We start from the raw sequence: 72,089 nt of genomic DNA, 5'->3' as shown, positions 1-72,089 counted from the left end.
ACTTGGAGTGGCAATCCCTTTTTTGTGTTGACTGTTGCTCCTAAGTATTGTTGTATTTGACACGGTTGTAAGTGTGATTTTTGGTAGTTTAGTGAGAACCCTAGTTTGTGAAGGGTTTCTATGACGTATTTTGTGTGTTGAAGACACTGTTCCTGAGTGTTGGTTTTGATTAACCAATCGTCTAGATACGGGAATATGTGTATGTGCTGTCTTCTGATATGTGCAGCTACTACTGCAAGGCATTTTGTAAATACTCTTGGTGCTGTTGTTATTCCGAATGGTAACACTTTGAATTGGTAATGTACTCCTTGGATTACAAACCTTCAGTATTTCATGTGGGAAGGATGTATGGGTATATGGAAGTAAGCATCCTTGAGGTCTAATGTTGACATGTAGTCTTGTTGTTTGAGCAAGGGAATCACGTCTTGAAGTGTCACCATGTGAAAGTGATCTGATTTGATGTAGAGATTCAGTGTTCTGAGATCTAATATGGGTCTCAGTGTTTTGTCCTTTTTTGGTATTAGAAAATACAGGGAGTAGACCTTGTTCCTTTCTGATGGTTGGGTACCAGTTCTATTGCCTCTTTTTGTAATAACGCTTGGACTTCTAGTTGTAATAGATCCAAGTGCTGTTTGGACATGTTGTGTGTTCTTGGAGGCACATTTGGTGGTAACTGTAGGAATTCTATGCAATAACCATGTTGGATAATGGCTAGGACCAACGAGTCTGTTGTTATTTCCTCCCAATTTTTGTAATAATCTGTGAGTCTCCCCCCCACTGGTGTTGTGTGTTGGGAAATTGTGACATTGAAGTCACTGTTTAGTTTGTGAGGTCTTTGGGCTTTGGAATTTCCCTCTGGTTTTAGGGAACTGTCCACCTCTATATTGTCCCCGAAAGCCTCCTCTTTGATACTGGCCCTGGTATGTGGGTCTGGCTTGTGAGGTTGAAGGTTCTGTGCTTTGGGCTCGAAACCCCCCTCTAAATTGTGGCTTCCTAAAGGTGCCTCTGCTCTGTGGGGAGTAGAGCACGCCCATGGCTTTGGCCGTGTCAGTGTCCTTTTTCAGCTTCTCCATAGCTGTATCCACCTCCGGCCCAAACAACTGCTGTCCATTAAAAGGCATATTAAGCACAGACTGTTGGATCTCTGGCTTAAATCCGGAGGTGCGTAGCCATGCGTGTCTCCTAATAGTGACCGCTGTATTCACAGTTCTGGCCGCTGTGTCAGCTGCGTCCATTGCCGATCGTATCTGGTTGTTGGAGATACTTTGGCCCTCCTCCACCACTTGCTGTGCACGCTTTTGACTCCTTGGGAAGATGTTCAATGAAATGCTGCATTTCATCCCAATGAGCCCTGTCATGTCTTGCCAATAAAAGCCTGTGAATTGGCAATGCACCATTGATTGGCTGCCTGTGCTGCAACTCTTTTCCCCGCTGCATCAAACTTTCGACTTTCGGGTGGTGGTGCATCCCCAGAAGTCTGTGAGTTTGCCCTTTTGCGTGCTGCGCCTACTACCACTGAGTCAGGTGTTAGTTGTTGTGTGATGTACACAGGGTCCGTAGGGGGAGGCTTGTACTTTTTTTCCACCCTAGGTGTAATTGGCTCTGCCTTTGACGGGGTCTTGAAACACTTGTTTTGCGTGTTTTAACATCCCTGGTAACATTGGTAGACTCTGGTACTGACTGTGTGTTGACGAGAAAGTATTAAATAAAAAGTCATCCTCAATAGGTTCAGCATGCAGTGCTACATTGTGAAAAGTAGCTGCTCTGGACACCACCTGCATGTAAGCAGTACTGTCTTCAGGTGGTGACGGTCTTGCCGGGTAGCAGTCTGGACTATTGTCAGATACTGGTGCATCATATAGATCCCATGCATCTGGGTCATCCTGGGTCATCCCTGTGTGCGTTGGAGATTGCATCATAGGGGGTGTTGCAATTGGTGACAGTTGCGGTGAGTGCTGTGGCGATGGTTGTGGCGAAAAACGTGGTGGAGTTTTTTCTTTCGCCACCTTTGCTTTTGGTTGTTTCTCTGTGTCTTGGAAAGCAAGTTTCCTTTTCATTTTAATAGGGGGAAGAGTTCTTATTTTCCCTGTATCTTTTTGAATATGGAGCCTTCTTTGTGTATGGTCTGGCTCCCCCATCTCTAATTCTTGTCCAAATTTATGGCCTTGTAGTTGTGCTGAAAGGCCTTGTTCTTCGGAATAAGAACTTTGTTTCGGCTCCGATGATGGGTGTTTCGGCACTGAAACTTTTTCCAGTCTTTTTCGGCTCTGAAGCCTCTTTTTTCGGTTTCGGGGTGCCGATCTCTCGGTGCAGACTTTGCTCGGAGCCGGTATCTCGGTGTCCAGTTTGGTCGGAGCCAGTATCTCGGTGCTGAGTATACTCTGTGCTGGTATCTCGACCGGAGTCGGATGACTTCGACACGTGTGTGTGTCCTTTTTCGGTGCCGATGGTTGGTCACTGAGTTTACGGGTTAAGCCATGGCCTGCCGGCGGTGGCGCCCCCTGGGCCTTCATTATTTTGGCGTGAGTTTTGGCCGGGGCAAGTTTACTCACGGTTTGTCGGCTGCTCACTTTCGGCCTTGTCCGAGTCGGCAATGGAGAAAGTCTCCTCTTCTTCGACGTCGTGTTGTCCTAACGGCGTCAATGCCATTTGAAGTCTTCGAGCTCTTCGGTCCCATAGCGTCTTCTTCGACCGAAATGCCCGACAGGCCTCGCAAGTATCCTCTTTGTGTTCGGGAGACAAACACAAATTACAGACCAAATGCTGATCTGTGTAAGGATACTTATTGTGTCATTCGGGGCAGAAGCGGAATGGGGTCCGTTCCATGAGCCTTGAAGATGCACGCGGTCGGGCCGACCAGGCCCAGCCGGGGGATAGAAGACCCAAAGGGCTACCGGAGCTCTTCTTTAATTCGGTGTCGATCTGCTATAACTAACCCGATACCGAACGCAAACAATAGCGTCAAATTTTTCCGATACTTAACTAACTTTCTGAACCGAAACACGGAGCGAAGAGGAACACTTCCGAACCCGATGGCGGAAAGAAAACAATCTAAGATGGAGTTGACGCCCATGCGCAATGGAGCCGAAAATGGGAGGAGTCCCTCGATCTCGTGACTCGAAAAGACTTCTTCGAAGAAAAACAACTTGTAACACTCTGAGCCCAACACTAGATGGCGGGATATGCACAGCATGTGTATCTGCAGCTACACATGCCATCGAACATATACATATATATATATCTCCGATGTGTATTTCTTCTAGCCTTATACAGTTCACTAAAAAAACCTAGTGAAGTCTTGTAAAAACATCAGTGATTATAACGTAGTGTGCCATTTAGTCCTTTAATCTTAATTACATCTGTAGCTGACCATGCTGTACAAATCAGACCTGCCACTATGTGGCCCAGACACTCGCCCTCTCCACATCGCCCAAGGGATGTATATTTGCCCACAAAATGTACTTTACTGTGTTCTGACTTGTGGAATTCTGGGCCCTTTAGGTTCAGTTCTTTTACTATAGGTAGGTTGGGAACAAGCAGTCTTTCCCACTCAAGGGCTGTAATTTGGATTTCCTGCAAGACAGCTGGACACGCAATGATTTAAGAATGCCAGGTTCTTCGATGAGCAGGCCCCTCTTAGAACGTCTCTAACTGCTTTCCACAATGTGCAACAGAAGTCACTGAGCCCTGGTTTAAGTCAAACTAGGTGTTAACGGTTGGTCGATTTTCTGCTTTGAAGACCAAGTAAAGTAGTTTGAATGACTGCATTCTCCACATTCCACACAAGCATACACTGCAGGAACATTAATTAAGGACAACCGATGAATGGTCTGATAGTGTTCTAGTTTGGTATGAAATGGACTCCACGAAACCCATTACATCTCTGAAACCTGGACAGAAGTCAATTTTGAACTGAGATCGATGGACCAAAGAATAAGTAACTTCAAGTTGTAGGATACGTATTGCTGTATAAGTCTGACAGTTTACTCCGCCGGATAGTATTATGTAGCTCTTCGAGTACTCAGCTACACCTACTAGTGCCAGCTCCTCTGCTTTCCAACTGGAGCTGCAATAAGGTGCTAAAATATCCTCCCTATACCTTAGTACATAGACGCAGGGGAAATAGAGGTATGAATACCAGCTGGAAGCAAATGTGCTGACACCCAAGCCGTCCAAATGTGTTTCTTGAATCAATACAATATCAATAGCATGTCTGCTCAGGTATGCTAACACTATCATGGCTTTTCTATGATTATTCAACCCTCTTCCAATCTTGCTAATTTTACTTTATATGTCAGCGGATTATCAAATGCATGAATTGGCCAAAAGGAGGAAATTCTACCTCGTTTGAAACTGTACATGCCAAAGGGATTTGTGTGTCATGTAGAGGCCACTGTGAAATATGTCTAGTAAAATATCACCTACATTCCACTCTTACCACCTCCTCTTAACGCCCCCTTAAATTGAGCCTAACTTCTCAGTGGATATCCACAAAGAAACAATACTGTAACAACCTTATCCAACAAGGAAATCCCTTCTACAACACAGTTTGCTAATTTTTATTCTGGTGTAACCAGAGCTGTTATTTTAGATACTAGCACCCAGTCTTATTCCCCTGAAAAACAATAAGAGGCTTAATCGTCAATGGAAACAGTCTTAGATTAGTTCATCTTTGGAATACCAGTGGCATCTTAAGCCTCAGGCATTCACACTGACAATACAGCAGCGTGCCCCATGCCCGAAGTAGAGGTTTGCAGTGGGAAAGAAGTTGGGTGGTACAGGTGACACTGGATGTCGAACATCCAACCAGAAGCAGTAAATAGCCATTTCTCATTACTGAAATGACTTGACTGGAGTGTTGGGGAGCTTTCCCCTTTAACCCTGCTTAGCCGTGGATATATTTTTCCCCATTAAGGAGTCCCTTTCACTGAGGACACAAGAACATGAGACTTGTCTTTAAGGCGGTTTCTTCCTGGTGGGATTATTTTCCTGCAAGTTTCTTGTACTGGTTGGGAAAAATGAGGCAAGAAGAAAATTAAGAACCCTCTTACTGTATTATGTTTTTGACTCCTGTTATCTAAAGTATTTTATCTCCATCCATGTAATTGTGCAGATTTACAAGTATTGGGTGAGGCAAAGCGCCAGGGACTGGAATAGACAACAGAGAGCGATGTGCTTTTTCTATTAATAACACAGATGATACATTTACAAGGGAAAAGATGTCCAGCAGAATAATTTCCATTTTGTCATCCACTCAGTTCATATTGGCGGATTCTTATATTCTAGTGACGCGCGGATTTCATTAATGTAAGCGAGCTTCCAAGCCTGTGCTCTTATCCTCAACTTTCTTCAACTCCCTCTAAAGTTTCACCTGCAATGTGGAATGGATATCTGAAATTCGGCACTCCTCCATGTCCAGGAGGGCACGTGGTTGGGCTAAGTGGTCCTGCATATCACCAAGACAGTGTGTAAGAGTTTGTTGTCATCAATGGTTGTGGGCTGCTTCTCATTTCCAGCAACAAGGATTGTATGTCAGCTGGTTCCTCTGTTTTGTTGCTTTGGCCAGTGCTGGATGGAGAGACTGCCATCAGATCCCGGGTCCTGCAATCTGGTCAGCTTCTTGTTACTTTCAAATTTAAGTTTGGAATGTCGGTCTTCAGTCTGCACCAAATTATATCAGTTAGCGACAAATTGACAATGACTGCAATCTTTCACTAATGTCATGCACCTCAACGTCCACAGTTTGCAGAGTCTGAAGAATGGATGTGGGCGGGGGACCAATTGCTCTGCAGCCAGTGTGTCCAGTATCCCATGTGCCGCTCAGATATGGCCAATGGTCAAAACAAGAAAATAAATAAATCACAGACTCGGGGCAATTGTACATGGAGTCAGGGATGTTAGCATCCAAGTTCAGGTGATATCAACAGGTATAGTTAATTGCAGCCTAGAAACATCAATGCAGTGGACATCCAGGGGAAGGCCACCCTGCAATGGCACCCACAGCTTGGAGACTGTCCAAGAGACTAATCATGCCCCGCCAACTTGAATCTAGCCTCTGTTTTCATTCTGGTCATGTCGCTCTGGCTAGGCTCAGCACAAGATCGTCTCATGATGTAGATCAGGGGGCATGGGCTGCACAATTGCAGCAGCTGATGAGTCTAACTGCAGCAAGCAGAAGCCAGCCCCGAATCACTTGCCTCCAGGAAGGAGCGTTAACCTGTCACAGAATGGGCTATGCCAGTTAGGCCTTCCACACCAGGAATCGCCTTCCTTCCCCGTAACTCTGACAAAGGACCCACGCCATTCCCCAGGCAGTTAAGCGCAGCATGTTTTGCTACTTAAATCACAGTGGGCATGGGTATTATGCTTACGGAATCAGATGGCTGTAGCTACTGGATAATTTTAACGGATTTCAGCTTCATCCCCAGGACCTTCTTTACATTGCAACGGTAGGAAGCTAGCTCTTTATGTGGTATGTCAATAACTAGATATACCATGTTAAGAGTTCAGAGGTTCCCCAATGAGTGAATCAGGGCTTGCTATCCAATCCCAAAGTTCTCTATTTGGAGGTAGTGTGGTCGAGCAGCCTTAGGCCAAACAGAGAGGAGTACAAGACATCTACAAATATACACTATAGTCAATGAATGAAACACAACTCAAGAAGGAGATTCACACTAATGCATAAAAATAGCAAGTATCTTTATATATGTTTATGCAGAGAAAAATTGTTCAGGTAAATATGTTTTTAAATTGGAATTCTTTATAAGTTGAGAAGTGGGCACTGTGCAATTTCTGAGTTTCCTATGGGAGGAAAAAAAAAGTTCTGCAAACAGGTAGAGTACAACAATTTACAAGACCAGTCCCGAGAGATAAGGCGAGTAGTGGGCAAGGTCCAAGGCAGCACCACCAACACACCAACCAGCTGCACATGGGTGGCTGGGTACAAGACAGCGTTGGGTGGCCAATGTGTTTCAATGGAGACCGGTCACTGCGAAAAGAGGCTGCAGGCTTTGACCAGGAAGCCAGTCGGGCTAAACCAACAGTGGGGCTGAGGCCTCATGATGCTCGGGCACAGGTCCTTTGCTCCATGGGTCAGGGGCAACGGGTGCAGCGGTGTCAGGTTTTCCCTAGTCGAGCGGTCGCAGTAGAATGGGGGCTGCATGCAGAGGCAGCAGGAGTCGTCGGGGAGTCCAGGAGGGTTGAAACCACGATGGACTTGGACTCTGGAGGGCTGGAGAACCTTGGTAGCAAAGGTGGCCCACTTGGATGGAGGCGACTGGTATAGTGGTGGCTTCAGGTGTCAGGTTTTGGCAGTTCCGGAGGCTTCAGAGTCCTTTCTTTGGCATTTGGAGGCGAACAAGTCAGCTGTTCACAGGAGACCTTGAGTCTTTTTCAAAGGCAGGCAGGCAGTCCTCCTGGGTTTCTGGAGACACAACTGCATGATGAGTTGTCTTTGGTACAAGTTCCGATGAGGGATGCAGATAGGCTGGCAAGGTTGGTACCACGTCAACTGTGCTTCTCCTCTTCTACTTTTGTGGCTCTTCAGTGTCATTTGTCTTCCTAGTTTGTCAGGATCTGCTTCTCTGGTGCCAGGGGCTCCCCTAAATACTGAGTTTATGGGTGTTTTGGGGAGTGCAGAGTAGTAGCCAATGGGCTACTTACTTTTGGGGTCACTATACTCCCTATATGACCACTTCCTGTGGGAAGTGGGCATAACCCTGTCCCAGAGTTCCTAAATATGCCAACACCAAGATGGCAGATTCTGAAATCGGGACCGACATGAGGGGTGAACATACCTCTCTGAATACAAAATTTACTGTCTGTCCAGGTCCCAAAAAGGCCCCAGAGCTTCCCACCTTGGAATGTAGATCTGCAGGCCACCCTCCCAGAGCAGGCTTTGTGTTTGACCACCTGAGAGCAAAAGCTCTCACCTTAGAGGGTCAGACTCGTGTCTGGTGGTGGCAGGCTGGCTCAAACTAGTCAGCGAGCACACCAGAGGCTGATTTTGAGGGGGAACCTTCAACGTGCCCTGCGTGTGCATGTATTGATAAATTAATTGCTGGAATCAGTGTTGGGCATAGCAACACAAGATGTTTGATAACAAACATCCCTCTCTTCAGTGAAGCCATCACGAAGCAGGGGAACTGGTACTGACCAGTTTGCAGCAAATGCATTTAAAATGGCTTCCCTGTCCACTTACTATATCCAAGAATCAACAAAAAACATTGCAGGGGCTTTTGCAGATATGCCCTCACAAGTAATATAATTCACTCTGCCTTAGGGCTGTAAGGCCTGCTGTAGGTGTGACTTACATATACTGCATGCAGTGTTAGGGGACATGGCACACCGGCTGCCATGTCATGTTTTCATTTTTGTCTCCACCAAGACACACAGCCTGTAATGGCAGCCTGGCATGTGCTTGGTGAGGGGTCCCTTAGGGTGGCACAATTCGTGCTGACGCCCTTAGGGACCCTCTTCAGTACAGCAGTGCCTAAGTGCCAGGGGTACCATTTACGAGGGACTTATAGAGGGTACTAAGTGATTAACCAATTGGGGAAACAATTATACAGCACTGGGGAAGAGATCTGGTATTGGGGACCTGATAGAAGGAACCCAGTGCACTTTCAGTTGAAATCACATCAGATACCAGGCAAAAAAAAGTGGGAGGTAACCATGCCAGAAAGAGGCACTTTCCTACAGCCACCATCGTGTTTAGTTATGCTAAAATTGGGAAGAAGTGTTTTACCAATAGATTAGTCTCAGTATAGTGAAAAATATTTTGTTGTTATTGTTAAGTGCTTTTAAGTGGTTTCCCACTATCCGAGGCTTAACAAAACCAATAAAGATATTAAGCAAACCAGGTGGAATTAAAGAAAACTGGTTTCCAACCATAAAAGTGATCTGTAAAAAACCATAATAAACCCTGGCTTAAATATACGCAAAGTCTGCCTGCGCACAGGCCTTATCCCATACTAAATTATGGCAATGACTAGTGCCTCTACTCACAGACCGTAGCATGTGTATAAAGTTAACACATCAAGTTTTCCTTAGATATATTTTTCTCAGCAGGTTTTCACAAGTAAATGTAGGTAATTCATCAACAAGAAACAATTGAAAACCCTGGTCATCAGGTTATGCATGTTTAACACTTTTAGAATGATGCAATTTCTGCAACCGGAGTTTATTTGGAAGTATCTGCTTGCAGCCTTGGTGGATGACCATATGCATAATGGCTGGCCATCTTAGAGCTCAAACTGGTTCCATGAAGTGCTTTGCCTCCTTGAGTGGGGCATAAATGCTTTTCAGTCCTGGTTCTGTATACTTAGAGCCAGGGGCAGGAACTCTAATAAAATATGGAACTGAACATATATTTAAACAACATTAATTCAATTATTTCACAACATATAGGAAGCTGCTCTTAATTACCAAATTAAGAAATATCGACCAAAACAAGTTTATTTGGTCATTCTCATAAGCAAACATTTGACTGTGATCTTTTTGCAGTGCTAAACAGAAGTGTTGTGGAATGGCCATATTTAGACCAAGTGAAATCTGAAGAAAATATCGACAAGTATACTAATAATATGTAGGAAACAGGCATCTCTGAAAAACTTAACAGATGCAATTCACAAAGGAAAGCAAAAGTACCAGACAGCGGAAAAATAAGCTTAAGTGTCAACATTTCTGTGGTTTGTACATTAGGAACAAGAAAATCTACAAATATCAAATAAAAAAAATTAAAACTGAAAAACTGAAATCCTGACCAAAAAAATGCCTTTACCTTGCTGATTACAAATAAGTGCATACCAATTATTGTTATTCTGATAAACATGATTTAAAAAAAGGACTGGATAAAGGTATTTTTATGGTCTGTCTGGTAGTTGGCAGCAATTTTTCTGTAAATCATACTGATTGCACCAAAAGAGAACATCAAAAACAACATAGTAGAGATATACTAGTTTAATAGGTACTATACCAGACCTTCCAAAATTGTAACTCTATTTATAAAGTTGCTTCATACCCCTGAGGAGGCGTTGAAGCACTTTTTAGCCAGTACCACACTTCTCCCGAACACAACATGGATTGGTGTATGGAAATATAAGCTGTTAATTTGTTCGGACATGCAAGTCTGTTAGTTAGATTGAATAGGATAAAGGAGGGAACAGTACCAAACGTGTCACTTAGGAGATCACAGTAGTAAAATAAGGTTTTGGGTGACACAAGGAGGGACAGAGGAGAGAGGAGACCAGAAGACGTTGTTAGGGAGGTCATAGTAGTACAAAGAGGTTCTGGGATGAGTAAGAGTGGAGGTAGAGGATATACTGAAAGAGATAGGATGAGGCAGTAGTGGATTGGAGAGAGTCAAAGTTTTTTTCTACAGTAGGAGTAAAGTAACACATATAAAGATACATGACTACACAAAGGTATACATGTACATAGAAAATAATAAAGAGACACTAAGTTGTATTATCTACACCTACCAACCTTTTGTCTACAATCCTATCAGAGTGTAGGTTTGGGAGGTAAGGAGAAGTTCTTTACCCCACTCTTAGAAAGCGAAATTCTGGCCATTTTGTTTTTTGAACTCTCCTGAATTTATAATTCTCTGTATTTTGGGCTTAGCAGTTTGACTGAAATTTCTATCTGACCAACTGCAATTTGTGCCTATGTACTTTGAATATTTTTTAAGTAAAACGTACAATTAATGACTTTGTCTTTCTGTGACAATGGAAAACGTGGGATCAATCCCTGCTTCACAAGACTGTGTGATGTTAGGCAAATATTTTATTTCACAGAGCCACCTTTGTTTGTATGTCATTGTATTTACCACAAATCCCAAGTGGAACTGCCAATTCCAATTAAACAATTGTTGTAAGCAACATAGCAGCATATTCACTCTTCTACTACATCCTTATCTTGGATTAGACCTGTTGTGATCTCATAATATTTTGGAGTGTATTTTGTTAGGCATCTTTTCACAGAGTTGTTAATAAATCAGAGGATACTGGCACACCAAATATGGACAACAGAAGTGCAAAATAACTATATCCATTTCATCATGTGTTCCGTCAGAGTAACATATTAGGGAGAAAAATGCAAACATGCCATGATCAGCAATAAAATTACTATGCTCCAAAACAGAACAGCGCAGAGGAACAATAATGAATCAAATAGTCAGGTTTAGCATTAATAAGACCTGTCTTCATAGACTGAAATACATTATTTAACATTTCACCCAAGATTATTCTTCATTTGCAGTCAGAATTATACATAAAATGGCACACCAGGGAAATTTAATAAACTCTGTCATGATATAAAATGGATGACACACAGCTTAGAAACCATGGAAGAGGTTGGGCCATACTCAGAAAATACTAAGACTCTAAACATGTAGCAAACATCACTGAGACAATACAAAGTTAATTAAGTAATTTGTTATAAGCTAACTATAAGCTGGTTTATTACTTACCTCAACTAATACCTGCATGTTTAAAGAATTTGAAATAATTTGCAGGATGGGTAAACATTTCTTTCCCATATAATATCAAGGACTTCAAACCTTTATTCTTTTTGAGCAAAGCCCCTATAAGCAAATGTGCTTTTTCAAGTACTCACATTGGCATGACAATGCAAAGTATTCATTTGTTCGACAAAATGCCATTACCTTACAAAAAAATAAAATGTAACATTTCACAGTAACAAGAATATAAAATGTTTGTGACAGTATGACAAACACTAATGTTTCCATTCATAAAACCACCAATCATTCCAAATTTCAAAAAAGGTGTTAGCACAGGGGCACAGCCAATGTTAACAGCCATCTCTAGACCACCTTGAAAGGTGACCATTACAAAAAACACATTCTTGCAATACTTTGCAAACTATATTTACAATTTACAATAGGATTCAATGAAGGTGTTGTGCCCAAGCCTTTTTCTGAGGTTTTGAAAAAACCTGAAACCAAATTAAGAATGAAAATCCATGTGCAGCGGGAAGCCTTGTCAAATAATGTTATGTAAATATCCATGCTTAGAGAGAATGTAGCTAAATGTATCTTGCTTTATACATGCAGCTCCTTTGCAAACAATAATCTTAATTCACTTTACAAAGGATTGGTTTCAAAGATAGTTTGCAAAACCTCAAGACAAATTAAAACTAAATGTGCATCATAGAATTCAGGGATCCAACTCAATCTGCATTAAATGTACATATTGAAATGTACCTGTACCAGTTACATTCATTCAGGAAACATGGTTAAGGCCCTTAAATATTTCCATGAATGTACAACTGTAAAGTGGTGAACAGACTAAAAATCACAAAACTGTTACAATGTCAATTAAAAAAATTATAGCAATATTGACCATACATGGGTAGCTGCACATGGGTACAAATACATGTTTATGCTCCTCTGATAACTACTATCCTATATATAGAAATTTACAAATAATGTTGGAATAGGATGCACCCAGCATGTTTTACATACCATACATGTCCAGCTAGAAAAATAACATTATCAGAGTGTTGCATACTCCATATCAAATAAGTATTTAGAACAGTTTATTTGCAAAGATTATGCAATGAATATGATAAACCAATATAAAGCTACTGCATGTTTAGGCCACAATATTTTAGCAGTTATTTTGTAAAAAAATGAATAATGTACTGTCCCTGAGGTATGTTAACATCAAATAATTTGAACATATTTACACAGTGGCCGCATTAAACAGTTTATTACAACACTACATCTATTGTAATCAAAGTGGAACCATTTACAGACATTATCAGAACATGAACGTTTTAACAACAAACAACTATAAAAACAATGAGTTACTCGACTTCCAAATGCTTGGAGATTATTATTTCAAATGTAGATTAACCAGTAATAACGTTGCAAAAGTTATAACTTGAAAATCACAAGTTTCGTTCAAATAAAACAGTTAAGCAACATAAAAATAAAAGTAGAGCTACTGGTTACCATATTTGCAGATTTGCTTTATTCACATCTATTTCTGTTCATGTTATCCATGAATTCTTAGAAGTTCAGTTCAATCACATGAAGCAAACTGCTTGCCAAGTGTGTTTCTCCGTGAAGTGTCTCCTGCGATGTGTTCCTCCTCTTCCTTCAACTGTAAGGTGTCAAAATTTATGATGTAGATTTTGCTATGCCCCATGAAAAAAAACATTTGGCTTAACTATACATAGAATACATCTATCACTTTCCGAAGATGGTTAATATAATGACAGAATCGGAATCTACTAAGCACAGCAAAATGGCTGTCTGGTGCAAATTCGCAAACGGGCTTACACATATTTAGCAAATATCTGGATGCTGAAATCAACTTTTTAGAGATAGTTTCCGATGCTGTGAAGGTGACTTTACTCTTTAGAAAAGCCAGTCCATTTAAAAAGTCTAAATAAGTAGACAACAGGCTAACTTGTAATTACAGACACCGAATACTAATAAAATACAAATCTTAAATGTGCCTCCATTCAGAAAAGTTACAAAATAGCAAATTAAACTTACGTTTAAAAGACATGATGGCAGTAAACTTTAAACCCTGAACACCAATGTACGACCCAATGTGGAAGAACTGCAAACAGGCAAAATATATACACTCCTCTGTTCTGTATGCAGAATATACATGAAGACATTTAAATACGAAGGGGACAAAGTCAATCAAAAACATCAATAATGTTTGGTTACAAAAGTCATGTTACACTCATTTACCATGTACATTTCCATTTATTTTATGCACCACCTGCTGGGTTGTTGTCTGCCGAAACATCATTATACTTATGTGGTTAGAAAAATAAAAACAGACTGAAAATATATATTTTTTAAAACAACAACTCCATCATTTCATAACAAGTACGAAGCAACTCTTTCAGAATATGCTATATACACAACTGGTTGTAAAGTAATTTTCGAGGGGACATAAATCAACAGTGAATATGTTCACCATAATAAATAAGATAAAACTGCACTGTGCTAGTGCAAGATAGGATCAGCATTCAGGAATTCATGCAAGGTTTAATTTTGTGTGAATATTGGGGTTACTTAAATGAAAAACTACTACACAATAACGAATGGTTTCAAGAAAAGTATAAAATGTATGTAAGAAAGCTATGCAGTAGCTGGCAAGATTCCAACTAGACAGTACTGTTTAATTGGCCTACTTCTAGAAATGCAGTGAAATTCGTACAAGTTACTAAAAGTAGTGACTCTTCGCACTTCCTGACCTACAGCGACCCTTCCTTCAAACCTGCATTAGAAAACTCCCAGGAGACATGAGCACTTTTGCACAGCTCTCAGCAGAAAGAGGAGCAGCATTGAATGCATTGTTCGAACTATGGCCTTGTCCTCCTTCATCTGTCCAATCTTAGACTCATGTTCATTTTCGCACAGATTACACCCACTTCAGATACATGAAAGCAATGCAGTGAGACAGTTTGTTTGTCTCCAGAAAGGCAAGCTGCAGTTCTAGTAGCCCTAGTGTCTGGAGTGAACAGCATTGCAACCCATTTCTACAGGCTCATAGTAAGATCCCAAACAATAAAAGTGATATTTTAGGTGGGCGGGTGGGGGGGGTTTGAAGGGAGGACCTGAAGGAAAATCTGCAGAAATGTAATGCTACATGTCCAGACAAAATGTTTCTCCCTTTGGTCTGACAAAAATGAGCATTCAATCTAGAGGTGTTTGGTGAAACATGCTTTCAGCATTCACAGACTCGTTTGAGGCAGACCTAAAAGGATCACCCAGTGTTAAGTACAAATCCAAGTGAATTCGCAGTACAAACGGAAAGAAGAGTATTAGTACAATTGGGAGTAATACTAGTAAACGCAACAATTTAATGCCATCGACCTCATGGGTTCAAATGTTTTCACAAAGCTGAACATTTAAGTCCTGACCTACATCATCTCTCAAAACAACGGGTTGTATTAAATTTCTGCTTAACAGAGTTAAAGATGAAAAGTGACTATCAATTTCTATGGATGTAGACAGGGAGCTAGCAGAAACGGCAAGACTTCACCTACATCTCACACTTCACCAATGCAAGACGCAAAAGCAGGAACATGGCCTAAGGTACACAAAGTGAAGTCAAGTATGATCCAGGAGAGCTGCGTGGTAACTACCTAGCAATTTGTTTCTATGCTGCAGAGGAGAAAAACTCTGTCTACCTGTCAAGGGAAATTTGATGTGGTCTAACAGGTGCAGGCTGTAATGTAAGGTTGCAAGCCCAAACTCAGTGTTGGGAAGTATAGGCACCTAGAGGCCACATTCTCCTCTGATCATTGCCTCAAACCCCACCAAGATCACAAAATATTACCCATACTGGGCACTGTTAAGAAATGAACACCCATGATGCTCCTGACGGCTGAAATGCTGCAAATTCTTAATTGAACAAATCACAAAACTAGCTACATACCCATGCAATTGGCCTTTGAGAACTCAAGCCGAAAACATATGTAATAAACTTTCTCTGGTACAATTTCTAAGTTATGAAATGTGCAGAAACTGCATTCCCAAAATAGAAAGTTAGAGGAGAGGGGAAATGTGGGCACCTATGGGAGTAGACAAACATAGAAGCGCTTGTGAGGGAAGAGATGATACGCTAACTGTGCTAACATATTAGATACCTAAAGCAGAGAGAAATGACTGGAGTCCTGTTGCAAGGAGATGCTTGAACATGTAGTGACACTAACACAACATTTAACTGTTAACAGCTGTGCAAAAGTGTTCTATGTAGTAGTAGGGAAGAGGTGGTCTTGGGATCAACTGTTTCTGATCATGCATGAATCACAAATTCGTACAGTAATGCATTTGTGATTTTTCTTTTTTTAAAGCATTTCTTCTGTTGCCTTCTTGTATACGGCAAAGGGCAGCAATGAGAAAAAAATTACATAGACTGTGTCTATGTAAGCTTGCGTGCTGAAGAAATTAAGCCTTGGCAAACACATGGTTTATCGGACAAGTAAATAGGCAAATTAAAAAAAATACTTTATCATGAATATGACATGCACCAAATAATATTTAGTAAGAACAAGGATTCGATTACATTTGCTTTTGATTAACCTTTTACACAAATTTAATTGGGAGCTGAAAAACGATATATTATGAACAAGAAGACTTACAAACAACAAAAGAAAACTATTGATTACATTGTTTATTTTCATGCCCAAATGATGTGTAGTGATATCCGAGGCCATGTTAATAGTATACAGACAAGTAACAAAGAATCCAAAAATTGCTCTGATGATTTTGGTCTCTCAGCATACTAAATTTGAGAATACCATAACACTTGTGAAAACAGCAAGTCAACCTAAACCAGTGTGTTAAAAAACGTGCATTTGTCAATTAGGGCTGCTTCTTGCTCTCTTAGAACTAAAAGAGTTTGGGATTTTGGGATGTCTTTCAAAATGGTATCCACTGCATTTCCTTTTTCAAAAGTGAAATTATCAGTGAAAACATCAAACTTACACATAGGCTAGGTATATTGTAAGGCACTATTTTAGAGATAGAACACTGAAAATGAAGCTAGCATCTCTTTGTATTGCCAAGCAAGGAATAAGGGGCCAAAGTAGTAACATTAATGCAGACAGAAAAACAACTCAAATCGGTAAAACTCATTCTACTGCAGTGCCTACAAGTGTCTCAAGATCGTGACTACAAAGAGGCACATCAATATTCAAAAATTGCATAACAAAACTTTCAAGTATTCATAGTCCAGAAAATAGATAAAGTAAAAACGGCAAGAGGAACCAATTATTTTATGTTTTCTACCCAGTCGTTCAATAGAAGTGATCCAACATTTCAGAGCATGGGATTATTAGCACAAACAATTTGACACATGACCAGTGTGTTGAACATGTAGGTCACATAATGAAAATTACTTCTGAAAACCCCTTTAGAACTATTTCATTGAATTGGCATCTGTTTCACACAAAAACGAAAAAAATCCTAATAAAATAAAAATAAAACTCAACTGATCATGGTTGCAAAGAGATCTTTGTAAAGGTGTAGAAAGACAGCAGTTCAACAGAATCTTTGAACTTCATTTTCTTCAACATGTGGGGAATAAGTCTTCTTATAAACGAAGGTGTTGAATGCAAATGGTTACAATCATAATGTAGGCGAACAGGAATATCAGTACTCAATTAATAAAATATGAATAACAAACGTTATCAGGGTATTTTGTAAATCACTGAGGAGTTACATGCTAGAGAGGGAAAAGTGCATTTAGAAAGTCATCGGAAATGGGGAAATATATGGTGTTCTGCTGATACAACCCATTCTCCTCAAATCACACCTATGAATCATACCATGATATTCTTTGTTAACCTACTGGCATTTAGAATCTGATTATTGTCACTAAAATGTTACTGTAACCTCTAAACTGCATCACAATAAGATATATCAATCCGCTGCAAGAACTACAATCTAGAATAAAGGTCATACATGTTTTTACATACCCAAACTTTTATGTAGTATCGACCTGTGACAATAATAGTAGCATGGCCTAGGCAGCATATCGATACCTTAACAGGGAAGACCACCGAATCATTCTGACAAGAAAATATTCCTAGCTTGTGAATACAATCAAACACAAAGAGCTGTAACGTTTATACTGGCCTCAACACATTAGAACAACTTTACTAAGCAAATTTGTGGTTGATCTGGCAACTGAACAATTGTGCCAATGCAAAGAGCTAGCAACACAGACGAATGACTGCAGATGACAGTAAGTGAAAACAAGAACCACAGTATGCTCTTATAAGAATATGAAGTAATAAGAAATGAGGGAATTAAAATTACAACTGAATCCTACAGCATCAGTAGTAAACAGCTGTGTGCTTGGAGATGAACCAAATTCCAAGTTGTTTTCCTAATGGAAAAGTTCACACAAGCAGACGTGAAGCACCAGGAAGCCTGTCAAACGTAACTGGCAAACCTTTGACATAAAAACGGGCTAGTATTTCCATACACTTAAGTCTCAGGCCCATTACTACCATCACTTGTTAGATGGGCTTTACATTGGCAAAACTCCAATTCAAACTAAATGTTGGTACAGTAACACTGCAATTCAGTAGTGACCAAGTAAACATAACTATATACATTATATTTAGTGCTCCATTGTCAGTGGGCACTAAAGGCAGGGACAGTGCCTAAGGTGTTGATTAAAGCAGCAATGCTGGTTGCAGATGTCCAATCATACCACACATTTCATGGTATAAGTGTTTACCGTAGGTGGTAGGGCCCTGAATCGTCTTATAACTGCTATCAGTGTAAGTGTTGTCATGTACTTTCAATCATTTGTAGCCACAAATAATTCTGTGGAGGTGGGTATTAGGAATGCGATCAAAATCCTTCTCGGCTGCAGGCTTGGTAGCTGTGGCTCAGCCACACCACTTCTGCTGATTAGTTGAGAAAAGGGAGTGGTACCCAGAAACAAGAACTGCATCCATTTTACTATGAAATACACCCCAATTACCTGCTCACAACCTAGTTTCCGCCATCCCTTCTCAATCACAACACACAAACCAGACTGTTAAATGTACAACGCCTCAGATTCGAAATGTGCCAGCTGCAACACACATTCGTTGTTGCAAGTGTTCTACTCAATACTTTAAATAACTAAAGTAAACAATTAAGCCTCAGTAAGTTGAAAATAGCCAGCAGTGGGGCAAAAAACCTAAACATGACACACACACAGTGGGGACAAAAGACATTCACCAATTACAAGAAACCTAGCAAGACTCTCAGATATCATACAACTGTACATCTGTGATGGGAAGAGACTCCATGACAAACAGCAGACTTGGCAGTAAAGAAAGGTAAGCAGAAGGGCTGCACTCATGATAAGGAGTATGTAATGCTCTAGTGGAAGGCTGAGGGAAATGATTATTCGTTACTGCAATTCTGCTGGGACAATATTGTGCAACAGTAAGTTGATAGACCCGAGAGAGTTCCCTGAACCTTTTTGGGAGAAGACATGCACTAATATAGAAGGGAAGCCGACAATGAGAGGGAAAGATATTGTGCTTTAAGGAGTGAAGATACTGACAACGTTTTCTAGCGCATATCTATGACAAAATGTTTAGTCACTATGTAACAGCATGTCCACCAGGTAAAATATGTTTAAGTCTTCAGATACATTTCTCACTGGATTTTTTTATGCTTAAGATTTGACTAATTATGCCTTCAGGGTTCCTGAACCTATTATGAAACGTACAGAAGATACTGACTTCAGCCACATCCTCTCAATGCACGTACGAAGATTAGTGGCTCATGGTATGGCAGAAGAGCCCAAATAACGCAATACTGAAAAGCACGGACAAAAAGACCCAGTAAGACAGAGACACAGCTAGGGAGTTAGACCACTACGCAAATCAGCAGAAAGCTACAAAGAGGCAATCTGCGGGGAACAGAGAGACTGACACTGACAAAGGGCAAACTACAAAGCGAAAAAGACGGGCTGAGGCAGGCAAAATGGTAGGCTGAATATTCAGTCTAAAGAGAAAGCTAGTTAGTTGCAGAATTTGAGACATTTCAGGGAAATACGGATACGAAGACTGCCACAAAGATAGGGTGACAGCCATCAAAGCCTGGCTGAGCTCAAGATTACCAATAAATTTGGCAAAGGGTTTCCTGACTCAGTTTACAGCACTAAAGATAGGAATGCAAATATAATTTGAAGAACGACTAAAAAGGTGAATAGATTAAATGTGTGCAGAAATCTCCAAAACAAACCAGCCACTCTATAGCAATATAATCATTATACGTCAAATGCTAAAGGTTTGGGCTAATATGTTGAAACTCTTGTTCTCCACTTTCAGTACAAACGAGAACATTTTGATCTAGTTTCAAACTGAAGCTCTGCCCTCACTGACAACAAGTTCTTGTTCAAGTTTTATTTCCATACATAAATATCTTGCATTTGCAAGAACTCAATGTGATAAACAAAAGGTAGGCTCAAAGGTTAGAAGCAAGGAGAGTATAAGGACCTTTGCGGAATAGCCATCCAGCTCACAGCATCAAACTTCCTAGCGCCTGAGAACCCCTGGGTGATAAGCCCCACTCTATAAATTGATTTGGATCTGGATGATGGGGATACTGCACTGTAGCCTTCTAGTAGAAAATGTAGTTCCTAAAAAAAAGATGGAAAATGAAACTTTCCTATTATAGTACAGTCCAGTTAAGAGCACACTAGGTCAAAAAAGGCATACTGCTCCTTCAAGTTACCAGCTTTCAACTCCCAGCAAGCTTTGTACTAAGAGATTGAGCCACAGCCTCAGTGTTTTTTTTTTGAAGGCTTAATTAACAAAGGAGAAATCGATATTTAATAGAGACAGACATGTACGGAGCATGAAAGCTTTTTTTTTTGTAACATTAACGAGGATTCACACAATGCAAAACCAGGATTACAGTAGGTAACTATTTTCCGCATAGCAGCATCTCACTGATAGCCATAAATGTATAACAGATTAAAAAGCTGATACTTCAGGTCATATGTCAATAAAATCTAACAGATCTGACTAGTACACTTTTATTATTACAGAGAGTCAAGCACACAGGTTTTTATAACTCCTTTCCTGCTAGAATGTCAGCCCTAGTGTTTGAACGACTGAAATTGTGAAAAAGGACTTTTGATTTGGGCCTTTTCGGTAGGCTGTAATGACAGTCACATGAAGAGTACTACTCCCAGAAACTCAGGGAGTTGCGGAGTCGACCCAGAAGGAGGCTCCGAGGATGGAGGTCTAGAGCTCCTTTTCCTGTGTGCATCATCTGACCGATGGGGCGAAGTTGAAGAACGTTTCCTCTTCTTCGATTTCTTCTTGTGCTTATCCAAGCGTCCCGACAATTTAGAATAGGACAACGCAGAGTGAGGGTTCCTCAAACAGTCTTGGAGCCTTCCTCTTGACTGGGAGCACGACTTCAGGTTGTGGTGGAGCTCCAAACACCAGAGACCAGGTAGGGATCCATGAAGGACATCACTGACAGGAGTGGCAAGGCTTGTGGCGCCTATATACGACCCACAATGCCATATCTGCTGAACACGATTGCAATGATGGACGCTGAGTCAACTGACACCACCTGATGGGGTGCAAGGGTACTGCTTGAGAAAAATCTCCAGATCCAGACTCATGCCTGGGGGAAATTGTAAGGTAAGGAATCTACAACTAGAAATCTCTATCCGATTTGAAAACTCTCTGAATGCATGCAGTTGATGTCTGTTCTTTTTGGTAGAATTTTGAGAGGAGTTTTTATAATTGCATAGTAAATGTGTGGTCAATGATTTGCAAAACGTACTTGTCTAATGTTATCTGGATTCACTCTTAATTATTTTGATACAGTCCCTTCCACCAGAGCATCAAACAGAAGAGAGGAACTGTTGTCCTTATTGTTTTGAGTGGCTGCTTAACTTGCTCCATGACTAGGAACGTTGTTTTTGCTGCCATCCTCTTCCTCTAGAGGGACATCTTTGTTAAGCTGCTGCTGCGGTTGCTGATTATTTTGCAATAATAGTCCTGCTCATGTGCAGGGACGCCAGAGCACTTTTTCACAATACATGTTCTTAAGTGCAGATGTTCGCCTTTTTTCGGGAAGGCCTGCAGAGTCACTTAAGAGAGAAAAATATTATACAGCCTATACGAACAGGCATCAATGGCCCAATTATTCATCTCGTACTTAAAAAAGGGCCAGGAGAATAAATATGTATATAATTTAATTCTTTTTCTGTAAAACAGCATAGTTGTATTTCACAAACCCTTTTTTGTTAGAAGAGAGAGATGAAGAAAGGCAGGGCACTGTAGCACCTTAGGGTGCCATTATATGAGATAAAATAGAAACTGCGTGCTTAAGAACCTAGAGACCACTCATGCGGAGCAGGAGGTGGTTTGGCCAAATGTTGGCTAAAAATTTTCAACTAAAATTACTTGTTTACTATTTTGCACGACGCTTCTGGTCTCTCTCTAGCTTTTTCTGTTTTCTCCTGACAGTAAATAGATGTATTTTGACAGATAAATGCCTTCTCTTGATAGACAGATGCCCAGCCTGTGGGAGAAAAATGGCCAAGACAGACCCTCATGAGATGTGTATTCTCTGTCTCCCTGAAAGTCATGTTCCTGAGATTTGTCACCACTGCAGTAACTTTTCCAGGTGCACCTGAAGTATTGGGAGAAGATTTGCCTTCATGGTACAGAGGAGGGAAGGACACAACAGATGGAGTCTGAAGGTGGAATCTCAGAGTGAGGAGAGGGTTAGACCTTTTCCAGGGCTCGGTTAGCTGCATCTGGAGGGCATGCCAGGAAGAAAATATCAGAAAAACGTCACTGGTCCCAGTTGACATTGAGGAGAGCTACGGCACACCTACCTGCGTGCCGTCCTTCCATTGGCTGACGTCGAGGAAATGCCGCAGAGTAACATCAAGACAATAAGCATAGACGTTGATGACACCACCGTCAACCAGCAGACCTTGTACGATGTCAAAGGAACAGGCCTCGAAAAATCATAAAAATTTTACTAGCCTGAATAATCTACTCGACCTAACTGCAATGTACTTGACCTAGAAATGAGTCTCAAACTGTGTGATCATAGGCAGTATTGTATTTTACAGTCACCTTTTTCTTCATTCTCACATATAAGTGCACCTTCAAATATGGGAGTTCAGCATTTCTGCTGTAAAAAATCCTCTTTTGTTTAATTCAATCCACTAAACTTTTGCTCCATGTGTGATAAATCTAGCCCACATATAGGGTCCACATGCTCCATGCACGACTTGCCTCTTAGTTTATTAATAGCTTTGCCATCAGGGTAAGAGTGTTTCTCAGCTTATGTTTAAATATTCATTTTTATTACATTTTTTAAAATAAATATATTACTAAAGCATGATGTGGGAGCGCACTGTCATATACAGACAGTTAATCTCCAAGAAATGTTAAAAAACCTTCCCACTAACTTGCAGCTTTACTGATAAAACTATATAGTGTATTAGCAATAATCAGTGAAAATCAGGTTTCAAAAAACAGTTATGAGCAAATCACCAAATAAAGTGCTCTTACTTTTTTATCCTATTAAATATTTTTTTCATCACACAAACAAATGGTCTTTCACAGCTACTGAAACATTTTTAAATGTTTCTAAAGTTGACTTAGTTATATAAATGTTGTGTGTTACAGAAAAAACTGATACAAAGAGCCTTTCATTTCACATAGGTCAGACAGTTCACCTTACAAAGTCCTGGAACTCTGCAGTCACAAGGAAAAGCATTTGCATTGCAAGAAGACAAACTGACTTTTGATCTCTGTCTCTGAACACAGAGCAAATATGACAAAAATAAGATTTAACAGCATCTTAATTGCTAATTCAGTTTCTGACTGAACAGAACACCTGTTCTTTGTTCACTCCCCAAAAGGGGCGAGTAGGATCTAAAAATAGCTCGACCTCATAAAATAAAACTCGCCATAGCGAGTGGTTGAGTAGATTTTTCAAGGCCTGTGCGCCCATCGATGTCATCAAGGAGGTCATCAAGGCACACTCTTCCAACGAGACGCCAGGTCGACATCGAGAACCCTTTCAACATTGTGTAGGCTACAAGATGCAAGAAAAAGAAGTCTAATCTACTTCTCCACAGATTCTGAATACTATAGAATGTACTCCCCTTCATCAGGAGCTCAAGCAGGTTCTCCACCACTAGCCGCCTTCTCCTAATCCTCCTGCACCACTTCCACCACCACCTACGGCACTGATTCCAACTCCAGCACCCAGATCTGTGTCCAGATCGTACTATCAGAGCCCAAGATGCTCTCCCGACTCATCCAGGCAATCCCGTCATCATTCCCCAAGAAGATCTCGGTCAAGGCATCAGTATGGACATGCCTCCCACTTCTACAGGATTATACTCCCCAGTGCTCTCAGACTATCCACCTCCACACATCACCAGAAGAGGATGTCACAACATTTTAAGAGGTTCTGGTGAGGGAAGCAGCAAAACTTAACATCCCTATGTCGACTCCAACGCCATCAGTCATTTTTGAAACTACAACACAGGTCAGCATCAAGGCCTCTAGTACCAGGTGTTCTTGAACGGGCTATGGAACTCTTCTTGACACCAGCCTCGGTTAAGCCAGCACCATCCAAACTTCAAAAGAAGTATCGCCCTCCAGAGCAAGATCCTGCTTTTCTCCGGACAAATCCTACACTAGATTTGGTGATTATAGTAGCAGCAAAAATACAACATGCCACTACTTCTACAGTACTTCCCATCAAGGAGAGTCGGAAGTTGAAATCCGTGGGTCGTAAACTGTGCAGTACAGCAGCAACTACCATGAAAGCAGCCAGCACCACTGCACTTCTAGGCAGATACGACAAGTTACTCTGGGAATTCATTCACCAGTTGGCAAAACATAAAACTAGAAATACGAGGGAGGACTTAATGGAAATCCTAAATGAGGGATTAATCATATCTAACCAGATCTGTAATGCTGCAGCAGACTCTGCCCTATTAGTGGCTCATGAGTACTGCCACCATGTTTCTCTTCGAAGATACTCTTGGCTCTGCCTTACATCCCTCAAGCCAGAATCACTACAGAGGATACTAAATCTTCCATTCTCCTGTACCACTTTTTGGAAGTCACACCAATGATGAAATGGAACGGATGAAGGCAGAAATGGACACTCTAAAGGCAGTCGGTTTAGAGAGACCCAGAAACACAGAAAATGTTTCTGACTCTACCAACGCTGCTTTTATTCCCAGAGGGTTCAATTTCTTCACTGGTATCAAGGCCACCAGCAAAGCGGTGCACAACAAAAGCACCAAAGACCCTATCAATCGTACCCAGCAGCCTGCTCAAGGAGGTAAGCAGCCATCCAGGTCAAAACCCTGAATCATTACTTCCCTTTCTTCTGTTACCCACTCTGGTGGGGGGAAGCATCCAATATTATCAGAGTGACAAACCATAACACAAGGCTCCTGGGTTCTGAATATTGTTTGCAATAGATCTCGTCCAAGGTTTATCAGTCCTCCATCATCCATACCTCTGAAACCATCCAGTTTCCAACTGCCGCTGTTACGACTGGAGGTCAACATCCTCTTACAGAAGCAAGATGTGGAAACTGTTCCTCACCAGGCATTTATTCCAGGTACTTTCTCGTCAAGAAGACAAAAACTCCAGCATGCATGTTAGTAATTTGCAACTTTTAATGTTTTTCTACTAAGCATTTCCTCTACTTTACATCAGTTAGTCCAATTGAAGATGAATCAATAGGGCTGAAACACTGACTATACATTAGGACTAAAGGACTTCGGATCTACTATCCAAACTTACATCAACTGTTTAAACTTTCTTTTGAACAAGGATCTTTATTGACAGCAGTTAATCTGATTTGACTGTCACCATTTGCTGTCTGTGTCAATGTGCTGTTTGCACTTAAAACACGTTTACACATTACCCAGCATGAAGAGGAAAGTGGAAGAAATGCCTAGTAGCAAAACGTTAAGGGTTGCTAAGTACTAAATTGTGCTAAAAGAAGGGCCAGGAGGTCCTTAGATGTGGTCTCTGAAATAGAACACTTTACAACCTATGTGTAACTTTGGCTAAATTAACATTTCTAGAAAGAATTTATAAGAAATTTATGTCCAAAGTTTTATTTTCTCCTCCTTTACTGTCCCCAGGACTGTCAATATAGCCTAATGTCGATTTCAAATGCCAGCACCAATTCTGCATACAAGCTGAACTACGTTAATACATTTATGAGAAGTTGGGCTAGATATATACCAGGGCCTATTATAAACAAATACTGTAATTAATTAACCCTAATGTATCTATTTTTCACTACCTCAAAGGATTATGCTTGAATCAAGTACCAATATAATGCTTGTTCAGGTTGACTGGGGTGACCCCAGTTCAAAAGCCCACTTGAACAGGACTTGGCCAGGACTATGAATCCTATGTGCGATGGCAGGATGCACTGGTGGTACCAGACCAGTCAATACAAACACTGGCAATGGTGCAGGAATGACCTGGAGAGGTAACAGAATATTCCTCAACAGTGTAGAGTTCCAAGAGACACAACGAGCGACAGTTTGGCATTAAAGGACTACAGGAATAACAAGGCATCACAAGAGATGAGACAAATGGTAAACCCAGTGCCTGGGATCAGGACTTTCCAACTCCAACTAGATGGTAGAATATGCACAGCAAATGAATCTAAAAGACTTCAGGCTGCAAAATGTAAATGTGTCAACTAGTCCTGGTAAGCAGGTTCATGTGTGTTCACAACAGCATTAAACATCCACCATGAAGGCAAATATTCCAGAAAAGGATAGAGCCCAATAAGAGCCCTCTTTCGAAAGGGACCCAATGAATTCAGACCAGACACTGACTAAGTGCTTAGGAAGCCCCCGATTCAAAGTGTGGAATGAGTGAGGCATGGCAGAAGGAAAGTTAGTTAACGCTTGACAAGCTTCCTTGGTCCTGTTCAATAAGAGAAAAACACTGGTCTACATAGTAAACCTGGAAGGATTTGGCTCAATTTTGTTTCTTGCGAGGACACCATTTTTTCTGGTCAGGTAGCTTACTGCCTTACTACTATTTCCTATATGGGCAGATGCGGGACTCAATAACTGCAAAGGAAGAGACCAGGCTATGTAAGGAACTCATGTGGCTCCGACTGACCTAAAAGTCACAAGCACATGCCTCCCTACCCTCTCGGCACCAACATCAGTCTTAATCCAAGGTGGTTGAAATGCAGCATCTCAAAACAACTGCAGAAGTAGTGTCTAATAACTCAGTCTGATGTGTTAGCAGCACTGCACTTTGAAAACCTAAATACTAGGGATTGACATGTGGTTGGAGACACTGACCAGATGAGTAGTTAGCCCAACATTGCATTCATTGTTCTATTGAGACCAAGTGAAGGTTTTGGTCCTTGGATGGCTATGGCCTGTAAATAGACGCTAGCAAGATAATCTGGCTGGATAAAGCCAGTTGAGTGACCTTGTACCCTTTATACTCTCATAGGTAACTGGCACACTCTGTATTTGACTAATAAAAGTGATTGAGAATATATTGTGTTTGGGCAGCTGTTGCTCTGCTTGTCCATCATTTTTCCCTCAAACCTTTGTTCGTAAGATTCCTCAGGAAAAGTATCACAACAGATAATTTTGTCCAAAAAATAAATCCATTTAGATGTGCCACATATGCATACAATAACTAAACAACCATATAGAAACCAAATGTTTTTTCAGAGAACTCATCACAATGGTTACCCAGAGAGTAAGACATAGTAGGAATAAGGGTCAGAGGTGCAGCAAACGTTTTTTTTGGTAATTGCACAGCACATTGCTTGAACCAGAATGCTGTGGAGCAAACTGGTGAAGTCGTAATAAGAAAGGTCAGCAAGACCAATTTAAAAAAGAAGTCAGGGAAGGGCCATCCACTACAACACTGAATGTGAGAGAAGATAGCCTCAATTGATTCACTAATTGGAATTGGTATGATGAATGTGCACAAGTGAGAAAGGGGAGGAGTGGAGCCATGGATACATTTTCACATATGAAACAAATTTGCTAAGCAGCTTCTGGTCTTTCCACTGAGGTGCTGTATTTGCATTAGCCGGGAATAGATATAGGAGTTCCACTTTTCTTTCAACATGCTATTTTTACCTATCAGATTTCCTCCTCCTTTTACTCTCTTCCATGATACAAAACCTATTAGTGAACAAGTCTCAGAATTTAGGCCAAATATTATTGATGTACAATCTCTATGCTGCTAACTGTTAAATCTACACAGAAAGTAAACATAATATACAAAAAGTTACTTTCTTGTTTACAGCCCCTCACGCCTCATGGAAGGCCCCATGTGTTCCTGCAAATTCCCCCCCCCAAAAAAAAAAGACTAATCTTTTGTGGAAGCAGATGGATGGGCTTCAGAAAAATTTCAGATGAAGGCAAGGCCCCTTGTGGTTCTGCAATTTCCAAACATAGATGAATCTTCTGTGGAAACTGGTGGATGGGCTCCAGGAAAAATCCAGGTAAAGGCAAAAACAAAGAATATACCTTTATAAAATGTTTCCACTTAATGTTTCATATATGTCTCTTATAAACATGTTTGAAAATATTATTTGCCATTAATGTATTCTTAAAAAAAAAAAATCTATAAAATATTAATCTCTTAAAGGGCTTTAGTGACTTTTCACAAAAAGTCCCAGCGTCAGTTAACAAGGAGTCCCCTCTATGTATAAGGATGTTTTAAGGCAATTTAGTGGGAAGATATACGGGGATATATGCCTGCGCAAAAAAACACAAAAGAAGCTACCCAGTTTAAAACATTCAACAGTATTACATACAGCCTTCTTCGGTCTGTGTCCTTTCTCATCTCCTTTTCATGTGTTATTCTTAGACGTAGACCGTGTCCCGACAAGAAAACAAATGATGCCGCTTGGCCTGGAATTCCTTTCACGTAATAAAAGCATATTTTGTAATGCCCTTTGGATACAGTTTCTAAACATATGCTTTATATACGGTAAGCAGTCAAATAGTTAGAAAGTGGAAGAATGGACTTTTGACAAATACGATGTCCAGGCTGGGTTATAAACAGTGTAGCAGATTAATTCCCTGCACAAAGTATACTCCATTTTAAAAATTTCTCTTTACCAAATAATGGTTAAACTCAGTCAACCAAGGGCCTTGGAATTTAGAATAATTTCAAGTTTTTTTTCCGAATTTATTAAGTTCCAAATCAAGAATATGCACATCTATTCCAAGACATGGCAAACACACATTTGTGAGGAGTAACTTCCTAGAGTTTGGGAAGGTCAATTGAATGACCAGCATTACATTCTGGCTGCTATAACAAAAAGTAATTTTATTTTAGAAACAACAAAATCACTATCTAAACTTGTGTAAATTATTTTTTTTAGGGCACACAGACGTAACCGTTGAATGCATTCAATCCAACTAATTGTGTATTTATTTGTCACTGTTTCATGATTTAATTTTCAGGAAGTGATGCAATACAACACTAGTGAATATTGAAAGCTTCTAGAAGACATCGAAAAATCTGATTCCTAGGGAGTTTGTTGAGGAGTTAAATACAGGCTGCTGACCACTTTTTCATGTCAACCTTAAACCCTTTCAATCCTTGGCATCTCCAACACCTAAAAGGGATTATTACATTCGCTAGGACTCTAAAGATGCATTTAGGGAAAATGTGCAGATTAAGTTGTGATGCAAAAGGCTGATAAGGAAATTAATTGAAATCAGATTTTACATTTCTAGTAAATATGTCCCATGTGTTTTATGGCACATCTATTAAACATGACTATGAGAGTCTTTTGTGAAAGGCCCATGTACGAACCCAGGACAAATTTGATATCCCTTAAAATACTTAAAGCAGTAGGTAAACATTCCAAATCCTAACTTACATATGCTAGTCTGAGTTAGAAATGTCAAAATGAGGTTTACCAGACAAACTTGAACTTTTGATTCTCCCATAATTCAAAGTGATTAAATCAAATTCAAGCATTACACAAAAGGATGCCAACATTTCTACTCTACAGAAATGGAAACATTTACAATCGCAAATGGCTTGAAATAAAAATTAAGAATTAATTACAGCTTTTAAATTTACTGTGTTACGTAAATGCAATACAAATTTAAACCAAGCTCTTAGGAGTACTATTAATTTGCAGGTACTTTGAATGGGCAAACGTAATTCTTGACTGTTTAAATGTGTTAACATTATTCCCAAGACGTTGTTCAAATAACCAATGACAAATCAAAATCTGGAAATAATCAAATGTACATTTTCAACGGAATGTAAGTTACTCCCAAGGAAATAAATGTTAGCATTGATTTCAATGCAGATTGACCTTTGTGATCATATTTACAATTTACAGGCAAAATGGCTGCTTTGAATTGGCATTTTAAAAGGAAAACTACTTTACCAAATTCTGCCCCTTCTCTTCATATTAACATCAGAGAAGGAAATTAATGAATAAAAAAAACAAATATTTAACCTGTGTTAAAGCATCCAATCAGTTCTCTTAATAAACTGTGGCAAGTGCTAAAAAAAAAAAAAAGAAAAAAAAAAAATGCAAATACAAGTACGCGCTCTTAGGAAATTTAACATTTCTCATGAAAGTGGGGCCAATTTTCTGTCCCTCAAAGCAGCCAAAAAAGCATAAGAACAGTAACATGCTAGATGTTTCTAGCATCATGCTCATCACAAGTCCAGTTTTAAAACTTGGCTAATTTCTCTGAATGCGTTTACTTAACCATGCCACAATAGTCACTCCAAATATAGTAAATGTCAGGACACTGGTCTAAATAAAAATTAAACAGGCAAAGGGACAAGTGGCAGCACTTAAGGGAGGACTTACTGATTGGTTCCAAACCACTTCAGAATCTGCAGGGATACATACCAATTAAAAGGAGCAAGGGAGAGCATACAGCCAAGAAGGCTGATTCTAAGCCCTGAAAATAAAAAATTTATCATTGGTAGCACAGGTTCTAAAGTATTTAATTCGCCATGTGGGTAAAAAAGCACAAACGTAACACAATAATATTAGAAAGAAATAAGGTGCTTCATTCAGATCAGTGCTAAAACGGAAGCAAGCAAAGACGTGATATTAAAAAAAAAACTCAGTGTCCGTGAATATAGTAAAGAAATGTTTTAAGTGAAAAAAGCAGCGCAACTCAAATAACCGTATCTTTACATCCCATCCTTTTCAAACTTACCTTGAATTTGTGTGCTAAAAAATTAAGCTGATCATATTAGAGAAAAAACATTGATGGTGGTGAAGCAATAGGGAAAGATGTGCCAGCTCACTGGCCTTGACGTGTGTCAGGTCTGTTATCTGGAACATCAATAAACATTAGCCAAAGAATTTAGTTTTGTATAAGATGTGTGCATACCCAGCTTGAACTTAGAGCAGTAAAGACTTTGATAGGAGCTCCTGAATTTCAATGATACATCATTGGTGGTCTCATTTTAAGAAATTTGAAATTAACCAAATCAAGAAAAGGTTTCGTTAAAGGGTAAACTGCTTAGAGTAGGGTTGCTTAATGACATTTTATAGTTGGGGTTTAAGACACAGATATTCTTCAAGGAACTACACAATGATGAAAAGATCCTGGACTGCAATGCAAAACTTTGCTACTATAGTCTAAAGTTTGGCACTGGATGCAGCACCTTTAATGTTTAACCAAGTTCCACCAGTCCTGATTCAACATTATACACACAATTTTATTTTCAATAAAGGCAAGCCAGGCCTGGCAGCAACCATGGACAGTAAATCCCCCATTGCTAGAAGGTACACCCACTATCTACTTGCCATGACTGCATGGTATTCAAACAGCACACCTACAAGTGCTGGTTATGGTATTTTAAATTAAGTGAGCTAGTTAGCAGCTCCCAACCTAGTGTCAAGCTAGTTACATAATACAAGAGCACAACAGACCAACGCAAATTATAGGGACAGGGTGAAAAATTGACTTTCAAACTTCAAAACTTAAATACGTGAAATACAGTTGAGTGGTCCAAAAAGTGTCAGAATAAGAATCCTTATTAAAGGTCATTTAAGGGAACACTGTGTAAACGTAGGAAGCTGGCCCTTTATGTTGTATGTGAATACTGTGCAAAAACTCCAGAAGTTCCCCAGTAAGTAGATGTGGGTTGTGGCTTCCTCTCCTGTGAGGGGAGCCAGATTTGCATTTCAAAGGCAGCAGCCCTTTGGGGCTTGCTGCCTTAGGAAGGCTAATCAGCAGGTCATCCTGTGGAAGAAGGTGATACACCCTCTTCCCTGACAGGCTTTTGTTCTGGGCCTCCTGAGAGCAGAAAGCTCTCACCTTAGAGGGCCAGAACAGTGTCTTTGACGGCAGGCTGACAGAAACCAGTCTGTGAGCACACTAGAGACTAGTAGGGTTTCAGAGGGCACTTCTAAGGTGCTCTCTGGGTGCACGTACTGGTAAATCCAAGACTGGCATCAGTGTGGGTTCACCAACACAAGATGTTTGATACCAAATACCCCTATCTTCAGATAAGCCATCATGTAGCTGGGAAACCCCTATTGACCAGTGTCCAGCACATGCATTTAAAATTGCTTCCCGTGTTATTTACTAAGTCTGAGAATTGACAAAGACATAGCAGGGGCATATCTGCTTGTGCAGATATGCCCTCACATGTAATATAATACGCCCTGCATTAGGGCTGTAAGTCCTGCTAGTGGGGTGACTTACATATAATGCATGCAGTGTTACGGGATACAGCACACAGGTTCTGTGTCATGTGGTGTTTTCACTGTTGTCTGTACCAAGACATGCAGCCTGCAATGGCAGCCTGTCATGTGCTTGGTGAAGGGTCCCCTAGGGTAGCAGAGTGTGTGCTGCAACTCTTAGGAACCTTCTTTAGTACCCCAGGTACCAGGGGTACCATTTACTAGGAACTTGAAGAGGATGTTTAAGGTTTTGCTAATTGGGGAAACTGTGCCGTTTTGAGAAAGAGCTCTGGCACTGGGGACCTGGTTAGCAGGAACCCATCGCACTCAGTCGAAATCACATTATGCACCATGCAATAAGTGTGTGTGTGTGTTTGTTTGGGGGTGGGGGGATAGGGTGGTGGGGGAGATTGTTTGGGATTTGGCAGACCATTTAAAAAAGAGGCACTTTCCTACAGTAAACAAATATGCCAATTTGTTGGAGCACTACTTTTGGAATATTTTAGCAATTGCACAAAATACCACCAATCAAATGTGTTATTCAATTTAAAAACTGTTAAGCAATAAAAAGGAAAGGTGGTGTCTAGCATGGTCATTAAATTTCCCAGTATTCTGATTAATTAAAGTAAAGAGTAAACTAATTTAATCTTTATCTGAAATTATGAAACTTGCAAGAGAAGGAAAGTTACTTACTTGTAACAGTGAAGAAGTATAATTACAAGCTAGCAACCTTTCCTTCTTCACAATGGGATTCTCTCTGATACTCATAAACAAATAACTTTACAAATGTCTTTAGTACTGGCCAAATAATAATGTAATGCTCTATTGAAATCAGGAGTTCTCTGCTGGGGAAGCTGGATTTGGGAAAAATAGACAAGGGAGTTGCCAGATTAAAGTAAAATTTAAAATAAATGTTTGGAGAGAAGGGAGTTCAGCTCTTAAAATCACAGCACATTGTACTATATTTTGGGACATAGAGCCTTTCTCCTGGCAGACAATAACAACCATCAAAAAAGCAACCTTCTATGAAAGGTGCTGTAAATCAGCTACGGTGTCGGGAAAACCCGCAAACAGTACCTTGGATTTGTAGGGTGTTGTGATCCTCGTGGTGAGCTCCGGAGAGTGGTGTCGCGTTGTCTGAGTGGGAGTCGTCGGGCCCTTGAAGTCACACAACTACGGGCTGATGAAATCAGGTGCGCTGGCGTGGATGGCGTTGGGGCTGCAGTGCGAAGTTGGATGATGCGACGTGCGGTGCCCACAGGTCACAGCATAGGCAGCGGCTTGATGACAGTGGACAGTCCCGTCGGTGATACCAGGGCTGCGGTGTGAAGCGGGGCAGTGAGACGTGTGGTGTCACCAGGTCACGGTGCAGGCAGTGGAGTTGTCATTGCTGAAGTGCTGTCATCGGTAGGCCCAAGTCAGCGGTGTGGGACGGGACTTCGTGACCCTCATGAGCGATGTCCACAGGCCACAGTGCAGGCAGAATGCCTGATGATGACAGGAGTCAATAATGCTGGTGGCGGTTGACCAGGGCTGCGGTACTGGATGGGATGGTGCTTCGTGTACCTCACAAGCAGTGTTAACAGACCGCTTTGCATGCAGCTGCACCGGTGTCAGCAGGAGTGTCGTCGTTGGGGATGCCCAGGCTGCGGTGTGAGCAGGCGATGCCGGAGTGCGGGGCCCACAGGTTTCGGTGGAAGGAGTGGCTCGGTGATTCGTCCAATGACGGCATCTGTGAGACCAGGGTTGCGGTGCGAAGCAGGACAATGCGACACTGTGAGGCATCGGCAGGTCACGGTGCAAAGAATTCTTGCAATACCTACCCAAAGAACACCAAAAGCAGGCGCAGCAAATTGTGAAGAGGGTCAAGCCATAACAAACAATCAGATTAGGTCTGCTCTAGATGCAGCTCACACTGCAGCTAGAGGAATTAATATCAGTATCACAATTAGACAACATATGGCTAAGGTCATCAGGTTTTAAACCTGAAATACAACAGACGGTCCTTAATATGCTGTTTAACAAACAGCAACTCTTTGGACCAGAGGTGGACACAACCATTGAAAACCCCAGGAAACACAGCAAAAGCCATGGGAGCCCTTTACACCACACCATTTTGGGGTTCCTTTCGGAAACCACAATTTAGGGGAGGTTTTAAAACCCAGACTGCAGAGGCTTCCACCTCCCATCCAAAGCAATGACAGCAGTACTCCTCAAGAGTGTCATTTAGAGGCTCTTACAGAGGGCAACATTTCAGAGACAGAGGAAAATTGTTAAGCCTCAAGGCGTGCTTCCTCATCCACTGAACAATTACTTCCCAAACATCCCACAATCCCATTGGTCTCCTGTGGGAGGAAGACTGCAACAATTCCATTCTCACTGGCAAAACATCACCACAGATCAATGGGTACTTTCAATTATCCGCAATGGTTATTGCCTAGAGCTCATCTCCGCTCCACCAAATATTCCCCCTCATTTTCACAGACCCTCTACAGAACACACTATTCTACTAAAACAAACGGTACAATCTCTATTACTCAAGGGGGCAATAGCAATGGTTCCCATCTCACAGCAAGGGACAGGAGTATACTCACTATACTTCCTTATACCAAAGAAGGATGGTACTCTCAGACCCATTCTCGATCTCAGACCTCTAAATCCATATATCATGTAAGAACATTTTCACATGGTCACTCTACAGAGCATCATTCCCCTGCTACAAAAACAAGATTACATGACCGCGTTATATCTAAACACCACATTCCAATACATCCAGCTCACTGCTAGTATTTAAAGTTTGTAATATCAGGCAACCACGACCAATTCAAAGTACTACCCTTTGGAGTAACAACAGCACCAAGAGTGTTCACAAAATCTAGGCGCAATTCTCAATACACATTCAGCATTAGCCTACCCAAATCCACAACAGATACAGGCTTTTCAATACCTCATATCACAAATGCAGGTCAATCAACTTACACAGTAAGATTTGTCATGAAACTATGGAGAATGATGGCATCATGCATAGCAATAGTACCAAGTGCGAGGCTAAACGTGAGACCACTGCAACAGTGTCTCTTGCAACAATGGTCTCAGGCACAGGGTCAGTTACAGGATCTAGGGTTGTTAGACCACCAAACTCACAAAATCTCTGCAATGGTGGAATCACAACAACTTAAAGGGGCAGCCATTTCAAGACCCAGTGCCACAGACCATAATCACAACAGATGCGTCAATGACAGGTTGGGGAGCCTATCTCAACAAACTAACGATAAAAGGGGAATGGGAATAAATACAAAAAACTTACCACATAAACCACTTGGAATTATTAGCCATCAAAGCATTTCAACCACAGATCATACACAAAACAGTCTTTATAAGAACATACAACATGACAACAATGTATTATCTGAAAAAACACGGGGGTCGGGTCTGGGGGCGCACTCATCCCAATTGTCCCCTCTAGCTCAAACAATATGGAAATGGGCAATTCACAATCACATTCAACTGCTAGCGGAATACATCCCAGGAATACACAACCAGCTAGCAGACCTAAGAAGGACAAAGCAACAAATACACGAATGGGAGATTCACTCACAGGCAATTCAATATTACTTTCAGATGTTGGGGAACAACAAACATAGACCTTTTCGCAACAAGAGAAAACGCAAAATACCAAAACTTTGCATCCAAAAACTCACACCCTCAGTCCAAGGGCAATGCTCTATGGATCAAGTGGTCAGGGATATTTGCTTACGCTTTCCCCCCTCTCCCGTTAATTCAGTTTCTGGTCAACAAAGTGCGTCACTTCTCTCACCATGATACTCATAGCTCCCACGTGGGCACGCCAACACTGGTACACGTCACTCCTAGATCGAAGCCCAACACTAGTTGGCGATCTATGCACAGCATATATACTGTATATATATATATATATACTGTATATATATATGGAAAATGTCACTTACCCAGTGTACATCTGTTCGTGGCATGAGACGCTGCAGATTCACATGCTTTGCATTATCCTGCCATCTAGTGTTGGGCTCGGAGTCTTACAAGTTGTTTTTCTTCGAAGAAGTCTTTTCGAGTCATGAGACCGAGGGACTCCTCCCTTTCGGCACCATTGCGCATGGGCGTCGACTCCATCTTAGATAGTTTTTCCCACAGAGGGTGAGGTAGGAGTTGTGTATATAGTAAAGGTGCCCATGCAATGGAGTAAGTATGTATGTACATAATGTCATTAAAAGTTATATATATTTACAAATTTACAAATGTACAAGTTTTATCAACATATAACATACAATTTTCATCAACTTAAACGGCTACAGGCTCCCGGGGAGGCGGGAGGGCGCATGTGAATCTGCAGTGTCTCATGTCACGAACAGATGTACACTGGGTAAGTGACATTTTCCGTTCGATGGCATGTGTAGCTGCAGATACACATGCTGTGCATGGACTAGTAAGCAGGACCCCCCCCGAAAAGCGGTGGCTTAGCCTGTAGGAGTCGAAGTTGTTTGAAATAGTGTTCGTAATACTGCCTGTCCTACTGTGGCTTGTTGTGTTGTTAACACATCTACACAGTAGTGTTTTGTGAATGTATGAGGCGTAGACCATGTAGCTGCCTTACAGATTTCTGTCATAGGTATATTTCCTAGAAAGGCCATTGTGGCGCCTTTCTTTCTAGTGGAGTGTGCCTTTGGCGTAATAGGCAGGTCTCTCTTTGCTTTAACATAGCAGGTTTGAATACATTTCACTATCCATCTGGCAATGCCTTGTTTGGATATTGGATTTCCTGCATGAGGTTTTTGGAAGGCTACAAACAATTGTTTTGTCTTGCGAAATTGTTTTGTTCTATCAATGTAATACATTAGTGCTCTTTTGATGTCTAATGTATGTAAGGCTCTTTCGGCTACTGAGTCTGGTTGTGGAAAAAAGATTGGGAGTTCCACTGTTTGGTTTAGGTGGAACGGTGATATAACGTTTGGTAAAAATTTGGGATTTGTGCGTAAAACCACTTTATGTTTGTGTATTTGTATAAAGGGTTCTTGTATAGTAAATGCTTGTATTTCACTTACTCTTCTAAGAGATGTGATCACTATTAGGAAGGCTACTTTCCAGGTTAAGTATTGCATCTCACAAGAGTGCATGGGTTCAACTGGTGGACCCACGAGTCGTGCTAATACAATATTGAGGTTCCATGAGGGAACTGGTGGTGTTCTTGGGGGTATGATTCTCTTTAGACCCTCCATGAATGCTTTGATGACTGGGATTCTAAATAGTGATGTTGAATGTGTAATCTGCAGATAGGCAGATATTGCTGTGAGATGTATTTTAATGGAAGAAAAAGCTAGATTTGATTTTTGTAAGTGTAATAAGTAGCTTACAATGTTTTTTGCGGGCGCATGTAGTGGTTGAATTTGATTATTATAGCAGTAATAAACAAATCTCTTCCATTTATTTGCGTAACAATGTCTTGTAGTAGGTTTTCTAGCTTGTTTAATGACCTCCATACATTCTTGTGTAAGGTCTAAATGTCCAAATTCTAAGACTTCAGGAGCCAGATTGCTAGATTGAGCGATGCTGGATTCGGGTGTCAGATCTGTTGTTTGTGTTGAGTTAACAGATCTGGTCTGTTTGGTAGTTTGATATGAGGTACTACTGACCGATCTAGTTGTGTTGTGTACCAGGGCTGGCGAGCCCAAGTTGGTGCTATTAGTATTAGTTTGAGTTTGTTTTGACTCAATTTGTTTACTAGATAAGGAAGGAGTGGGAGAGGGGGAAAAGCGTACGCAAATATCCCTGACCAACTCATCCATAACGCATTGCCCTTGGAGTGAGGGTGTGGATACCTGGACGCGAAGTTTTGGCATTTTGTATTTTCTTTTGTTCCGAATAGGTCTATTCGTGGTGTTCCCCAGCTTTGAAAGTAAGTTTGTAGTATTTGGGGATGAATTTCCCATTCGTGGGTTTGTTGGTGATCTCGACTGTGATTGTCGGCTAACTGGTTTTGAATTCCTGGGATGTACTGTGCTATTAGGCGAATGTGATTGTGAATCGCCCAATGCCAAATCTTTTGTGCTAAGAGACACAGCTGTTATGAGTGTGTCCCTCCTTGTTTGTTTAGGTAATACATTGTTGTCATGTTGTCTGTTTTGACAAGAATGGGTTTGTGGGCTATTAACGGTTGAAATGCTTTTAATGCTAGAAACACTGCTAGCAGTTCTAGATGATTTATATGAAGTTGGCTTTGTTGAGCGTCCATTGTCCCTGTATGCTGTGCTGGTTGAGGTGTGCTCCCCACCCTACCATGGAAGCATCTGTTGTGATCACATATTGAGGCACAGGGTCTTGGAATGGCCGCCCTTGGTTTAAATTTATAGGATTCCACCATTGAAGCGAGGAGTGTGTTTGGCGGTCTATCTCCATTGTGTTGCTAGGCACTGTTGTAAGGGCCGCATGTGTAGTCTTGCGTTTGGGACAATGGCTATGCATGAAGACATCATGCCTAGAAGTTTCATCACAAACCTCACTTGATAGTGTTGGTTTGGGTGCATGTTTAGTATTACATTTTGGAATGCTTGTACCCTTTGTGGACTTGGAGTGGTAATCCCTTTTTGTGTGTTGATTGTTGCTCCTAAGAATTGTTGTATTTGACACGGTTGTAGACGTGATTTTTGGTAGTTTATAGAGAACCCTAGTTTGTGAAGGGTTTCTATGACGTATTTGGTGTGTAGAAGACACTGTTGTTTAGTGCTGGTTTTTATTAACCAATTGTCTAAGTAAGGGAATACGTGCATGTGCTGTCTCCTGATATGAGCAGCTACTACTGCAAGGCATTTTGTGAATACCCTTGGTGCTGTTGTTATCCCGAACGGTAACACTTTGAATTGGTAATGCACACCTTGGATTACAAACCTCAAGTATTTCCTGTGGGAAGGATGTATGGGTATGTGGAAGTAAGCGTCCTTGAGATCTAATGTTGACATGTAGTCCTGTTGTTTGAGCAAGGGAATCACGTCTTGAAGTGTCACCATGTGAAAGTGATTTGATTTGATGTAAAGATTTAGGGGGTCATTACGACCCAAAGTGGCGTCCGTACCGCCAACAGGCTGGCGGTATGGAGACGCATATTATGACTGCGGCGGTAGTGCCGCGGTCGCACCGCCGGGGCCGGCAGTTTCCCGCCGTTTTAGCCCCGGCGGTGATAATCCGCCAGGGCAGCGCTGCACTGGGGATTATGACTCCCCTACCGCCAGCCTGTTTCTGGCGGTTTGCACTGCCAGGAAGAGGCGGGCGGTAAGGGGAGTCCTGGGGCCCCTGGGGGCCCCTGCACTGCCCATGCCACTGGCATGGGCAGTGCAGGGGCCCCCTAACAGGGCCCCCTGCTGCTTTTCACTGTCTGCATAGCAGACAGTGAAAAGCGCGACGGGTGCTACTGCACCCGTCGCACGGCTGCAACACCGCCGGCTCCATTAGGAGCCGGCTCCTCTGTTACGGCCGCATCTCCGCTGGGCCGGCGGGCGTAAACTAGGTTTGCGCCCGCCGGCCCAGCGGGGATGTTGTGATGCGGACCGAGGGAGTGCGGCTGCATTGGCGGCCGCACGGCGGTTACAGCTTGGCAGGCGGCGGTAGCTGCCCGCCAAGCTTGTAATGAACCCCTTAGTGTTATGAGGTCTAATATGGGTCTCAGTGTTTTGGCCTTCTTTGGAATTAGGAAATACAGGGAGTAGACACCTGTTCCTTTTTGATGGTTGGGTACTAGTTCTATTGCTTGTTTTTTTAACAATGCTTGGACTTCTAGTTGTAACAGGTCTAAGTGTTGTTTGGACATGTGTGCTCTTGGAGGCACATCTGGTGGCAATTGTAGGAATTCTATGCAATAAACATGTTGGATAATGGCTAGGACCCACGCGTCCGTAGTTATGTTTTCCCAGTTGTGGTAGAATGTGGTAAGTCTCCCCCCCACTGGTGTTGAGTGGTGGGGGTTTGTGACACTGAAGTCACTGTTTGGCCTGAGGGGTTTTTGGGCTCTGGAATTTCCCCCTTGCCTTTGGGAATTGTCCACCTCTGTATGTTCCTCGAAAACCTCCTCTTTGGTAGTGGCCCTGATATGTGGGTCTGACTTGTGAGGTGGAAGGCTCTGTGGTTTGGGAACGAAACCCCCCCTCTTAATTGCGGCTTTCTAAAAGAGCCTCTGTTCTGTGGGGAGTAGACCACGCCCATGGCCTTGGCTGTGTCCGTGTCCTTTTTGGGCTTTTCGATTGCCGTATCCACCTCCTGCCCAAACAATTGTTCTTGGTTGAACGACATATTTAGCACAGCCTGCTGGATTTCTGGTTAAAACCTGAGCTCCGTAACCATGCGTGCCTACGAATGATTACCGCAGTGTTCACTGTCCGTGCTGCTGTGTCTGCCAAGTCCATCGCAGACCTTATTTGGTTGTTTGAAATTGTTTGTCCTTCCTCAACAACCTGTTGGGCACGTTTTTGGTGTTCCTTGGGCAAGTGCTGAATTATATGTTGCATCTCGTCCCAGTGTGCCCTGTCATAGCGAGCCAGTAGAGCCTGAGAATTGGCAATCCGCCATTGATTGGCTGCCTGTGCTGCTACCCGTTTGCCTGCTGCATCGAATTTCAGACTTTCCTTGTCGGGCGGTGGTGCGTCTCCTGACGATTGCGAGTTTGCCCTCTTTCTGGCTGCTCCCACGACCACCAAATCTGGTGTTAGTTGCTGTGCTATAAACACAGGGTCCTTTGGGGGATGTTTATATTTCTTCTCCACCCTAGGCGTGATGGCTCTGCCTTTCACTGGGTCCTGGAACACCTGTTTGGCATGTTTTAGCATGCCTGGGAGCATTGGCAAACTTTGGTAAGAGCTGTGAGTGGATGCCCATGCTATGGGCTCCGCATGCATTGCTACATTATGGAAAGTAGCTGCCCTTGATACCACCTGCATATATGCAGTGCTGTCCTCTGGTGGTGACGGCCTTGCGGGGTAGCAATCAGGACTATTGTCTGAGACCGGTGCATCATATAAGTCCCATGCATCCGGGTCGTCTTGTGTCATCCCCGTGTGTGTTGGGCGACTGCATGGGGGTGTTGCTACCGGGGGCAGGTGGTGTCTTGTCTCTTGCCACCTTTGCCTTTGGCTGCATTTCCGACTCCTGGAATGCTAGCTTTCGTTTCATTCTTATTGGAGGAAGAGTTTGAATTTTCCCTGTGTCTTTCTGTATGTGCATCCTCCTTTGAGTGTGGTCTGGCTCTCCCAGGCCTAGTTCCTGCTCAAATCTGTGCCCTTGCATTTGGCTGGAAAGGCCGTGCTCTTCTGTATAGGAGCCTGCTTTAGGCTCTGAGGCTGCATGTTTCGACATCGAAGGTTTCGGTACGCTCTTTTTGGACTCCGAGGAAACCTTTTTTATTTTGGGGGTGTCGAACTCTCGGTGCCGAGATGGTTCAGAGCCGGTATCTAGACCAGAGTTGGATGTCTTCGGCTGCTGGGAGGCCTTTTTCAGTGATGATGTTTGGTCACTGTGTTTTCGGGTTAAGCCATGGCCTGTTGGCGGTGGCATTCCCTTGGCCTTTATAATCTTCGAGTGAGTCTTGGCCGGGGCTGATTTACTCACAGTTTTTTGCTGTGCCTTCGGCTGCTCACTTTCGGAGTCGTCCGAGTCCGAATCTTGAATGGAAAATCTCTCCTCTTCCTCGACGTCGATCTGTTCGGCCAGTGTCAACACCATCTGGAGTCTTCTAGCTCTTCGATCGCGTAGGGTCTTCTTCGATCGAAATGCCCGACAGGCCTCTCAAGTATCCTCCCTGTGTTCCGGTGATAGACACAGATTACAGACCAAGTGTTGGTCTGTATAAGGATACTTTGCGTGGCAATTCGGGCAAAAGCGGAAAGGGGGCCGGTCCATGAGGTTCGACGATGCACGAGATTGGGCCGACCAGGCCCCGCTGAAGAGTGGAAGCCCCGAAGGGCCGCTGGAGCGCTTTTTCTCTCAGTATCGATGAACTAACACTAGACCTGTACCGAGCGCAAACAATACCGTCTAATTTTCCAATAAATAGCTAACTTTCCCGATACGAAATACAGAGCGAAGAGGAACACGTCCGAACCTGATGGCAGAAAGAAAACAATCTAAGATGAAGCCGACGCCCATGCGCAATGGAGCCGAAAGGGAGGAGTCCCTCGGTCTCGTGACTCGAAAAGACTTCTTCGAAGAAAAACAACTTGTAACACTCCGAGCCCAACACTAGAGGGCAGGATAATGCACAGCATGTGTATCTGCAGCTACACATGCCATCGAACATATATATATATGGAAATTATCACTTACTCAGTGTACATCTGTTCGTGGCATGTTGTGCTGCAGATTCACATGCTATGCATATGGATTCCGACATTTAGTGTTGGGCTCGGAGTGTTACAAGTTGTTTTTCTTCGAAGAAGTCTTTTAGAGTCACGGGATCAAGTGACTCCTCCTCTTCGGTTCCATTGCGCATCCGCATCGACTCCATTATTAGATTGTTTTCCCGCAGAGGGTAAAGGAAGGAGTGATAGAGTATGTAAGTGAAAAAAGAGATGTCCATGCAAATGTAAATGTATATACATATGTACAAATATGTTAACTTAAACGACTACAGACTTCCGGGAAGGAGGGAGGGTGCATGTGAATCTGCAGCACAACATGCTACGAACAGATGTACACTGGGTAAGTGACATTTTCCGTTCAATGGCATGTGTAGCGGCATATGCACATGCTACGCATAGACTACAAAGCAGTTTGTCCTCCCAAAAAAGCAGTGGTTAGCCTGTAGGAGTTGAGGTTGTTTGAAATAATGTTCTGAGTACAGCTTGACCTACTGTGGCTTGTTGTGTTGCTAAAACATCTACACAATAGTGTTTAGTAAATGTATGTGGTGTTGACCAAGTAGCTGCTTTACATATTTCAGCCATTGGTATGTTTTCCTAAAAAAGCCATTGTAGCACCTTTTTTCCTTGTGGAATGTGCTTTAGGAGTAACTAAGAGTTGTCTTTTGGCTTTAACGTAGCATAATTGGGTGCATCTTACTATCCATCTTGCTAATCCTTGTTTTGAAACGGGGTTACCAGTATGAGGTTTTTGAAAGGCTACAAACAGTTGTTTAGATTTCCTGAATGGTCTCGTTTTATCTATATAGTACATTAGTGCTCTTTTAATGTCTAATGTATGTAGAGCATACAAGCTGTTTGTATTGGGCATCCCATTGTCCTTGGATGTTGTGATTGTTGAGGTGAGCTCCCCAGCCAATCATTGATGCATCTGTTGTAATTATTGTCTGAGGCACAGGGTCTTTAAAAGGCCGCCCCTTGCTTAGATTTGTGGAATTCCACCACTGAAGTGACATGTATGTTTGGCGGTCTATCAACACTAGATCTTGAAGTTGACCGTGTGCCTGTGACCATTGTTGTGCAAGGCACTATTGTAAGGGCCGCATGTTTAGTCTTGCATGTGGGATGATTGCAATACATAATGCTATCATCCCTAATATTTTCATGACAAATCTGACAGCGTACTGTTGCCCTGTGTGTATCTGTGAGATTATATATTGGAATGCTTGTATTTTTTGCATATTTGGACTTGCTAGTGCCTTTTGAGTATTTAGAATTGCATCTAAATATTGTTGTATTTGCGCAGGTTGTAGTTGCGACTTTTGGTAATTTATTGAGAACCTTAGCGTGTGCAGGATTTGTATTACGCAATGCGCATGGTTTTGACATTCCATATGACTGATTTTATCAGCCAATCGTCTAGATATGGAAAGACATGTAAATGTTGTCTTCTTAGAAAGGCTGCGACTACTGCTAGGCACTTTGTGAATACCCTTGGAGCTGTTGTTATTCTGTAGGGTAACACTTTGAACCAATAGTGCTTTCCTTGAATGACAAACCTGATATATTTTCTGTGCGCCGGGTTGGGTATATGAAAATACGCATCCTTGAGATCTAATGTTACCATGAAATCGTGTTTTTGGAGTAGTGGGATAACATCCTGGAGAGTTACTTTATGAAAGTGTTCTGACAGGATGTAAAGTTTGAGGGTCCTGAGATCTAATACTGGCCTTAGTGTGCCATCCTTTTTGGGAATCAGGAAGTACAGTGAGTAAACTCCTGTCCTTACTTGATTTTGTGGCACTGGTTCTATTGCTTGTTTGAGTAACAGAGATTTGACTTCTTCCTGTAACAGACTGATGTGTTCTGCGGATAGTTTGTGTGGTTTCGGTGGAATGTTTGGGGGAGTTTGTATCAATTCTAGGCAGTAACCATTGCGGATAATTGATAGTACCCAATTGTCTGTGGTAATGTTTTGCCAATTGGTGTGGAACTTTTGTAGTCTTCCTCCCACAGGGGAGGTGTGGAGTAGAAGGGAATGCAACAAGTCACGGTTTAGTGTGTTGTGAGGCTTGTTTAGGTGTTTGATATTTCCCTCTACCTCTGGGGTACTGCCCTCTCTATGTGATCTTAAAACCACCTCGTTGGTATTGAGGTTGGTCGGCTGGTTTTGGCTACTATGTGGATGCCTCTGCAGTTTGAGTCCTAAATCCACCTCTAAACTGAGGTTTCCGAAAGGATCCCCTGTATTGTGTGGTGTATAGTGCACCCATGGCTTTTGATGTGTCTGAATCCTTACGCAATTTTTCAATTGCAGTGTCCACTTCTGGGCCGAAAAGTTGTTTTTTGTTGAACTGCATATTCAACCCCGCTTGTTGGATTTCAGGTATGAACCCCGAGGACCTGAGCCATGCATGCCTCCTGATTTTTACAGCAGTGTTGACGCTCCTGGCAGCTGTGTCTGCTGAGACTAGGGCAGACCTAATCTGATTATTGGTGATGGCTTGCCCTTCCTCCACTATCTGCTGTGCCCTCTTTTGATGTTCCTTGAGGAGATACTGAATTATATCTTTCATCTCATCCCAATGGGCCCTGTCGTATCTAGCCAACAACACCTGTGAGTTGTCCATTCTCCATTGGTTGGCTGCCTGGGATACCACTCTCTTCCCTGCAGAATCAAATTTACTACTCTCTTTGTCTGGTGGGGAGCATCACCTGACAACTGTGAGTTTGCCCTTTTCCTGGAAGCGCTTACCACCACTGAGTCTGGAGGAAGTTACTGAGTTATATAGACAGGATCAGAGGGAGGTGGCTTGTATTTTATTTCTACCCTGGGAATTATTATTCTTGCTTTGACAGGCTCGCTAAATATTTGACCAGCATGTTTTAGCATGCCGGGAGCATAGAGAGCGACTGGTATGTTGTGTGCGTGAAGGAGAGTGTATTAAACAAAAAATCGTCCTCCAACGGTTCAGTGTGCATGGTGACACTATGGTATGCTGCAGCCCTAGCTAGTACTTGATTGTACCCTGTACTATCCTCAGGTGGTGAAGGCTTAGAGGGATAGCAGTCTGGGTCGTTGTCGGGAATGGGATCTGGATACTAAAGATCCCATGGGTCTAAATTATCTTGTTGCGAGAAACAAATGTGATGGTGACTGCATTGGTGTAGGACTGGTAGGAGGAGAGATATGCAGGTGTGGAGAGTGAGGAGGAGAATGAGGAGGAGAAAATTGAGGAGGTGGTCGTCTCTCCTTTGGCTTTGGCACTTTAGCTGGAGGCTGTGTAGTGTCCAATTCCTCCTGAAAGGCTACTTTCCTCTTAGGATTTAAAGGAGGTGCTGTTAATATTCTGCCAGTTTCTTTGTGGATATGAATCCTGGCTTGCCTTTCATCTGTCACTTCAAGTATTGGCTATACTTGGGTGTCCTCCTCAGAAATCTTATGGCTTCTTTGAGTGTCTTAGAAAGTCCATGCTCCTCGGTGTAACCTGCTCTTTTCGTCTCCGAAGGTGGCATTTTCGGTATCAAAAAGGATGGTGTTGTGGATGGTCTCGGCTCCGAAAGTGATTTTTGAAATTTCGACTCCGAAGAGCGGTGTTTGCTCGAGTCGGGCACGGAGCCTTTCGTCAACTCCGATGGTTTCGGAGGAGTGGCCTTTTTCGGTGCTGAACTGGCGGTGTGGTCACCGGGTGTTTTCTTTCGGGTCGAGCCATGGCCTTTCGGCAGTGGCGTACCCAAGGCCTTATATTTCGGTCTTTGTGATGGTACAGGGGCAGGCGTACTCATGTGTTGTCCTGCCGTGACCAGTCCGCCATCCTCAGATTCCTGGTCGGAGTCGGAACCTCGAATGGAGACTGCTGTGTACATGATCTCTTCCTCTTCGACGTCGAGATGTTTGGAGCTTTTGGACGCCATCTCGAGCCTTTGTGCTCTTCTGTCCCAAAGTGTCTTTTTTGATCGGGATTGGCAGGCCTCGCAATTTTCTTCCCGATGATCTGGGGAAAGGCAAAGATTACAGATGAGGTGTTGGTCTGTATAAGGGAATTTGGCGTGGCACCGAGTACAGAATCGGAATGGAGTTCCTTCCATGAGGCTTCCACGCGGTCGGCCCGCCCAGGCCAGAGATGGGCACGCGCACCCCGAAGGGCGAGTAGAGATGTCTGTTCCAACGGTACTGAAGTGTCGATAGAAGATGTAACGCGATCAATACAATACTGACGAAAAATGAATCGTTTTCAAAGTTTTCCGAATCGAACTATCGGAGCGAAAGGAAACACGTCCGAACCCGACGTCGGAAAGAAAACAATCTAACACGGAGTCGATGCCCATGCCCATGCCCAATGGAGCCGAAGAGAAGTCACTAGGCGGCCTTTCCTCTACTCCCTGGCAAATGCACTTGGGAGTGCAGATGAGTTGCACTACACTCACGACGAAGTGGAAGGAGAGAAAGTGTAACAGTGGCTTCCACCCCCAGTAGCCCCTATAAAAGATTAAATAGACAAGAATGGTGATGTTCTGTGCCTAATTTTCCCTTTCTGTGCTGAAGATAAACCTTCCTTCTCTCTGCCTGTAAATACCTGGATGGTCCTTTGGGCCAGCAGAATCATGTTCAGGATCTTCCTCACAGAGCGCAAAAAAATAAATAACTCAAACTGCCTAACCCTCTGCTGTGCATGATGAAATAATGCAGTCTTTCAAGATCCTAAAAGAGGTAGTGGTAAATTCCTGATGGGTATATGGTCTGCTATGGGTTAACATTACCAATTGTTTTGCTTTTGCTCTAAGTACATTGTTTCTAGAGTTGTTTTACAGCCACATGTACTGTTTTTGTCTTAGGATTTGACTAACTGGATAAAAAAAGGAAAATAGTAAATGTAGTTTTTTTTGGCATATTTCTGTTTTTTGAAAGACATGGAAGGAAAAAATAAAATAAAAATCAAAGTTGAGTTTTAAAGCTAGCACATGTGCAGAGATATTCTACCTTTGATGAATATTAAAGAGAATCCCATAGTGAAGAAAGTGAAGAAATTAGACCTCAAAATCACATTTAACATCTACTTCTCTCCAAAACATTCAAAAGGAAATAAAACTTGTTGACACCCTGGCTGTAGCTCTGGCTTCTTAGAAAATAATGTCAAGAAGATGTCACAGGCAGTTTAAGAGTCTCAGTTTATAGCCTTAGGAATATTTTGGTTCACTAATGTGACAAAATGCCTGTCAACAGCAGCTGGCAGTAGAAGCCCACATGTGCCTCACCTAAGCTAGATGAACAAGTTACTTACCTTTGGTAATATTCCTACCGGTGGACACGAACACAAATTCCTCACCTTCTGACAATTCTTCAGGCATAAGATTGGATATAGAAGTTTTCAAGTGGCACTACTGTGCGCCAGTAGGTAGCGTCTTGTGGCTCCACACTGGTGTCGCTCTGCAATGGATGTGACACACTGAACTGCATATAAGCGCCTCAAATGTGTGGTGGAGCCAGCTGCTTACTAGGCTGTACATACCAGAGACGCAGAGCATAACAGCAGATTAGCTTTGGGACTGAATTAGGTGGAAACATGAATTTTTGGGTTCATCGCCAGCTTGTCAGGAAACAATGTCATGTGCAGTGGATTTACAGAGGGATTGCAGCTTACTCACCTGCTGTACCGATGTAACAGCGATAAGGAAAAACTCTTTAGAGTAAGGAGCCACAAAGGACAACTGTGCTACCAATATACATGAATGTGAGGACTGTAGTAAGCTGGGTTCTGGTTGCAGTACTTTCCCCTCCCCCCCCAAACACACACACACACTTTTTTGCCTAGTGTTAGTATGTTTTGGAATACAGTTCACTGGGACCCTGCTAACCAGGACTCCAGTGACCGTGCTCCCGCCCCTAAATTTGGTAGTTTGTTACATTTCACACCCACAATTGCACAACTGGCATACTGGTGTACCCCTGTAAGTCCCTGATATATGGTACCTAGGTACCCAGGGTATTGCTGCACCAGCGGGTCCCCTAAGGGCTACAGCATGTATTATCCCACATATAGGAGCCCATGCAAACTGCGACTGCAGGCCTGCCATTGCAGCCTGCGTGAGAGGGTGTCTGCACCCTTTCACTGCCAAACCTAACCACTGCATTTAGACATTATAAGTCACCCCTCTAGTAGGCCCTTCAGCACGAGGGCAGGGTGCATGTCTCCAAGTGTGAGGGTACCACTACAGACTCCAGGCCTATTCCTGGACTCTAAGGCCTACATGGCAGGGCATAACCACTTTCAGAAGAAAGGAGGCCCGAGTGCGAAGCACCACTTTGTTAGGATAGATGGCAAGGTAGGGCAGCTTAGAAGACAAAGCATTTAGCTCGCTCCCCCTACGTGCAGAGGTAATGGCCACAAGGAGGGTTGTCTTTAATGTCAAAAGACTGATAGGACATAAAGTGGCTCAAAAGGAGCACAAATCATGAAAGTGAGAACCTAATTCAAGTCCCCTTGGGCATGCTGAAAAGTGAAGGAGAAACCATGTGGCTAAGGAACCTACTGACAATAGGAGACTTAAATAAAGAGGGTTGATCAGGTACTCTCAGAAAGGCTGAGATAGCAGACAAATTAGTGAAACCAAGTGCATGCACCCGGTTCACGCAGACTGCAATGGCAGGCCTGCAGAACAATTTGCATGGGCTCCCTATAGGTGCAGAATGACTGCTGCACCCCGTAGGGATCCCCTGGAACCCCAATGACCTGGGTACTTAAGTACCATGTACTAGTGACTTATATGGGGGGACCAGTATGTCAATTTAATCTACAGGCGTACACCGTTTTCATGGAGGGATGTCTGGCTGCCAAGATAACATCACAGACTTAGAGCAGAATGTCGAAAGCTGTCAACTTCCGCTGCTCATCTCCATGCAAGAAGGTGGAGACTGGACAGGTTCAGGTGGAGGACCCTCCCCTGCTGCTGCGACAAAAGATCCTCCTGAAAGGGCAGTCTGATCGAAGGCCATGCTCAATAGCTCAGGATACGAGACTCTTCAAGCCCAGTCCGGAGCCACAAGGATTACTTGGGCTCAGTGGTTATGGATCTTCTTGAGAACTCTAGGGCGAAGTGATATGGAGGGAAAAGCATACAGGAGGCCTGAGCTCCACTCAAGATGAAAAGCATCACCAAGCAAGTGCTGCCTTGAAAACGCCAATGCTCAAAACTGCTGACATTTCATGTTCTATACGGAAATAATCAGATCTAATCAAGGTTCTCCCCACTGTTGAAAGAGACCTTGCCCCCACCTCAGATGGAGATGCCATTCGTGATCGACCAGGCACTGTAGGCTGAATTTGTCAGCTCTGGTGTTCTGAGAACCTGAGAGATATGCCCTGCAGTTCCAGCCATGTCCATAGGCTCAGAGCCTCCTGAGAAAGGGACCACGATCCCACCCTGCTTGTTGCAGTACCACATGGAGGTGGTATTGTCCGTGAACACCTGCACCACATTCCCTTTGAGAGGGGGAAGTAATACAAGCCTGATTGCCCTGAGCTCCAGAAGACTGATGTAGCACCCAGACTCTGCAGGAAACCAGATACCTCTGATCTCCATCTCTCTTATGTGGCTGCCCCATCCCAGCAGTGACGTATTTATCACTACTGTCAGACCTGGTTAGGGAAGGGAGAGGGATCTGACCCAATCGCAGTTTGTTAACCACTATTGCACAGCTTGACTAATCTGGAGGTGTGAGACAACAGTTTGGGGCGAGCCCGCCTTCAACAGCAGTCGTCGAGATAGGGGTAGACTGAGATCACTGACCTGCGCAGATGAGCTGCGACCACTACCATCACTTGCTGAACACCCAAGAGGCACAGGTGAGACCAAAGGGGAGCTTATTGAATTGAAAATGCTCGAGGCCCACCGAGAACCGCAAATAGAGCCTGTGGGCGGGCAGAAGGGAATGTGGGAATAAGCGTCCTGCAAGTCCAATGGTACCATCCAGACTTCTGGGTTCTGGGCAGATAACACCTGAGCTAGAGTGAGCATTATGAACTTCTTCTGGAGAAAGAGATTGAGGGAACAGAGGTATAGGATAAGGCAGAGGCTCTTGTCCTTTTTGGATACCAGAAAGTGGCGTGAATAGCAACAAAATCCTACTTCTGGCACAGGAACCCTCCCTATTGCACCCTTGGCCAAGATAGACAAAACCTCCATGCAGAAAAGTGCCAAGTGATCTTCCATCACGAGATCGGAAGATGGTGGCATGGGCGGAGGGATAGTCTTGAAGGGGAGGGAGTAGCCCCTTCGGACTATTTGCAAAACCCACCTGTCTGACGTGATGGTTTGCCAGCGGGGTAGGTGAGGGTGAATCCTGCTTCTGACTGGTTCCTGATGGGAGTGCATCAGACTAGAAAGAGTTTTGTGGCTACAGTGGGGGCAGACTGCTGACTCCCTGATCCACACAGACACTGGATCCCTCTGCCATGCAGAGGCTGTGCAGCATGCAGGCACAGTGGCTGGAGGGAAGTGGACGTGGTTGGGTGCCCCTTCCGTAGCCACAAAAGGGGCGAAAAGCAGACTGAGGGGGGCAAAGAGCAGCTGCAAGGCCTAGGGAATGGGCTATAGCCCGAGACTCCATAAAGCGCTTGAGCACAGAGTCTCCTCAGTCTCCGAAGAGACTGGTGCCATCAAAGGGCATGTCTTTAAGAGTAGATTTGTCATCCCCTGAATAGCCAGATGTCCTCAACCAAGCGTGGCACCTCAAAGTCGAAACAACCTATCTGCCCAGAGAGTCAGTCATGTCCAGCCCACAATGTATTGTTAACTTAGCTGTGTCTCTCCTGTCCGTAACAGCTTGGGAGAGAATGGCCTAGGCCTCCTCCGGGACCTGTGGCAGAATCTACTCAACTGTGTCCCATAAGGTATGGGTCAAATGGTCCAAAAGGCATGCAATGTTCACAGACAGCAATGCCAGGGTGGAGAAAGAAAATATCATCTTCCCAAGATGATCCAGCCTCTGTGATTCCCTATCCAGGGGAGCGGAGAGGAATGCACCATGTGATGTGGAGGCTTGGATAACAAAGCTCTAAGGGGTAGGGCGTTGGGTCAGAAAAACTGGGTCATTAGGCACAGCCTATGGTGGCGGGCAATCATCCTGTTCACAGGAGCCCCTGTGATGGTTTGGACCAGGTCCCCAACAGGACATCAGTGAGGGCTTCATTGAAGGGCAAAATGGGTTAAGAGGTGGAAGCCCCAGGTTGAAGTACCTTAGTCAGGACCTTAGTCCTGACAGCCACTGAGGGTAGCTTGAGGCCCAAGACCTCGGCCGCCCTCCGCACCACCACTGAATATGAAGCACCCTCATCTGTAGCTATGGTGGGGGGGGAAGCATGCCAGCATCAGGGAAGATGTCTAGACCACTAACATTGCACATTTCCTCAGCCCAGAGGGTCATTAAGCTGGTATTCTTAAGGGTCCTGCGACCCCTTCATACTCTCACCATATTTGTATCCACAGGAATAAGGGTCAGGATCCTCTCTAGGGAGCAAAGTCCCAGTTGAAGTCTGAATTGGCGTCTGTCAATGTCAGTCCAGCTCTGTGTCTGAGTCGGCAATGAGTATGCAGTCGGGAGCATTGACATCAAAACTGTTGTCGGGGAATTTCACGCTGGCACCAGCGATGCCGGTTTGGATCCAGAAGCTAATCTGAGGGTGCCCTTCGGAGTCGGGGTTGGAGCTGCTGGCGCAGAACTGGGCTGGGGGCTCCTGCTGACCCCACAGGACCTGAAGGCACTCCGGCAAGGTCGGTGTGCCCAAAAATGAGGCACATTGCCTCACAAAACTCGCATAATTGGGTAGAGGTGGCTCTGGGTCCCGGGACCTCGGGGAGGTGCAGAGCTGACCCTGAAGTAGGATACAAGGACACAGGCCTAGTGCATCGATGCTCCTTGTCCCGCGTCGCGGCAACTGACAGATGGGGTGAAGTCAAAGAATGTTTCGACTTCTTATTCAAATGTCCCGAAGATCTTGAGTGGGACAATCAGTGAGGGCTCAGCGAGCTGTCTGGTGACCTTCCTCTCGAGCGAGACCAGGAGGGAACCAAAGCACCTGGCCGCCATGAGCCCAGCACTCGGAGCATGACTTCAGGGAGTGATTGGGCTCCAGAGACCACAAGCACACAAGGTGCGTATAAGTCACGAACATCATCCGATGACAGGAGTTGCACGGTTTGAAGACGGTCTTCCGTGACAACATATCGACGTATCAGAAGTCAAACAAGCATTTGCAACACAATAGGTCTTGTATTTTCTTGAGTTAGAGCTATTGGCATTGTAAATTCATAACTGGACTTTGCATGCCATGCAAGTGGTCCACCCTGCCTCATAATTACGTCTTTTCCTGCCATATAAATGAAAATGTTGCTATTTAGCATCCTAATTTAAACCTGCCATGCTAATTCCATTAGAATACTACTTTCACCACCTTACCATCAGAGTTGCTGGCTGGCTAACACAATTTCCCCCAAAACAGACAAGAGAAAGCCAAAGGAAAAATAAACCAGAAGGGCTGCCCCAAACACTTTGGCCCTCATTCTGACCTTGGCGGTCGGCGGAGAGGCGGCGGTCGGACCGCGAACAGACCGGCGGTCCAAAAAATGGCATTCTGACCGCGGCGGTCACCGCCGCGATCGACCGCCACTTTCCCACTCCGACCGCCACGGCGGTCATGACCGATGGGCTGGAGTTTGCGCACTCCGGCCCGGCGGTCGACCCAAGACCGCCAACCGTATCATGACCCTGCTTACCGCCGCGGTTTTTGGCGGTCGGGAACCGCCATGCGAACCATGGCGGTAGGCACTATCGGGGCCAGGGAATTCCTTCCCTGGCACTGATAGGGGTCTCCCCCACCCCCCACTACCCCCCACGAGTCCTCCCCCCACACCCTCCACCCCCCCAGAGGTGGTACGAACCCCCTGCCCCCCCCACCCCGACATGCACGCACCCCCAACATGCACATATGCACACCCCCTACACACACACATACACAACGGGGGCACATACCCGCACACATACATGCCAACATGCGCACCCGCCGAACTACACACATTGCCCATAGGCACAGCAGCACCCCCCGCCCGCATGCACGCACTCACACACCCCCTCTACACACCCCCATGCACGCACACATCACACAACACCCCCCCACCCCCTCCCCTCACAGACGATCAACTTACCTTGTGCGTTGGTCCTCCGGGAGGCGACGGGAGCCATAGGGACGTGACCGCCAACAGAAGACCGCCAACAGAAGACCGCCACACAGAAATGTGGGTCGTAATTCTGGGGGCGGTGTTCTGCTGGCGTGGCGGTGGAGGTTGACCAGTCTCCACTTTCCCGCCGACCGCCAGTGTGGCTGCTGGCGGTTTTCCGGCAGAACGCTCCCAGCGGTCGGAATACGCGCAGCGGCATACCGCCGCGGTCGGCGGTCTTTACCGCGGCGGTAACTCGGCGGTCTTGCGAAAAGACCGCCAAGGTCAGAATGAGGGCCTTTGTGTGTTCTAACAGTCATAGTGAAATAAGGATGTTAAGAAGGCCTGATTCATGGTCATAACTGTAATAAGGAGATATTATTAAAAACATGTACAGTTACCATATACACCTTTATCAGAAATAAACCTTTGGCATTAGACCATAATGCTTGAAACACCATAACAAAAATATCATTTGTAAGAAACATGGTCATGGAACCATATTGTTAGCCCCTAAAGGGCATAACTTCATGAAAAAAAGAGGTTAGAGTAATTTGTGTAAACAAATATTTAATCCCTGAAGGGCATAGTACATTTTCAAGGCTATCATGTCTACTGCAATGATATTACAAACAGGGCTCACAAAACATAATTTTTCTTTTCAGCTGTAAAACAAAAGTTCCAACCATGAGAGAGCTTAAAAAGATAATGAATGGTGGTAGGGGTTATTATTGTGAAGTCCCCACTAACAGTGAGAGAACTGAGATATGATGTAGACGGAGAGCATGCCATGTTGAGCATTTTGGTGGCGGCCCCATTGTCCTAGGAACATCAGAGGCTGAGTTATGAGCAAAAATGTTTTGTAAAAGTAATGCCCTGCACAGTATTACAAGGCAAGTTTCAGTGTGCCACAAATAGTATTATGTTGATATGACTGCAATGCTTAGAACATCCCCTAGAGGACACCACAATGAAAATCGCATTTGTCAGAAACACAGTCATGTAACAATATAGTTAATAAGTATGGAACCCAACCGTGGATTTTGGGAGAAGAGGACCTGAAAAAGAGGGGGACAGAATTCAGTCCACTCAGGAGTGTCCTGGCGGGGCAGGAGCCACTACCCACCCTTCTGTGGATGAAGATCCGGGTCTACGAGTGAAGATGAAGATCAGCTGTGGAGCCCAAGAGCTGCAGGGATGTCCTTGGAGCTGTGCAGATGTCCTATGACGGTCGCCAGGTCGCAGTCGGTCTGTGGTCAGGAGGACCACCAACAAGCCTTGGCAAATCAAGTTGGAGCAAAAGAAGAGTTGCAATGCTGAAGAGGACCAGCAAGGTCCCCAGGACTCGACCCTTGGATGGGAGTCTGGGCTGACCCTCAGCAGCCGGGAGAGCCAGCAGAGACTGTTGCAGCCCCCACAGGCAACCAACTGGCAGCAGGCACAGTAAGTTGCAGTGAGGCCCAGACAGCACACATGGAGTAGAGTCCCACACCGCTGGAGCAGCAGAGGAGAGATTGTCCTTGCTAGGAGGAAGTGCTGGAGCCTGAAGATCCTTTGGACCAGGAGTCAACACGGCCTTGGTTGCTGCAGGAGTCTTGGTGCACAGCGGTACTGTCCTGTAAGGAGAGGCAAGGGCTCACTGTCTCCCAAGTTGGACAGCAGGTAGAGAGGACCAAGAGGACCACTTAGACCCATCACCTGTGTTGGAGATTCTTCCTGGAGCCGGATGGCAGAAGATCCCAGCAGCCGGTCGTCATTGCCTTAGGTGCATGCGGATGTAGCGGAGTGATTCCTTCACTCCAAGGGAGGTTCCTTCTTGCTGCTTTGGTGCAGCTGAAGTCCTGCCGACCCAAGAGGATGCACATCCATGCATGTTGCAATTGCTAAAAGGATCTGGAGAAACAATGTTGCAAGTCGAGGTCATCTCTGGAGTTGCAGGCTTGTTTGGTTCCTGAAGAGTCCAATAGCGACTCCCGTGGCCCGGAGAAGGAGAGGTCGTTGCAGAGGAGTCCTGGTGGAGTCTTGAACGCCTAATCTGGAGACTCCCCTGCCAGGGAGTCCCTAAATTGTCCTAAAAGGGGGATTGGTCAGTCTGCAGGGTGACCACCTAACAGAGGAGGTAACTGACGTCAGTCGCCTGTCCTGGCAAACCAGATGCTCCCACAGGCCTCTGTACATCTTGTTTTCAGGCGGTCAGATTCAAGTGGCCACCTGGAGGAGCTCTGGGCACCACCCCTGGGGTGATGATGGACAGGGGAGTGGGCACTCCCCTTTCCATTGTCCAGTTTCGTGCCAGAGCAGGGACCAGGGGTTCCTGGACTGGTGCAAACCGGTTTATGCAAAGAGGGAGCCAAATATGCCCTTCAAAGCATACCAGTGGCTTGTCCTCCAAGACACCCCAGGAATGCATGAAATCATGCCACCAATACTGGCATTAGTATTGGGTTATGATTCCGACATGTTAGATACCAAACATGCCTAGGTTCAGAGTTACCATTATGTAGCTGGACCACAGGTGGTGGCAGGTACACGGATAAAATGGCTTCCCCACACTTACAATGCCCAGTGCATTGCAACTGGAGTTTGTAGGGGCATCCCTGCTCACGCAGGGGTGCCCTCACACTCAGGCACCTGCACGCTACCCTCTGGGCTAAGAGGGCCCAATGGGATGACTTACAGTGACCTGGTGCAGTGAAAGGGTGCACACACCTTTTCACTCCTGCAGACATAGTTTGCATGGGCTCCAATTGAGTGCATAATACATGCTGCAGCTGTTTGGGGACCCTTGGTGTACCAATGCCCGGGGTACCTAAGTACCATATACCAGGAACTTACAGGGGTACACCAGTATGCCAATTGTGGGGATGTAAAGGGCACAAAAGCAACCACATTTGGAGGAGAGAGCACAATCAATGGAGTCCTGGTTAGCAGGATGCCAGTAAAGACCGTCTTAACACACTGATAAAGAGGCACAAAGTGGGGGTAACCATGCCTAAGAAAGTAACTTTCCTACAGTCTTGCATAATATTGGTGTTGAAATTAGCTTTCTGGAGGCAACTATCTAAGTAGAGACAAAACTAAGAACATCCTCTTGAGGTGGGCAGCATTGACTGTGATGCACTCAGAAAAGAATTCCAGACATTTTAGAAGCATTACACTAACAGTACTGCATATTCTGGATAAGCAGCCACTTGCTTGGGGTATTTGCTTACAATTGGGTTTGTAATGGTGGCATGGTATTTCCTGGATACTTTCTGGATTCTTCTCAGGTTCCAAAGCTCTACAATTTCATGTTTGGATGGTAATTTGATTTGTTCTACAACATGTTGTTCTTTAGTTTTTTTTTTCTAGACGGAAATATTGTGCTTCTATGAAAGAAGTGTTTCTCTCTGACAGAACTGCTCTCAGGTGTTCTGCATTGTCTCCTTGGAGTGACACTTTCCTTTGGGTTGATAAATCTTGGGGGGCTAGGCTCTATTCTTGTGTGTAACCAGTGTCTAGATTAATGGCTTCATAGCATATTAATACCCCTTACTTATTACCACCACTAAACCACATTACCAGCCGAATACTGGTCCATTCTCTTTAGTCACAGTTGGTTTCCTCTGCCACATAGGAAACTCAGTCATCTTCTTTTCTGTGTGGTCCATTTACCATGGCAACAGGAGCAGACACAGTGTTGAGTCTGAACTCAATACGAATAACAAGTGCCAGTCCAAACTAACTGTACTAGAAACTCTGAGATGAGATCTGCACAAAAGCTACACAGCAGCATGACAGGGTTCAAATCCATTACTGAAGGCACGAGAAAACATGGGTGCTCTGGCATCCTGCCTGGACCAGCAAACAGACACATTCTGGATATGTGTTCCATTATTTTACTTGGGGCACGTTTAAAGCTGAAAAACAGAGGAGCTTGCATCATCCAACTCATCCCATGCCAGTAGGGTTCCAATTACGGTCGAAACTCACCTTAAGAAGTCGTTGGGACTACCATCAGTTATCTGTGTATTTGTTAGAATTAGCTGCACTTTTTATTGATTAATTAAATTATGTATTCCTATTTCTAAATTAATGCATTAACTGGGCATTCAAATCAGGTGTTAATTGTGTTACACTATGTCATTTGTTTTTTAATTCAGTTCACTTCTAGAAGTGAGCATTGACTGTTCAGTCTCTATTCAGAGACATTCAAGTGCACACAAACTGTAACTAGGCAATCCCTTTGGAGAACAATGGTAAATGACAGTAAGCATACGGGATATGGCCCTGTAACCTTGTACTCTTCCTTGACCTTAACTAAGCTAGTTTTTAACTCTAGGAGAAAGCCATTTTTTAACATTTTAAAAGGAAATTCCTCTTTTAAATGTTTCAGGATCCGATAGCCAGAGTCCAGCTTTTGGAAAGATTATCGTGAAAATTAAATTAAATTAGAAACCAACTTAATTTTTTTAATGAAAAACTAAAGAACATTAAAAATGATAATTCCACACTGATTGTACAGATGTCACCAGGGAATGACAAAATTGTCAGCACAGACTGAGGTGGTCATTCTGACCTCGGCGGTAAAAGGCGCCTACCGCCGGTCAGAAATCCTCCATAATTCCGCCGCGGTCGCGGTAACCCGCCACGGTCATTCTGACCCGCAGCAGCCAAACCTCCGAAAATCCGACAGCCACAACAGACCGCCAGACCAGCGGACGGCGGAAAAGTGGAGGTCACCAAACCTCCACCGTCATGCCAACAGAAATACGCCCATGCCATTACGACCCACGAATCCACGCGGCGGTCTTTCAAACGCGGTTTACCATTGGCGGTACACACCGCCGCGGTCAGAATACACACAAACGAACAAAACTCAGCCACATTGGCCGATTTGAATTCCACACACCTGATACACATACACACACCACTCCCACACACACAATACAATATAAAACACACACCCACATCACCCACAAACCCCTACGACAAAAAATTCAGAAAGAAGCACTGAGAGACACATCAGCGATCACAGAATACCATCACACAGAGGCACACTACACCATCACCCACACAATATCCACACACAAAACAACACACACCACCACACTCAACACACTTAACTACACATACTCCACCCCACACATCATACACACCACTCCATGGCACCCCAAAGACAGCCCCGCTTCTCAGACGAAGAACTCAGGGTCATGGTGGAGGAAATCGTTCGGGTAGAGCCCCAGCTCTTCGGCACACAGGTCCAATACACCAGCATTGCCCGGAGGACGGAGCTATGGCAGAGGATTGTCGACAGGGTCAACGCTGTGGGACAGCACCCCAGAAATCGGGAAGACATCAGGAAGCGATGGAACGACCTACGGGGGAAGGTGCGTTCCATGGTATCCAGGCACAACATCGCCGTGCAGAAGACTGGCGGAGGACCCCCACCTCAACCCCCACAATTTACAACATGGGAGGAGGAAGTCTTGAACATCCTGCATCCTGACGGCCTCGCAGGAGTCGGCGGAGGAATGGACACTGGTAAGTTGAAGCTTCACTACTGCTTCCCCCCCACCTGCATGCCAAATCATACCCCAACCCTCACCCCCATCCTCGAACCCCACCCTCACCCCCACCCCCATCCTCACCCCCACCCTCACCCTCACCCCCACCACCATCCTCACCCCCACCACCATCCTCACCCCCACCCCCAGCACACCTATTCCCTGCCAATGTCTCACCATCACAACCCACACATCCCAAAACCTAGGCCTGCATGCGTCCACTAAGCATGGACACCCATCACCAAAGCATGCCCAATGCATATACACATCCCCCCCACAAGCCACCCTCACCAAAGCCCCCACACACGAATGCCAGCACTTGGGGACACGGGAACCCACAGATACACCCATATGCCACACATTGAAACTATAACCATACCTCTATACCCCTGCAGGACCCGACCGTCAACACACCGCCACGGAGGGCCCAGAATTCTCCACACCCCCCACCCAAGAGGCCGTCAGCGATGACAGCAGCTCTGTCGACCTGGACACCGATGACCAGCCCGGACCATCGGGGACCTCTGGACAGTCGGTTCCCCTCACACAGGCCCAGGCCACTACAGACCCAAACCCCTCTGGGAACACCAGCACAGCTCCCACCCAGCGGGCCCATGCCTCTGTCTCCAGGGCGCGTCAATCTGCGGTGTGTCTACCACTACAGGGCACCCAGGATAACCCACCACCCCAACAACAACAGGGACCTGGGGGCAGTGGTAGTGGGCACACCGGCCAGGGGGCAGAGGCCCAGGGAAACAGGGCAACTCGGAGGGCAGCTGTGCGACAGGGGGGGGACGGGCCCAGGGAACCCACTCTCCACGAGGCCCTCACCACCATCATGGGAGCATACAACCGCTCCCAGGAGACGATGGCGACGGTACTGGCCCGGTTCCAGGAGATCCAGGTACTGCAGGAGGAACACTATCGGGGGTACAGGTAGGACATCAGAGCCCTCACCTCCACCCTGGTTACCATGGTAGGGCTGCTGCAGGACCTCATCAACACCAGGACGGACACTCAACAACAACAAAGGGCCCCTGCCACTAGCCTGGACCAAGAACAGCCAACCACCTCCGCCGGCGCTAGTGGACAGGAGGCCCCCGCACAACAGCAGCCCACCAGACCCCCACCTCCTGCAGGAGAAGAACCACCCCGCAAGAGGGCCCTGAGATCTCGCAAGAAGACAGAGTAGGATGTCAAGACCCCCGCCAGCAAAGGATACCACCTGATGTCATCCCACTGTCCCACATTGTCACCCTGTCCATCCTTGAACTGCCCATGCTCCATCTCTCCACAGGCCTCTGGACAATGCACCTGTGTGACTGTTACTCTGGACTCTGCTATGGACATTCCTTCACCATAGCCCCCACCCACTTGAAACCACCCATCCCATTTTGAGCACTGAAATAAACACCCATTTAGCACAAAACTATCTGGAGTCTGGCTGTGATTTCAAAATATTGTAATTGACATGACAGTGCAAATATGTCCTTGTACATAGTGAAGTCAACAAACAGCTGCCACAAAGCTGTAGTCGATGGGGAAACGAAGCACAGGACTCGTAGTGGGGACCCCAGATCTGAAATAGGGAGGGAAAAGCCACAACTCAGTCATCATACACTGGGGCAAATAGACAGGCAGCAGAGATGCAGGAGAGTAGTTCACATTCACTAAATTATGTTTGAATTGTTACCTGTGTCCTATTGGAAGTACTGTTCAATGATTCTGTCCCTGTTGTCTGTTTCAGCCCCGTCGTCTTCCTCCTCGTCACTCTCCACAGGTTCCACAGCTGCCACTACACCACCGTCTCGACCATCCTCCTGCAGGAAAGGCACCTGGCGGCGCAAAGCCAGGTTGTGAAGCATGCAGCAGGCCACGATGATGTGACACACCTTCTTAGGTGAGTACATTAGGGATCCACCTGTCATGCAGGCACCTAAACCTGGCCTTTAGGAGGCCAAAGGTGCGTTCGATCACCCTCCTAGTACGCCCATGGGCCTCATTGTACCGTTCCTCTGCCCTGGTCCGGGGATTCCTTACTGGGGTCAGTAGCCACGACAGGTTGGGGTACCCAGAGTCCCCCAATAGCCATACACGGTGTCTCTCTAGCTGTTCAATCACGTAAGGGATGCTGCTATTCCTCAGGATGTAGGCGTCATGCACTGACCCAGGGAACTTGGCATTTACATGCGAGATGTTCTGGTCAGCCAAACACACCACCTGGATGTTCATGGAATGGTAACTTTTTCTGTTAGTGTACACCTGCTCCCTGTCTCTTGGGGGAACCAAAGCCACATGGGTCCCATCAATGGCACCAATGACGTTGGGAATATGTCCAAGGGCGTAGAAATCACCCTTCACTGTAGCCAATTCGCCCACCTCAGGGAAAATGATGTAGCTCCTCACGTATTTCATCAGGGCAGACAACACTCTGGATAACACCTTCGAAAACATGGGCTGAGACATCCCAGAAGCAATTCCCACTGTTGTCTGAAATGACCCACTTGCCAGGAAATGGAGTACTGACAGGACCTGCACCAGAGGGGGAATCCCTGTGGGTTGGCGGATGGGGGACATCAGGTCGGGCTCCAGCTGGGCACACAGTTCCTGTATAGTGGCATGGTCAAGCCGGTAGGTCAGGATAATGTGGCGTTCTTCCATTGCCGACAGGTCCACCAGCGGTCGGTACACGCGAGGATTCATCCGTCTCCTCGCCAAACCCAGCGGACGGTGCCTAGGAAGGACAACATGGAGCACAGAGTCAAGCAACCCACAGGTACGTACTCACAGCTTGCACAGTAAACGATTCTCTATGCAGTGAATGGCGTGTCTGAGTGGCTATGCAAGGCCTAGGCCTGTGTGACGCAGTTGAAATTGAGCCATGTGGACCCTCGAAATGGCGGCTGCCTGACCTGTGAAGTGTGACAATGGGATGTGAGGTCAATGCGCTGGCGTGGCACACCGCGGCGGTCGGCGGTCGAAGACCGCGGCGCGAAGCCGCATTGGTTAACATTGAAGCCTATGGGTTTCAGGAGCCAATGGCGAAGGGCGCCGGCGGTGGCGGTACGCCCCGCCGCGGTACGCACCGCCGCGGACGTGACCGCCATTTCCTATCTACTTATCCACTTGCGACTTGAACTTTCACAGGAGAGGACCTATACTGCAAGTGTTGCTGTGACCTCGGTCTGGAAGGGACAATGGCTGCTGCGACTGGGGAAAGGGCCCCTGCCTTCACTGGAGAGGAGTTGGAGAAACTTGTGGATGGGGTCCTCCCCCAGTATGCGCTACTCTACGGTTCTCCAGACCAACAAGTGAGTTTAATTCAATATGGATTTGGGGCCACTGGCTGGCTTGGGGGCCTGGCGGGGGGCCTGGCGGGGATGGGGGGCATGTTGGGCCTGGCGGGGGGCCTGGCGGGGGGCCTGGCGGGGATGGGGGGCGTTGGGCCACTGGCAACGAAAATGCAGACAAACTTGAACGTGTTATTTCTCCCTCCCTGTACGTGTCACATAGGTCCGCGCCCATGAGAAGATCGGGATTTGGCGTGCCATCGCCAAGGAAGTCCGGACCCTGGGGGTCCACCATCGACGGGGCACCCACTGCCGCAAGAGGTGGGAGGACATCCGCCGCGGGACCAAGAAGACCGCCGAGTCTCTTCTGGGGATGGCCTCCCAACGTAGGCGGGGTGCCTGCCGTCAACTGACCCCCCTGATGTTCCGGATCCTGGCGGTGGCCTACCCTGATTTGGATGGGCGCGTGAGGGCAGCACAGCAGACACAAGGGGGTGAGTACAAGCATCATCTACTCTGTTGTCGCGCAGTGGAGGTGTCTATGTGGGGGAGGAGGGCTGTGGGTCCCCCTAGGCCAGGGCGATATCTGTAGGCTGGGCACCCCCGTAAGCCCCTGTGTCCCCAGCCACCACCCTCAGTAGTGTGTCAGTACAGCCATCCCTGGGCCGTGTCATCCATGGGTGCACTTGTCAACTCTAGGCGTGTAGGGCATGTTCCACGGAATGCGTAGCGGACCCCAAGTGCGCAACTTAGTGCAGGGGGCATCTGTGTCTGTCATGTCCGCTAACTGTACCGGTGATCCATGTACTCAAAATCTCTTTATTTCTCTCTCCCCCCCCCCTTTTTGTTTGTCTTTCTGTGCTTGTGTGCATCAGCATCATCAGGCGGAGGAGAAGTGGCATCGGGGCAGGAGGGAGCTGCATCTCACATGGCCCAGGAGGGCCATGCCACAGAGTCTGACTGGACCAGTGAGACGGAGGGCGAGGGGAGCTCCACAACGGGGATGACTGGAGCCTGCAGCGACACGGACACGTCCTCGGAAGGGAGCTCCCTTGCGGGGGTGGCACCATCCGTGCCCCCCGCCATTACAGGTACAGCCGCCACCCAGCGCACCATCTCCGCCCTCCCAGCAGCCCCTCAGCGTTCGCCCCGTGCCCGGTCTGCCAGGAAGCCGGGCATCTCCTTCGCCCTAGGCACCTCAGGCCCTGCCCCTGTTACCCCCGCTGCCCTCAGTGAGGAGGTCATTGACCTCCTCCGAACGCTCATTGTTGGGCAGACTACCCTTTTGAATGCCATCCAGGGGGTGGAGAGGGAGGTTTATCGCAGCAATGCGTACCTGGAGGGCATTCATTCGGGTCAGGCTGCCCATCAGCGATCGTTCCAGGCTCTGGCCTCAGCACTGACGGCAGCCATTGTCCCTGTCTCCTGCCTCCCTCTACTAACTCCCTCCTCCCAGTCTCCTGTTCCTCTGCCTGTCCCACCCACACCATCAGACCAGCCTGCACACACCTCAACACCCAAGAGCCGCTCATCCAAACATAAGCACCACAGATCACGCAGACATTCACACAAGCAACATTCCGATGCAGACATGCCAACAGTCACTACCACCTCTGTGACCCCCACCTCCTCGTCTCCCTCCTCCCTCCCTGTGACGTCTACACTCACACCTTCATTCACCTCACCATCAGCCAGTGTTTCCATCACCAGCATACCCTCCACTCCAGTCCGCACACGTGCAGTCACCACCCCCACTGCCATTTACACGTCCCCTGTGTCCTCTCCCACTGTGTCTGTCACCCCCTCTTCCACACCACACAAACGCAGCCACCCACCCACCCAACAGCCATCCACCTCACGACAGCCTCCCGCTCCTGCACCTGCACCCAAAGACAGCAAACTTGTCTCGCCTACAACCACATCCTCTCCCTCCACTCCCATACCCACTGTACCTACCACTCTCCATTGTCCCAAGAAAATCTATCTCTCTACTGCTACCTTCTTTCCTGACCCTGAGCCCCCCCCCCTCCTTCTCGTCGGGGTAAAAAGAGCACCTCAGCCACCACCAGCCCTGCAGCCCCCTTGACAAGGGTGCAGGGGTATTGGAGCCCACCAGCCCGCAGGTCTGGATCTTCGCCCAGCAGCAAGGGGACAGCCAGACCACCCCCTGGGAAGAGGAGCAGAAGGCAGAAGGGCCGCCGCCGGAGCCCGGATTCGATATCCCCCCAGGACACTAGCCAGCCACCGTCAACAGCCACAGCTCCAAAGGGAGGAAAGGGCCACAGACTCCCGACTAAGGAGGGCAAGGGCAGCAAGGCGGAGAAGTCAGGCAGCAGGCCTGCTGCCCATGGAGGACCCGTCACAGCTGCCCAGGAGGAGCCCGCAACCCCCATAGCCGCTGCCCCGGGAGGAACCGGCACAGCTGCCCCGGGAGAGCCCACCACCCCCATAGCCGCTGCCCAGGGAGGACCCAGCCCAGCTGGCCAGGAGGGCCCCACCACCCACAGCCCAGGTGGGCATTGAAGGAGCACCATCCCCGCTGCCCAGGAGGGCACCACCAGGCAATGAGCAGTTGGCCATAGAATGGCCGCCGTCTCCAGTACCGCTCCGCTGGGGACCGCCGTCTCAAGAACCGCTGAACTGGGCCCTTCAAGGCAAGAACCGCTGAACTGGGCCCCGCCGTCTCCAGCACCGCTCCGCTGGGGACCGCCGTCTCAAGAACCGCTGAACTGGGCCCTTCAAGGCAAGAACCGCTGAACTGGGCCCCGCCGTCTCCAGCACCGCTCCGCTGGAGACCGCCGTCTCAAGAACCGCTGAACTGGGCCCTTCAAGGCAAGAACCGCTGAACTGGGCCCCGCCGTCTCCAGCACCCGCTCCGCTGGGGACCGCCGTCTCAAGAACCGCTGAACTGGGCCCTTCAAGGCAAGAACCGCTGAACTGGGCCCCGCCGTCTCCAGCACCGCTCCGCTGGGGACCGCCGTCTCAAGAACCGCTGAACTGGGCCCTTCAAGGCAAGAACCGCTGAACTGGGCCCTTCAAGGCAAGAACCGCTGAACTGGGCCCCGCCGTCTCCAGCACCGCTCCGCTGGGCACTGCCGTCTCAAGAACCGCTGAACTGGGCCCTTCAAGGCAAGAACCGCTGAACTGGGCCCCGCCGTCTCCAGCACCGCTCCGCTGGGGACCGCCGTCTCAAGAACCGCTGAACTGGGCCCTTCAAGGCAAGAACCGCTGAACTGGGCCCTTCAAGGCAAGAACCGCTGAACTGGGCCCCGCCGTCTCCAGCACCGCTCCGCTGGGGACCGCCGTCTCAAGAACCGCTGAACTGGGCCCTTCAAGGCAAGAACCGCTGAACTGGGCCCCGCCGTCTCCAGCACCGCTCCGCTGGGGACCGCCGTCTCAAGAACCGCTGAACTGGGCCCTTCAAGGCAAGAACCGCTGAACTGGGCCCTTCAAGGCAAGAACCGCTGAACTGGGCCCCGCCGTCTCCAGCACCGCTCCGCTGGGGACCGCCGTCTCAAGAACCGCTGAACTGGGCCTTTCAAGGCAAGAACCGCTGAACTGGGCCCTTCAAGGCAAGAACCGCTGAACTGGGCCCTTCAAGGCAAGAACCGCTGAGCTGGGCCCTACAAGGCAAGAACCGCTTAACTGGGCCCTTCCAGGCAGGAACCGCTGGCCCTTTGGCAGACGTGGCAGGGCAGGATCTGTCTCGGGCAGGGCTGCAGGATGTCCTCTGGCCAACATGCCTCCTCCAGTGGCAGTGGAGTCTGTTATGGACTGTTTGGACTGTGGCTTTGCTCTCCCCAGGATGGCCCAGTGGGCAGGCCACCCACTGTATGGACTGTATGGACTGTGGCTTTGCTCTCCCCAGGATGGCCCAGTGGGCAGGCCACCCACTGTATGGACTGTATGGACTGTGGCTTTGCTCTCCCCAGGATGGCCCAGTGGGCAGGCCACCCACTGTATGGACTGTATGGACTGTGGCTTTGCTCTCCCCAGGATGGCCCAGTGGGCAGGCCACCCACTGTATGGACTGTTTGGACTGTGGCTTTGCTCTCCCCAGGATGGCCCAGTGGGCAGGCCACCCACTGTATGGACTGTATGGACTGTGGCTTTGCTCTCCCCAGGATGGCCCAGTGGGCAGGCCACCCACTGTATGGACTGTTTGGACTGTGGCTTTGCTCTCCCCAGGATGGCCCAGTGGGCAGGCCACCCACTGTATGGACTGTTTGGACTGTGGCTTTGCTCTCCCCAGGATGGGCCAGTGGTCATGGAGTCCCCTCGTGGATCTTGCGTCGTGTACTCAAGTGGCTGAGGTGCCCCCCCTTCCCTTCCCCCTGAGGTGCCTGTCCTTTTTTCTTTCTGATGCCCCTGCAGTGTTCTCTCCGTGGAGTTCTTGTCGTGGGACTGGGCCTTGCCCCTTTGCTCAGGACCCCTGTGGTCCACGGACAGTGGTTGGACTACATTTAGTAGCTGTATATATTTTGTACATAGTTTATTTATTTATTTGGATTACTGCTGTCCATTTTTCAATATATCTGCCCGTTTGAGATCTCTTCTTTTGGTCTTTGCATTATTTCGGAAGGGGGGGGTTTGTGGGTTGTGACAGTGATCTGTGGGAATGCATTGATGTGTGTGTTGTAGTGGGTGTGGGTGGGTGGGTGTGTGCCGGTAATCTTTTCCCTCCCCTGTGTCGTAGGTGCAGTACTCACCGATGTCTTCCGCGCCGCCGGGCGTGCTCCTGGTACAGGAGCAGGTATAGGAGTGCGGGGATGACCTGCAACTCGGGTTCCATACTGCCGGAATCTCGCGTGGTGTATGTGGAGGTGAGCGTTTTCCCGTTCGTAGTCTGTTTCCGCCGTGTTTTTATCGGCGGTGCTCCCGCCCCGGAAAAGGTGGCGGATTGGTGGGTCGTGATAGGGTGGGCGGTACATTGTCTGCCGCCTGGCTGTTGGCGGTGACCGCCGCGCTGTTTGTTTGTTCCGCCGTGGCGGTCGGAGTGTTAATGCGGCGGGCTGTGTTGGCGGTTCCCGCCAGGGTCAGAATTGCATATTTGGGACCGCCGGCCTGTTGGCGGGTTGGCCGCCGCTTTATCACCGACCGCCAGGGTCAGAATGAGGGCCTGAGTGTTTTATGTCTTGTACATTTAGACTCAAACTTGAAAGCACTAAGTTAATGATTTAAGGAATACTCTGACAATTAAGTGTGCATTATCAAGGTCTGGTCAGAGGACTTCAGCTCCGCCAATCGAACCATACATTAAAGTAAGGTTTTGCTTGCCTAGTCTGACTAGCTCATAAATGACACTGTTACTGCAATTGTAAACTCTGTTCATAGTCCAATGGCAGTGGCTCGAGAAAAGCCAAAAGTGTCGGAAGTAGCAATACTGTAGAATAGAAGTGAGAAGCTTAAAAGGAAGCGATGCTCTGTTACTAGCAAGCATGCATGCCTTCAGTGCCAAGGTTCATTCAAATCATTGCATGGATACAAACCTATCCAGCATGGAGACAATTTCAAAATAGCCACCATATTAAACACAACCTATGCTATCAAATCCAAAAACTACATTTCCAAGGAAAATGTGATTAACTGACCCTCCCTCTATTTTCCAAACGACCATCCATTCAGACAAAATGCTACCAACCAAAACAAAGAAGTATGGCAGTCAGTCAGAGATTGCAAATGACCCAAAAGATTAAACTTTTTCCTTCATTTGATTCCAATTCTAAATTACTCAAAGACAAACCTTTGCTGCAACACCACAGCTTTGACACAGTTTATTAACAAACTCACCTACACAATGAAGATGATTTTAGAAACGAATGACTTCACAAGCATTCCTTCATATGCTCAATCAATTCCAATTAAGAACAGAAAATTCTGAAAAAATTGGAAGCCTTTAGTTGATTACCAAATGATTACCTGCCATACTTACCACTGATATCTGCAGATTGTGTGTGATGGCAATACCATAACCAAGGACTTGCAGTATTTGCTGAGGAATTGATAAAACTAAAGCGGTTAATGTTAACAAGACAAGAAGCTCAAAAAAACCTCTAAGCTACCCACCTACATCAACAGTGCCGATATTCTCTTTCTCGGTCACGCTCTCTGTCCCTATCTCTTTCTCGATCCCGGTGCCACTCACGTTCTCGGCTTCTCTCACGGTAGTAGTCTTCATGACGATCTCGACTTCTGGATTTGTGACTTCTGCTCTTCTCTCTTGATCTGCTGTGGTCCCTTTCTCTTGATCGTTCACGCCTCCTAAATGAGATCAGAAAATTATTATTATTCAAAAAAACAATCAACTGATAAAATGCAGAGTACTTGGAAATATATCATGACTTGTATTAGAAGCTAGAGCAATAGCTTAAAAAGAAGTTATTCTGCAGAAGGAATCGAAGAAACCAGTGCCATCTCTGGTAACTTCATTCTGTGATTCTGAAAAACTCTGAAGTCTGCAGAACAGAAATGTACTAATGCCCATGTAAACAATGTTGCAGTAGTTAAGAACAGACACTTACAACCAACCTATTGTTCAGAACTCGGATAGGAACATTCCCAAGTGGTTTACACAACTGGAATTTGCATGAAAAGATAGGGCTGGGCATTTGAAGATTAGAGACCACTGTAACTAAGACCAGAAAATTGTTTCACACAGCTGCATTTCCCACCACTGCCTAGTACATCAGACTTTTGAGATTTAGCGTCAGAGAGTGCCCACCCATCCACTGCTTTATGTACACAATACATTGCTAATGTTTCTAATTAGGCATGCAATGGGGAATGTCACTGGAAACAGACACTTGGAACCCAACGGAGAAATTGAGGGTGATACAATGATTACATAAATGCTTAACAAGATAGGGGAGAGGGAGATGATGAACAGACCCAACGTCATTCTGAGCGCGGCTAGGATGTGAAAGTGTTAGTTACCTGTACCTAAAGTTCTCATAGATTCACATGTTTGAATCATACCGTCGTCAAGCTGGGAGTCCCATAGTGAATATAATGAGCAGTATGTTAAACATGCACAGAAAGGCTTTAAGAATCACAACAGTAGCCTATTCACATCATTACAAAATATAGAACACTCAACTCAGCCAATCAGAGCAAAGCACAGTCTTCACCTCTACTCAGCCAGGTCACCATAGTTAAGATTTCATGACATAAGTGTTAAAGTAATTTTTGTATACAGATGTGCCTGCACTGGGGAGGGTAGGTCACCTGTAAATATAGGATAGGATAAATATAGGATAGATACCAATACTACAGAACTTCAGTTACAGTTAAGAAACTTTTTTTCTTCATTACTGGATCTTTCATAGATTCACATGCTTACATCAGAGTAGCAAGTAGTAAGTAAAACAAGAGTATGATTAACAGTTGGAGGGTAATAAAGTCCAAAACAAGCTTTTCACATTGAAGTAGATGGCGTAGAACCACTTGTCCTACTGCTGCATCCCTTTGTATTGTTGAATCTAGACAGTAATACTGCGGAAAAGTCAGTCTGCTTTTCCATGTTGCTGCTTTCCGTATGTCTGCAATGAGCACGCCAACAAATAATGCTGTATGTGCACACACACAGAGAGACAGACAGACATACACACCTCTTGTGGATTAACCCCCCTCCCCCCCCAAAGGCTCCCCCCCCCCAAGGGAGGATCACCTGTTTCTTTATGACAGAACACTATGCCACAAGCTGTTGGACAGATTCTACATATTGTTTGGTTCTAGCAATGTAAAATGTCAAACATCTTTTAAAATCTGAATTTTTAATTGCTCTTTTGGGCTGCAGTACTCAGGCTTGGATGAAACATGCAGGTGTATCCTTGAGATGACTATGAAATGGAGCAATGGTTCCTTGATTGTAAAAGTTTGAATCTCACAGAGTCTTCTAGCTGATGCTAGGGCTAAAAGAAGGACTACCTTCCAAGAGAGATAGCACTATCTGTCAAGAAGGTGGCAGATGTCTTAGTGGTGGGAAGACTCTAAAAAGGCCTTTATGAAACTAGTTAAGAGGTTGGTTAGATCAAAGGGACGGTTAGTTCTATGTCCTTTTGAAATGTGGAAAGGCAGTCAAACAAATTCTGACTAAAGCGTGTAGGAAGCTGGCCTGGTGTGCGGTGAGCACCTAGGTGTTATCACCCTGTACCAGGTCTAGGTATTCCCTCTTAGTAAGGTGTAGTCAGCTTCTAGGAAGCCAGGCTCTCTAGAGGTAGGTGTGGATGAGCAGTCAAGACTTATCTAGGAGACACGCAAAGCTTATGCAATACGACTTATAGTCACACAGCACTTACACACAAGTGTTACAAAAATGAAGGTACTTTATTTTAGTGACACAAATACTAAAATGGTACATAGGCAATACTCTACTAGGAGGTGAGTAAACACACTATTATATACACCTTAGTAATCCTGAATGGACATAGAAAGCAACAGAAAACAGTGAAATAACAGTAAACAATAGAGACCCTAGAAGGGGTACAAACTATATACTAAAAAATGGAATGCAAACGTCAGACTCCCACCCAGGTAAGTGGAATCTGTAGAGGGGAGCTGGAGGAATTAGGAACCCCAAAAGGTAAAAAAAAAAAAAAGCAGAGTGCCCCCCCCAGCGACCAGGAGAGAAGAGGTAAGTACCTAGTTTTTCCCCAAACCCACAGAGAAACTTTGTAAAAGGACTGTGCAAGACCCAAGCAAGACTGGAAGAAACAGAAGATGGATCCAGACAGAAGAGGACCTGCAAATAAAAAGGACCAAGTCCAGTTCCAGTTGAAGTGTCCAGTTGGGGCAGGAGCCACTACCCACCCTTTTGGAGGTACAGGACCAGGTCGACGGTGAAGACAAGGAGGTGGCTATGCAGCACAGGAGCAGAGGAGGAGTTTCAGAAGTGATGCAGTCGATGTCCCACATCGGAAGAAGAGCTGCAGTCAGTCAATGGTGTTGAAAAACCGCCAACAAGCCTTGGCAAAGGCAATAGTCGCAGAAGAGAAGTTGAAGAGCTTCTGGGGACCAGGAAGGTCCGAAGGAACTTGAACCAAGGAGGGGAGTCTCATGCAAACCTCATCAGTGAGGAGAGGTGAGGATGCAGCCCCCACAGGAATCTCACAGACAGCAGGAACAGGAGTCGCAGAGAGGCCCACTCAGCACTCCTGGAAAGGAATCCCACGTCGCTGGAGCAGCAGGCAGGAGCTATGTGTTACAGAGAACAGTGCTGGAGGCCGGGACTACACTGAGCCTGAAGATCCCTTGGAAGAAGAGTCAACAAGCCTTGTTGCAGGAGAGAGGACCCACGCAGCCAGTTGTTGCAGTTGGTGCCTGAGGATGAAAGGGAGTGACTCCTTCACTCCAATGTAGATTCCTTCTTGCTTCTTGGGGCAGACTGAAGACTTACCATCCTCGTAGGATGTACAGTCGGAAAATGTTGCAGTTGCTGGAAAGAGCCGGAGAA

General features: G+C 45.4%; 1 long non-coding RNA gene across 1 annotated transcript; it reads right to left on the bottom strand.

Annotated features, from left to right (window-relative positions):
• Positions 1–12,972: 12,972 nt before the first annotated feature.
• On the bottom strand, positions 12,973–68,895 carry LOC138288592 (uncharacterized). Its single transcript, XR_011202479.1, has 2 exons — positions 68,705–68,895; positions 12,973–13,127 (listed from the first exon to the last, which is right to left on the bottom strand). It is a non-coding gene; the product is annotated as an uncharacterized lncRNA (long non-coding RNA).
• Between the last annotated feature and the right edge of the window lie 3,194 nt (positions 68,896–72,089).

This window comes from Pleurodeles waltl, chromosome 4_1 (assembly GCF_031143425.1).
Source record: "Pleurodeles waltl isolate 20211129_DDA chromosome 4_1, aPleWal1.hap1.20221129, whole genome shotgun sequence".
Taxonomy (NCBI): domain Eukaryota; kingdom Metazoa; phylum Chordata; class Amphibia; order Caudata; family Salamandridae; genus Pleurodeles; species Pleurodeles waltl.
Note: the sequence above shows the minus strand (reverse complement) of the source record. Positions and strands in the feature narration are given on the sequence as shown.